This window comes from Oncorhynchus clarkii, chromosome 18 (assembly GCF_045791955.1).
Source record: "Oncorhynchus clarkii lewisi isolate Uvic-CL-2024 chromosome 18, UVic_Ocla_1.0, whole genome shotgun sequence".
Classification (NCBI taxonomy): Eukaryota; Metazoa; Chordata; class Actinopteri; order Salmoniformes; family Salmonidae; genus Oncorhynchus; species Oncorhynchus clarkii.
In genome coordinates this window covers 27,473,278-27,545,366 of record NC_092164.1, presented here as the reverse complement: position 1 = coordinate 27,545,366, position 72,089 = coordinate 27,473,278, and the positions used below count along the sequence as shown (strand labels likewise).

Genomic DNA, 72,089 nt, shown 5'->3' with positions numbered 1-72,089 from the left:
GTGTGGTTTCATTTGCGCCGTGCTCTGTTGTATGGCGCAGGAATGTTTTCGCTTACCGTACCAAATTAAACCTGATTATTATACATCTATTATTAACCCAATTATTCTAAAGTTCACCGTTTACATTCGTTCGCATATGCTCACATAACTATTTGTGTTGCCCATGAGGTGTGTTATGAACGACACAAGGAAGACATGTTACTCAATCTAGGATTTCTATTTGAAGTATTGTTTTAGTGAGTATTAAAAACAATGTTCTGTCTCCTACAATGAGTCAGGAGTTAATAACACTGATACCTAAGCCTAAAAAATAAGTGCTGCTCATCGATAACTGGCGTCCAATTTGACATCTTAATAATGACTATTAGATATTAGCCTTACTACTTGCAAAAATAATTAAAGAAGTCCTGGATGCAATCATTGATGAAACACAGTCTGGCTTCATGAGGAACAGACATATTTCTAACAATGTCAGACTAGTATTAGACATACTTGACTACTCAGACCTAATAACTGAGGATAGCTTCATATTATTTTTAGATTTTTATAAAGCATTTGACACAGTAAAGCATCAGTTTCTCTTACACTCCCTTGAGAGACTTGGCTTTGGGGATTTTTTCTGTAAGGCTATTAAGACACTCTATGCAAATGGTAACAGCTCTATCAAATTGAAATATGGCACCTCACCTAGATTTGAGTTAAAGAGAGGAATTAGGCAAGGTTGTCCTATCTCTCCGTACCTGTTTTTATTAATCACCCAACTTCTTGCAAATTCTTTAAATAATAGTCCTGTACAAGGTATTTCCATAGCTGGTAAAGAAATTATTATAAGCCAGCTGGCTGATATACTACACTTTTTCTGAAAGACACTAACCAAATTCCCATATCGATCAATGTGATACAATCCTTTTCCAAAGTGTCTGGTCTATATCTTAACATTAATAAATGTGAACTCATAGCTGTCAAAGATTGTGTGACACCTTCATATTATGGTATTCCAGTAAAAGAAGAACTTACATATTTAGGCATAACCATTACAAAGGATCAAAAGTCTAGAGGCTTACTACATTTTAACCCTCTTATTAAAAAGACCCAGAAGAAGCTAAATCAATGGCTACAGAGGGACTTATCTTTAAAAGGTAGAGTCCTAATAACCAAGGTCGAAGGTATCTCTAGACTAACATATGGCACTCTATCTTTATATCTTGACAGTAAAATAAGCAAGGAGATAGACTAGATGCTTTTCAACTCTCTTTGGAGAAACCGTACCCATTACATTAGGAAAACTGTTGTATTGAACACCTATGATGGACTGAATTTTCTGGACTTTATACTATTTTAAATAATACTTTTAAGATCAATTGGACAAAACAATTCCTAAGAAGAACCACTTTCTATCTGGAATTTTATTCCTCATCATGTCTTCTCTACTTTTGGTGGCCTTAACTTCATGTTGTTTTGCAATTATAATATTTTTCACGTTATGTTGCGGTACGAAGTGGGATTATATTGCGTTGCACCCTCTTTTGTTTAGGCCAGACTAAATTGGTTCAGGAGTAAAATGTGGCTTAAGAAATCACATAATAAGTTACATGGACTCACTCTGTGTGAAATAATAGGGGTTGACATTGTTTTTATGACTACCCCTTCCTCTGTCCCCCATATATACAACATACAGTGGGGCAAAAAAGTATTTAGTCAGCCACCAATTGTGCAAGTTCTCCCACTTAAAAAGATGAGAGGCCTGTAATTTAGGTACACTTCAACTATGACAGACAAAATGAGGGGAAAAAAATCCAGATGGATTGGATTTTTAATGAATTTATTTGCAAATTATGGTGGAAAATAATGCATTTTCATGCTGACAATCTGTAATGCTTACACATGCCCTGAGTAAATCGTTGTGTTACCCATAATTGACCATTCCCTGGAGTGGACACTTTAGCATGTAAATCTTGGTGGGGCAACAAAAAAAAACATGTGGGATGCATGCCAGCAAAGAGAATGGAAAAAAACACAACACAACACTAAACAATACAGTAATTGCACTATACCACTGCTACATCTGGCTATCAGTGAAGCCTTGTCTGTCAGCGAAACAGTTAATTCATGCAAAACAGGCAAGCCCAAGAACAATTATTATTTTTATATAATAATGTATGTGGGGCTAAAAACAATTGAGGCTCTACCCACCCACGCACCACACACACACACACACACGTTCAAAGTCACACACACTCTCACTCATCTGTGGTGCCATGAGTTATTGTTTGTTTTGACAAAACAGTGAGAGGGTTTATCTGGATTGGATTGGACAGACTAAAATGAATGAGTTAAAGTCACAGACTTGATACTGATAGCTACGTCTCTAGATTGAACTGTTCAGGTGGAGCAGAGGTATAGCTACACTCAACCCTCTCGTTTGATCTTATTCTCAAATAGTCTCCTCGTTTCCCGTAGACGTTTTTAGAAGTAGATGAGTCTAGGAACTACTTTTCAGTCTCACCCACTGTATCCGACTACTCCAACTGCATTGTCTAAACCAAGTCATTGCATGTCTCGCGAGACACATTAGTCTCTCGGCGACTTAATTTGTGGCAATAATCCGAAAGAATGTGTTTTCCTCAGTCAGCTGAATACAGCGCTTAGTTCATAGAGCCGTGGTATCAGTGGCGGTTTCTAGCACCTCTGGCGCATCTTGAAATTGTTTTCTTCCTACAAATTTATCTCTAGATAAATGGAGCTATTACAATCCCTGAAAGCTAAGACTTTCAGGAACAAGTATGTGTCTTCTGTTTCCATCTAAGACACAAGCTGTGCAGGACTTTTTAGAAGGGAGAGTGATGAATCTGCATAGGATAACTGAGGGAAATTAATTAATTCTACCATACATAAGATTTTTTGACGATCATCCCTGATGATTTCCTAAACATTACAATAAATTCATTTAATATCATGAATGAATCAATTTGAGTTTGTGACCCCCTTCCAACCCTAATTTTCCAAAAGTGATTCCCTCTGAAATATTAGTGACTAACACTGGTCTAAACTGTTCAACCTGGGACATGTTCATGAGGGAACACCGTAGTGAAACATTTTACAACGTAAAACAAAAACACGCATCTCTTATTAAGTTCAGATATTGGCTCCCTGTTTTCTCTGTTTTGTGCCATTCTGTCCAATTTCATAACCTGGGTACCAGTCTGTTTGTGCCATCATACCACGCCTTGCCACTCCTTGTTTGGCATGACAATGAGTGGCATGATGGCTCAAATAGACTGGTACGCCGGCTCTGCTTCGTGCCTGCTGAACACAACCCGGGTGTGGTACTTTCTACAGGTGCAGCCAGTCCGATGACTGTAGCTTCTTAGCAAAGCCACCTGGTTGACAAGTTGTAAATGCTGTCTGTCTTGTAAACAAGCTGGTGTTAGAACTCTCTGCCTCTGGATAGCTTTCACATAAACATGCCTCTTCCTCCTCCTCTCCCCCTTCTCCGGACAGCTGCTATTCTCTGTCCATATGGCCAACAGCTGCACAGACACACTTACATGCTCGTACACACACACACACACACACACACACACACACACACACACACGTACATTTCATTCGGAAAGTATTCAGACCCCTTCCCCTTTTCCACATTTTCTTACGTTACAGTCTTATTCTAAAATGTGTTAAAAAAAAATACAAATCCTCATCAATCTACACACAATAGCTCATAATGACAAAGCAAATTTAATTAAAAAAAATAAAAAAGAATAATACTTTATTTACATAAGTATTCAGACCCTTTGCTATGAGACTCGAAATTGAGCTCAGGTGCATCCTGTTTCCATTGATCAGCCTTGAGATGTTTCCACAACTTGATTGGTACCTTTGAATGGACATGATATGTAAAGGCACACACTTGTCTATATAGGGTCCCACAATTGGAAGTGCATGTCAGAGCAAAAACTAAGCCATGAAGTCGAAGAAATTGTCCGTAGAGCTCTGAGACAGGATTGTGTCAAGGACAGATCTGGGGAAGGTTACCAAAACATTTCTGCAGCATTGAAGGTCCCCAAGAACACATTGGCCTCCATCATTCTCAAATGGAAGACTTTCTAGAGCTGGCTGTCCGGCCAAAGTGAGCAATCGGGGGAGAAGGGCCTTGGTCAGAGAGGTGACCAAGAACCAGATGATCACTCTGACACAGCTACAGAGATCCTCTGTGGAAATGAGAGAACCTTCCAGAAGGACAACCATCTCTGCAGCACTCCACCAATCAGGCCTTTATGGTAGAGTGGCCAGACAAATCAAATCAAATGTTATTTGTCACATACACATGATTAGCAAATGTTAATGTAAGTGTAGCGAAATGCTTGTGCTTCTGGTTCCAACGGTGCAGTAATATCTAACAAGTAATCTAACAGTTCCCCAACAACTATCTAATACACACAAATCTAAAAGGGGTGAATGAGAATATGTAAATATAAATATATGGATGAGCGATGGCCAAGCGGTATAGGCAAGGTGCAATAGATTATATAAAATACAGTATATGCATATGATATGAGTAATGTAAGATATGTATACATATGATATGAGTAATGTAAGATACTGTATGTAAACATTATTAAAGTGGCATTATTTAAAGTGGCATTGTTTAAAGTGACTAGTGTTCCATTTGTTAAAGATGCCAGTGATTGGGTCTCCATGTAGGCAGCAGCCTCTCTGAGTTAGTGATTGCTGTTTAGCAGTCTGATGGCCTTGAGATAGAAGCTGTTCTTCAGTCTCTAGGTCCCAGATTTGATGTACCTGTACTGACCTCACCTTCTGGATGGTAGCAGTGTGAACAGGCAGTGGCTCGGGTGGTTGTTTTCTTTGATGACCTTTTTTGCCTTCCTGTGACATTGGGTGCAATAGGTGTCATGGAGGGCAGGTAGTTTGCCCCCGGTGGTGCTTTGTGCAGACCGCAACACCCTCTGGAGAGCTTTGCGGTTGAGGGAGGAGCAGTTGCCATACCAGGCTGTGATACAGCCCAACAGGGTGCTCTCAATTGTGTCTCTGTAAAATTTAGTCAGGGTTTTGGATGATAAGCCACATTTCTTCAGCCTCCTGAGGTTCAAGAGGCACTGTTGAGCCTTCTTCAACCACACTCTTTGTGTGGGTGGACTATTTAATTTTGTTGTTGATGTGTATGCCGTGGAACTTTCTCCAATGCTGTCCCTTTGATGTGGATAGGGCGGTGCTCCCTTTGCTGTTTCCTGAAGTCCACGATCATCTCCTTTGTTTTGTTGATGTTGAGTGAGATGTTGTTTTCCTGACAACACTCCGAGTGCCCTCACCTCCTCCCTGTAGACTGTCTCGTCATTGTTGGTAATCAAGCCCACTACTGTTGTGTTGTCTGCAAACTTGATGATTGAGTTGAGGCATGCATTGCCACTCAGTCGTGGGTGAACAGGGAGTATAGGAGGGGGCTGAGCACACACCCTTGGTCCCCAGTGTTGACCACCCCAGTGTTCACCACCTGGGGGCGGCCCGTCAGAAAGTCCAGGACCCAATTACAGAGGGTGGGGTTGAGGCCCAGGGCCTCCAGCTTGATGATGAGCTTGGAGGGTAATATGTGGTGTGGAATGCTGAGTTGTTGTCAATGAACATTGACAATCTTACATAGGTATTCCTCTTGTCCCGATAGGATAGGGCACTGTGCAGTGTGACGGCGATTGCATCATCTGTGTACCTGTTAGGGCGGTATGCAAACTGAAGTGGGTCTAGGGTGGCCGGTAAGGTGGAGGTGATATAATCCTTGACTAGTCTCACAAAGCACTTCATGATGACAGTAGTGTGTGCTACGGGGCGGTCGTCATTTAGTTCAGTTATCTTTGCCTTCTTGGGTACAGGAACAATGGTGGCCATCTTGAAGCATGTGGGGACAGCAGACTGGGATAGGGAGCGATTGAATATGTCCGTAAACATACCAGCCAGCTGGCATGCTCTAAGGACGCAGCTAGGGATGCCGTCTGGGCCAGCAGCTTTGCGAGGTTTAACACGTTTAAATGTTTTACTCACGTCGGCCATGGAGAAGAAGAGGGGGGTCGCAGTTCTTGTTAGCGGGCTGCGACGGTGGCACTGTATTATCCTCAAAGCGGGCAAAGAAGGTGTTTAGTTGGTCTGGAAGCATGACGTCGGTGTCCGTGACGTGGTTGGTTTTCTTTTTGTACTGTAGTCTGTGATTTCCTGTATACCCTGCCACATACATCTCGTGTCTGAGCCATTTAATTGCGACTCCACCTTGTCCCTGTACCGGCACTTGGCTTGTTTGATTTCCTTGCGGAGGGAATAACTTCAATGTTTATATTCAGCCATATTCCCAGACCTCTTTCTATGGTTAAATGCAGTGGTTCGCGCTTTCAGTTTTGTGCTAATGTTAGGGTAGGTTTTAATAGTCACAGTGGGTATAACATCTCCAATGCACTTCCCTATAAATTCACTCACCGAGTCAGCGTATAGGTTGATGTTTTTCTCTGAGGCTGACCGGAACATATCCCAGTCCGTGTGATCGAAACAATCTTGAAGAGGATGCTCTCGATCCAACAGGATGCTCTCGATTGTGGATCTGTAAAATGTAGTCAGTGATTTGGGTTAACAAGCCAAATTTCTTCAGCAATCATCTGTCGGTGCCATCTTGCAGAAGCCACTCCACAGTAAAATGCACATGACAGCCCACTTGGAGTTTGCCAAAAGGCACCTAAATGACTTTCAGACAATGAGAAACAACATTCTCTGGCTGAATGCCAAGCGTCACATCTATAGGAAACCTGGCACCATCCATACTGTGAAGCATTGTGGTGGCACCATCATGCTGTGGGGATATTTATCAGCGGCAGGGACTGGGACACGAGTCAGGATCGAGGGAAAGATGAACAGAGCAAAGTACAGAGAGATGCTTGATGAAAACCTGCTCCAGAGAGCTCAGGACCTCAGACTGGGGTGAAGGTTCACCTTCCAACAGGACAATGACCCTAAGTACACAGCCAAGACAATGCAGTAGTGGCTTCGGGACAAGTCTCAGAATGTCCTTGAGTGGCCCAGCCAAGCCCAGACTGAACCCGATCGAACATCTCACGAGAGACCTGAAAAAAGCTGTGCAGTGATGCTCTCCATCCAACCTGACAGAGCTTGAGAGGATCTGCAGAGAAGAATGGGAGAAACTCTCCAAATACAGGTATGCCAAGCTTGTAGCGTCATACCCAAGAATACTCTAGGCTGTAGTCACTGACAAAAGTGCTTCAAAGTACTGAGTAAAAGGTCTAAATGCATACGTAAATGTGATATTTAAAAATATATACATTTGCAAACATTTCAAAAAACCTGTATTGGGGTATTGTTTGTAGATTAATGAGGGGGAAAAATCAGTTGATCCAATTTTAAAATAAGGCTGTAACGTAACCAAATGTGGAAAAAGTCAAGGGGTCTGAATACTTTCCAAATGCGCTGTATACGCTCGTACAGACACACACAGAGCCCAGATAAGACAGCAGGCGTGGAGTGTTTACAGCGAGTTGTGTGATGGCCAACAGAGCCAAGTGTTAGCAGATGGACAAGGACTGCTGCTGCTGCTACATCTGTGTTTTGGTACATCTAGTACTAGCTATTAGTAGATTTTTAGATGTGCGTGTGTCTATGGCTGTGCATGTGTGCATGCTCTTTAGTGTGCCCTTCGTTTTAAGGGTGAAATCCTAGCTTGAAAGCTATGCAGGCATGTAACTCAAATGTATGTGCACATTTTCTTTACCCTTGTTAATCCATTATTTACATGGGAGTTAAAGTTTGTGTGTGGATGGGTCTGCCTCGTGTTTTATAAAACGGTTAGTAACGACCACTCAATGTGATTGGTTAAAAGCCAAGCTGTGCAATGTTCACGAAATAGCACAGCAAATGCACACTAACTGTTCTATTTGAATTATAACGATGTATCCCTGAGAATGTATCAGTATTTTTTCCTGTGACTACGTGTGTGTTGTCTGTGTGCCTCTGCCTCTGTTTGAGTGTGTGGGTGTGTGTGTTTGTCTATATGCCTGTGTGCCTGAGTGTGTGTGCAAGCGCTCACGTGCGTGTGTGTGTGTGAATTGTGTCTTAGTGGGTGTGTAACTGACGTTATTAATGCAGTAAAGGTCTGCCAAAGTTTTTGACACTTTTGGTACTTTTGAATCCATGAGTGTCCATGTGACTTTTGAAATGTTTAAAACCTTGAAGGTGATGTTTTATTTATGTGTTTAACCTTTATTTAACCAGGTTAGTTTCAAGAGAGACCTGGACCTGGAATGTGATTTGTAGATTTAAATCAAGTATTTGGAATGTGTTTCCACAGGTCTGGGCTTTGCCAGTCAGGTGATGATCCTCCATGGGTGTGTGTACTACATTGTGGTCCTGGCCTGGGCTCTCTTCTACCTGGGCCACAGTTTCCAGTCAGAGCTGCCCTGGGCTCACTGCAACAACACCTGGAACACAGGTACACCATGCACTGATACCTTTTTCACACTACAGAGTCAAACTGAGCCAAGCGGTACTTGGCTGGCCTGGTTATGCATCCAAAATAGTTGCTGGAACCATACTGGAAGATGGGGATCTTGATGGGTTATCTTATTTTCAAAGAGGTAATGTCAAATAGGTCCACACATGTCAAATACTTGAAAGCATTGGAGGTGTGGTTGATTAGGTTGGAATTTGCATTTTTGCAACTATTCCAATGGTTCCGCTGTACCGGAAAAACTAAATCAAGTGCAGCTCAATTATCCGGTCCAAGTATTTGAAGGTATTTGACCTACAGGAGCCTATGTACCTTCTGTTGAGATTTACATACACCTTAGCCAAATACATTCAAACTCCGTTTTTCACCATTCCTGACATTTAATTAATCCAAGTGAAAATTCCCTGTCTTAGGTCAGTTAGGATCACCACTTTATTTTAAGAATGTGAAATGTCAGAATAATAGTAGAGAGAATGATTTATTTCTAATTTTATTTATTCCATCACATTCCCAGTGGGTCAGAAGTTTACATACACTCAATTAGTATTTGGTAGCATTGCCTTTTAAATGGTTTAACTTGAGTCAAACCTTTCAGGTTTCCACAAGCTTCCCACAATAATTTGGGTGAACTTTGGCCCATTCCTCCTGACAGAGCTGGTGTAACTAACTCAGGCCTTGCTTGCACACGCTTTTTCAGCTCTGCCCACAATTTTTCTATAGGACTGAGGTCAGGGCTTTGTGATGGCCACTCCAATACCTTGACTTTGTTGTCCTTACGCCATTTTGCCACAACTTTGGAAGTATGCTTGGGGTCATTGTCAATTTAGAAAACCCATTTGCAACCAAGCAATGTCTTGAGATGTTGCTTCAATATATCCCAATACGTTTCCTACCTCATGGTGCCATCTATTTTGTGAAGTGCACCAGTCCCTCCTGCAGCGAAGCACCCCACAACATGATGCTGCCACCCCGAGCTTCACGGTTGGGTTGCAAGCCCCCCCCCCCCCCCCCCCCCCTTTTCCCTCCAAACATAACAATGGTCATTATGGCCAAACAGTTCCATTTCTGTTTCATCAAACCAGAGGACATTTCTCCAAAAAGTATGATCTTTGTCCCCATGTGCAGTTGCAAACCGTAGTCTGGCTTTTATATGTCGGTTTCAGAGCAGTGGCTTCTTCCTTGCTAGTCCCTGTTAGTCACATGTCTGTGGAACTTGTTCAGTTTATGTCTCAGTTGTTGAATCTTGTTATGTTCATACAAATATTTACACATGTTAAGTTTGCTGAAAATAAACGCAGTTGACAGTGAGAGGACGTTTCTTTTTTTTTTTTTTACTAATTTCATCAGTTTAGCTCACCAAGACAAATAAACTAAAGGATTAATTTCACCTTTCAATTTTCATCTCATGACTTGGCAAATTTATCTGTAGAACTTTTGCTTTTGAAGGTACTCCCTGCCTTTGTTCCAAATGGGGCTGCTTCTGTAGTTGTTTTCTATGCCAATATATGTGTTGGACACAAATACAGATGCGTTTAAATAGTCAATGTCACCTGACTGTGTGTAACATGTGCCGTTGTATAGATAGCGGCTTCAGAAAGTATTCACACCTCTACTTTTTCCACATTTTGTTGTTACAGCCTGAATTTAAAATGGATTCAATTAAGATTTTTTTTGTCACTGATTTACACAAAATACCCCATAATGTAAGTTGAATTTTGTTTTTTACATTTTTTACAAATTCATTAAAAATGAAAAGCTGAGAGATCTTGAGTCAATACGTAATCAACCCTTTTGTTATGCCAAGCTTAAGTAAGTTCAGGAGTAAAAATGTGCTTCACGAATCACATAATAAGTTGCATGGACTCATTCTGTGTTCAATAATACTGGTTAACATGATTTTTAATGACTGCCCCATCTCTGTACCCCACACATACAATTATGTGTAATGTCCCTCAATCGAGTAATGAATTTCAAGCACAGATTCAACCATAAAGAACAGGGAGGTTTTCCAATGCCTTGCAAATAAAGGCACCGATTGGTAGATGTGAAGGGAAAAAAAGCAAATGCTGAATATCCCTTTGAGCATGGTGAAGTTATTCATTACACTTTGGATGGTGTATCAATAAACACAGTCAATAGTATAGTATATTATAGAAGTGTAATAACTGTGACTAAATGGTCATATGGAATTTCACTGCCTTTATGACTCGTGACTGCCGGTGGGGCGATAATACGGTCACCGCAAGAGCCCTAGTTGTGATATGAGAATTGGGGATGGATCAACAACATTGCAGTTATCCTACAATCCTAACCTAAATGTCAGTGTGGGAAAAGGAAGCTTGTACAGAATAACAAATATTCCAAAGCATGCATCCTGAATAAAAGGCACTTAAGTAATACTGCAAAAAAATGTGGCGAAGAAATAAACTTTTTGGCCTGAATACAAAGCATTATGTTTGGGGCAAATCCAACACAACACATCAGTACCACTCTTCAAATTTTCAAGCACGGTGGTGGCTGCATCATGTTATGGGTATGCATGTTATGGGCAGTTATATCCATTTTGATCCCACTTTGTAACAGAACAAAATGTGGAAAAAGTCAAGGGGTGTGAATACTTTCTATATGTGTTGTATGGCTCTCTTTGTCTGACTGTGTGTTTCTCTCCAGGCCCTGGGCTGGCCTTTATAGCATACCCTCAGGCTGTAACCATGATGCTTCTCCCTCAGCTGTGGGCTGTGTTGTTCTTCCTCATGATCATCATGCTGGGGCTGGACACGGTGTGTGTGTGTGTGTGTGTGTGTGTGTGTGTGTGTGTGTGTGTGTGTGTGTGTGTGTGTGTGTGTGTGTGTGTGTGTGTGTGTGTGTGTGTGTGTGTGTGTGTGTGTGTGTGTGTGTGTGTGTGTGTGTGTGTGTGCACACACACAAACACAGGGTTTCTTCCATACATGCATCCAGTGTATAACAAATAAGAATTACAATGTAACGAGCATCGTATCCACCGGCACACACACAGTATGCAACCGACAAGCATTGCAATGTAACAACCATCTTACACACACCAACCTACCCCATTCCCCTCCCCCTTTCCACCCCCTGTCCAGTTTGTGAGCCTGGAGGCCCTGGTGACCTATGTGACTGACCTCTACCCTACGGTGATCCAGCAAGGTTATCGACAAGAGCTGCTGCTGCTGATGGTGTGTGTCGTCTGCTTCCTGGGTTGGCCTGGTCATGGTCACCCCGGTGCGTCTGGTTGAATGGATGTGTGAGTAGATGATTGTCTGACTACCCAGACTCCTTACTCCATCCAAGAGCTACCCCATGCCCATGGACGTTAGTTTCTTCTCTTATTTTTTTTATAAAAGTTTAATAAATGTTTTTCAAAATTCTTCCACTTTGACATTACAAAGTATTTTTGTGACAAAAAGTACAATTATATCCATTTTAATCCCACTTTGTAACAGAACAAAATGTGGAAAAAGTCAACGGGTGTGAATACTTTTATATGTGTCTGACTCTGTGTTGTATGCCTCTGCTTGTCTGACTGTATGTCTGACTGTGTGTGTTTCTCTCCAGTTTCTTCTTTGGAAGTCTGAATCTGAGTACCTCCTCAATCCTTCACCGAATGCGAACACATTCAGGGCCATCTGATTGGTCAAGGAACAGATGGGTTGGACCACAGCCAGAGCACACGTGGGTAAAACGGCGGTTTGAAAATGTGTCTTTGGCTTTGATACTTCGATTGATTAGAGACGATCCAATCGCTGATTACTTTGATTTGTAAAACGACCGAGCAGCGAATGACCGAGCAGCAGAATCATTTAGTGTGAGTCGTCAGGCTAGGTGAATGGATGGTTGTCTGTTTTACTGGCCACATAACTGGCTGATTAGCTTGGGGAGCTGTCTACGTGACTGGCTACATTGCTAGCTGGGTGGCTGACTGGCTGGCTGGTTGGGTGGCTGGCTAGCTAACTGTCTGTCAGTCTGCTTGCCTGTCTACATGATTGGTTGGCTGTTTGTCTATTTGAACTAATGTCTGACTAGTTGACATATCCACTTACCGCTAGACACTGTGTTACAATTAGTACATTATCCAAATGTCTTCTCCCAATTAAATTATCTCCCTCTAACTTTTCAATTGTATAGATCTATGATGTGGTGATACATCTGTGATGTAATGCTCTCTCAATCTCTTTGGGTAGGGTGGTCTCTTTGTGTTCCAGATCTATGACCACTACTCCTGCAGTGGGGCCAGTCTGCTGCTCCTGTCCATCTTCCAGTCGGTGGCCGTGGGCTGGGTTTACAGTGAGTCCAGAGGTTGTGCACAATAAATACCTTATCACAACCTTAACACAACATCTTTCACCGTAATGTATACTTAACACTGTACACCTGTAATGAACACACACCCTCTGACGTGTGCCTCGAAACACAGTACTTTCTTTCTTTCTTTTATCTATAGATCTCGCTTTGGCTTTCTCTCTCAATTGTGCAAATACACACAAAGTAAGCTAACAGTGGTGTTTAACTATGAACAAATCTTGTATGTCCTCTAACCTTACCTTCCACATTCCTACTCAGGTCAACAGTATATGAATCTGGAGTAGTCTATTGCGGGCTGCAGACATTCAGTATGAGCTGTAGTGCAGTGGAGACAGAGCCAGCGCCAGCCCTATTAATGAGTCACTGTCTCCCCAGCCCCTAAATCTTCCCGCTGAACGTTGCGCCACACAGTCTCAGCCATGGGGCCCTGGGGAGCCCACAGTAGCTGCCTCAGATACTAACACGCAAAAATCATAGACAAAGAAAAGCTCAGGCATTAATCTCCCTTGGATGATAACATGCTAGCTCTAAGTCGCTAACACAGAAAAACTCAGGTGAAAGAAAAACCTGAGCATAAATCTTCTTCGAACGCTAACATGCTAACATTCTAACGCTAACATCCCAAAAGCCCCAGACACAGAAAAGCCTAGGCATAGATCTGTCTCAAATGCTAACACTAAGTCTCTAACATAGACAAGCTCAGACACAGAAAAGCCTGGGTGAAAATCTGCAGTGGAACTGCAGAGGGATTTTGGGTGTTCTACTTTAATTTGTTTCCATGTAAGTTGAGAGCGTAAGAGACGATTGTTGTTTTACGATAAGAGCCCTAGCCAGGAGGTAGAGACATGGGCTGTAGATAGGAATGATGATGGGGACTGGAGCTGTCTCTCTGCTCTGGTGAATTCCTAAGCAGTGGGAACTGTGTGTGCGTGCGTGCGTTTAGCTTCATACATGTGTGCCTACAGTGCATTCGTAAAGTATTCAGACCCCTTCACTATTTCCACATTTTGTTACGTTACAGCCTCATTCTAAAATAGATGAGGGATTTTTTATACCACATAGTGACGAAGCAAAAACATGTTTTTATAACATTTTGCTAATGTATAAAATATTTTAAACTGAAATGTAACATTTACATAAGTATACTGACTCAGTACTTTGTTGAAGCATCTTTGGCAGGGATTACAGCCTTGAGTCTTCTGGGTATGAAGCGACAAGTTTGGCACACCTGTAGTTGGGGAGTGTCTCCCATTCTTCTCTGCAGATCCTCTCAAGCTCTGTCAGGTTGGATGGGGAGTGTCGCTGCACAGCTATTTTCAGGTATTTTACATTTTTTATTTTCCCTCTATTTAAGTAGGCAAGTCAGTTAAGATCAAATTCTTATTTACAATAACGGCCTACCCCAGCCAAACCCTAACAATGCTGGGCCAATTATGCGCTGCCCTATAGGACTCCCAATAACGGCCAGATGTGATACAGCCCAGGACTGAACCAGGGTCTGTAGTGACGCCACTAGCGCTGAGATGCAGTGCCTTAAAGTGCTGCGCCACTCAGGAGCCCGGTCTAGAGATTTTCGATGGGGTTCAAGTCCGGGCTCTGGCTGGGCCATTCAAGGACATTCAGGGACTTGTCCCGAAGTCACTCCTGAGTTGCCTTGGCTGTGTGCGTAGGGTTGTTGTCCTGTTGGAAGGTGAACCTTCGCCCCAGTCTGAGGTACTGAGTATTCTGGAGCAGGTTTTCATCAAGGATCTCTCTTTACTTTGCTCCGTTCATCTTTCCCTCGATCCTGACTAGTCTTCCAGTCCCTGCTGCTGAAAACATCCTCACGGCATGATACTGACACCACCATGCTTCACCGTATTGACGTGATGCAATCTTTGTTTCATCAGACCAGAGAATCTTGTTTCTCATGGTCTGAGAGTCCTTTACGTGCCTTTTGGTAAACTCCAAGCGAGCTGTCGTGTGCCTTTCACTGAGGAGTGCTGCAGAGATGGTTGTCTTTCTGGAAGGTTCTCCCATCTCAACAGACAAACTCTGGAACTCTGTCAGAGTGATCGTCGGGTTCTTGGTCACCTCCCTGACCAAGACCCCTCTCCCACGATTGCTCAGTTTAGCCAGGCGGTCAGCTCTAGGTGTCACGTTCGTTGTATGAAGGAGACCAAGGTGCAGCGTGGTATGCGTACATTCTCTTTATTAAAATAATGAACACTGAACAAACTAACAAAATAACAAACGAAACGTGAAGCTATACAATATAGTGCTGACAGGCAACTACACATAGACAAGATCCCACACCAGAAAGTGGGAAAAAGGCCTGCCTAAATATGATCTCCAATAAGACACAACAATAAACAGCTGTCTATGATTGGGAACCATATCAGGCCAACATAGACATACAAAACCCTTAGACATACAAAAACCCTAGACATACAAAAACCCTAGACATACAAAAACGTAGAGTACCCACCCTAGTCACACCCTGACCTAACCAAAATATATAGAAAACAGAGATATCTAAGGTCAGGACGTGACAATAGGAAGAGTCTTGCTGGTTCCAAACTGCTTCAATTTCAGAATGATGGAGTCCACTGTGTTCAATGCTGCAGACATTTTTGGTACCCTTCCCCAGATCTGTGCCTCGACACAATCCTGTCTCTGAGCTCTACGGACAATTCCTTCAAACTCATGGCTTGGTTTTTGCTCTGACATGCACTGTCAACTGTGGGACCTTATATAGACAGGTGTGTGCCGTTCCAAGTCATGTCCAATCAATTGAATTTACCACAGGTGGACTCCAATCAAGTTGTAGAAACATCTGAAGGATGATCAATGGAAACAGGATGCGCCTGAGCTCAATTGCGAGTCTCATAGCAAAGGGTCTGAATGCTTATGTAAATGTACAAACATTTCTAAAAACCTGTTTTCGCTTTGTCATTATGGTATATTGTGTGTACCTCCCGAATGCACTTGAGAGAGTTAAGGTAGCCATGCTTTACTACTCTCTGAGCATCCCCATGGAGAGCTGTGGAAATGGCGTTTGTCCATGGTTGTTTAGAATGCGGTCAGGTCTCCAGTGGTTCCTCTATGGTCGTTACTTCCGTGAGATTTAAAGGTGGTCTATTCAGGACCTTAGACAAGATCCTGTTCTACGGTTCTACCATCTTATATGGGTCTCTGATTTAAGTGGTTTGGGGTTTCTAGGACCATTTTCTAGTTTTCAATTACTAGTCTTTACGATTGTGCTTGGACTTCAGATTGACCTTGTATGGTCCTTACAATTCAGAACCATGGTTCAACCACTGTTGTGGTCAGAACCAGGCCTTGACCACAGAACCATGTCCTGTTCCTTAGGGCCTGACAGGTTCAATGACAACATTAAGCACGATTGCCCGCTGCCCTTCTTCAAGCTGTGCTGGCGCTACCTGACGCCAGCCATGTGCACGGTGAGTGACCTTTAACCCTTGACCCCTGTGTGTAGGAAGAGTCCTGTGAACTTTATATATCCCAATTGTGTCTGTAATTGTATATCTGTGTACATGTGAGTAATTGTGTGAATTATTTGGTTACCTTTTTTTGCAGAATCTAGTTGTTGACTTTTCTCTGTACATTTCCTACCCGACAAATGGATCAGACTGATACACTGGTCCAAGATGAATCCATTGGGTCCTATTCAGACAAGCAATCTGTGTGTGCAACTCTCTTTCTCGCTCTCTCTCCAGGTGACGTTTGTGTTCTCCCTGGTGTGCTGGATCCCTGTGTCCCCCCTGTGCACTTTACGCCCTGGCCACCATCCCCTGCAGCCTAACACAGGTGAGTCACATAGTGACATTTTTACACCAACAACTAACTACTACACTTGGCCCTACCATAACCCTGACTCCCACATTAACTGTTACTCTTGCCCCTACCATCCAACACTGCACTATGTGGACTGACTCTACACTTACTTACCTCCATCTGCCCTGTGACTTAACCTATGATTACACAAGACAATAGTTAGTGTGTCTTGAAAATAACTTGTACCTTCCCATCATGCTATAGTGAATAGTTTGGCCAGTAATTTAGTGCACAAGACTGTACTAAGCATATAAGATATACTGTACAGTGCATTAAGGCATATGTTGTGTGTGACTAACAACCCGTCCATCTCTCCTGTTGACCTGTAGCATTTCCGCCGGCTGTGTCGTCCTGCCTTCGACTCCAATTTGGCCATGGACCACCGGACCACCTCTCTCACCTTTGAACCCTGTCTGGCTCTCACCACCGGAAACCCAAGGAGACAATCTCAGCTGTGATCTAGGGACGACCACCCTTGGTTTAGCCAATGATACGGTCTCACGGTTTCTGCGCACCAAATGGACAGATCGGAATCGGGGCTCAAGGGATGTTTTTATGGAGATGGGAAGGCCTCTGCCCCTCTTGTGTCCTCACTGGTAAATGGAGACAGGATGGTGATTGAAACTGTGATGGAATCCAGCCTGTATGCTGTTGGGCCTGGGATACGTCTACTGGGCTTAGTGACATGTCCCTGACTGTGTGTATTTTTGTGAATGAGGGGGAGGGGGAAAGGGAGGGAGAGATAAAAGATACTCAAACAGTCCCAAATCACTCTTCACGCTTTTTGGTGTATTTCAAAACTGCAGTTTCCTCTGCTTGGAGCAACAGTGAAGTGGGCAGGGCAGTACAGATGTTTTCTCTTTTTTTTCACCTTTATTTAACCAGGTAAGCTAGTTGAGAACAAGTTCTAATTTGCAACTGCGACCTGGCCAAGATAAAGCATAGCAGTTCGACACATACAACAACACAGAGTTACACATGGAATGAACAAAACATACAATAGAAAAAAAGAAATCAAAGTCTATATACAGTGAGTGCAAATAAGGTCAAATAAGGGAGTTAAGGCAATAAATAGGCCATGGTGGTGAAGTAATTACAATATGGGAATTAAACAATGGAATGGTAGATGTGCAAAAGATGGATGTGCAAGTAGAGATACTGTGGTGCAAAGGAGCAAAATAAATAAATACAGAATGGGAATTAGGTAGATAGATGGGCTGTGTACAGATGGGCTATGAACAGGTGTAGTGATCTGTGAGCTGCTCTGAGAGCTGGTTCTTAAAGCTAGTGAGGGAGATGGGAATCTCCAGCTTCAGTGATTTTTGCAGTTCGTTCCAGTCAGAGGCAGCAGAGAACTGGAAGGAAAGGCGACCAAAGAAGGAATTGGCTTTGGGGGTGACCAGTGAAATATACCTGCTGGAGCGTGTGCTACGAGTGGGTGCTGATATGGTGACCAGCGAGCTGAGATAGGGCGGGGCTTTACCTAGCAGAGACTTGTAGATAACCTGTAGCCAGTGGGTTTGGCGACGAGTATGAAGCGAGGGCCAGCCAACGAGAACGTACAGGTTGCAGTGGTGGGTAGTATATGGGGCTTTAGTGACAAAACGGATGGCACTGTGATAGACTACATCCAGTTTGCTGAGTAGAGTGTTGGAGGCTATTTTAAAGATGACATCGCCGAAGTCAAGGATCGGTAGGATGGTCAGTTTTACGAGGGTACGTTTGGCAGCATGAGTGAAGGAAGCTTTGTTTCGAAATAGGAAGCCGATTCTAGATTAAATTTTTGATTGGAGATGCTTAATAATGTGAGTCTGGAAGGAGAGTTTACAGTCTAGCCAGACACCTAGGTATTTGTAGTTATCCACGTATTCTAAGTCAGAGCCGTCCAGAGTAGTGATGCTGGATGGGTGGGCAGGTGCGGGCAATGATTGGTTGAATAGCATGCATTTAGTTTTACTTGCGTTTAAGAGCAGTTGGAGGCCATGGAAGGAGAGTTGTATGGCATTGAAGCTCATCTGGAGGTTAGTTAACACAGTGTCCAAAGAAGGGCCATAAGTATACAGAATGGTGTTGTCTGCGTAGAGGTGGATTAGAGAATCACCAGCAGCAAGAGCGACATCATTGATGTATACAGAGAAGAGAGTCGGCCCGAGAATTGAACCCTGTGGCACCCCATAGAGACTGCCAGAGGTCCGGATTTGACACACTGAGCTCTATCAGAGAAATAGTTGGTGAACCAGGCGAGGCAATCATTTGAGAAACCAAGGCTGTTGAGTCTGCCAATAAGAATGTGGTGATTGACAGAGTCGAAAGCCTTGGCCAGGTCGATGAATACAGCTGCACAGTAATGTCTCTTATCAATGACGGTTATGATATCGTTAAGGACCTTGAGCATGGCTGAGGTGCACCCATGACCAGCTCTGAAACCAGATTGCATAGCGGAGAAGGTACGATTTGATTCAAAATGGTCAGTAATCTGTTTGTTAACTTGGCTTTCGAAGACCTTAGAGATGCAGGGTAGGATAGATATAGGTCTGTAGCAGTTTGGGTCGAGAGTGTCTCCCCCTTTGAAGAGGGGGATGACCGCGGCTGCTTTCCAATCTTTGGGAATCTCAGACGATACGAAAGAGATGTTGAACAGGCTAGTAATAGAGGTTGCAACAATTTCGACAGATAATTTAAGAAAGAGAGGGTCCAGATTGTCTAGCCCGGCTGATTTGTAGGGGTCCAGATTTTGCAGCTCTTTCAGAACATCAGCAAGCAGTCTCTGAACATCAGACAGGATGGCATTGTCTCCCTCAATCCATGAAATGGCTACTGCTATAGGTTTCAGGCTGCTTACCACTCTCTCAAAATACATCATCCAGGAGGATCTTCTTGATGGGGCTGTTCATATTGGCAGACTGTGATATGGCCATTTTTGGAGAGACTCCTTGCCCTCCAGGAGACTGTCAAACATGATGACAGCACCAAACCAACAGGTGTTGCTGGGCAGCTTCAATGTGGTGCTCTTATTCTTCTCACTTTGCTTGGTGAGGTAGATTGCTGCTATAACTTGATGACCCTTCACATACCTAACCATTTCCTTGGCTCTCTTGTAGAGTGTATCCGTTGTTTTCAGTGCAATGATGTCCTTGAGGAGCAGATTCAATGCATGAGCAGCACAGCCAATGGGTGGGATGTGAGGGTAGGAGGGTCCTCCACTTTAGACCAAGCAGCCTTCATGTTCGCAGCATTGTCTGTCACCAGTGCAAATACCTTCTGTGGTCCAAGGTCATTGATGACTGCCTTCAGCTCATCTGCAATGTAGAGACCAGTGTATCTGTTGTCCCTTGTGTCTGTTCTCTTGTCTACTGTCTGCTGTAGTTAATTATTCCTTGCCGACAAACATCAAGCCACCCATCAGAGATGATTGCATTACAGCCTGCTTTCTCTATGATTTGCTTGACGTTCACTTGAACTCTGTTGTACTCTGCATCCAGCAAATGAGTAAATAAAGCATGTCTGGTTGGAGGGGTGTATGCTGGATCGAAAACATTCAGAAATCTCTTCCAATACACATTGCCTGTGTGCATCAGAGGTGAAGCAGTTGCATACACAGCTCGAGCTGTTGCTATCGATAAGGTGTCTGATTCATCATTTTCACCTCGAATAGAAGTAGAGGGACTTTTGTCAGAGGTTGCTTGTGGTGAGCGCTGAGGGAAGTTTATGCACTTGGCCAGATGATTCTGCAGCTTTGTTGCATTCTTCACATATGATTTGGCACAGTATTTACAAATGTACACAGCTGTTCCTTCTACATCAGCTGCAGTGAAATGTCTCCACACATCAGATAGTGCCCATGGCATTATCCTGTAAAGATTAGAAAATAAATTGTCAAAAATACAAATACAATCCATGTGCAGTTAATTAAGCCGTTAGATTAAACAACTCCTTTGTAAGATAAATGTTTTAAAATGGAAACAGGTGAATTAACACTCCTCAGTTAGCAGGCTCAAGCAACCCCCCCCCCCCCCCCCTGCCCCCCACGGTCCCCGCACCAGGGCAACTTTCTCAGGGCTTCTGGAGGGAAATGCTGTAGGAATGCTCAACTGGTGTCATTCAGCCGACAGAAACTTTCAACCGGTTCTCCCCATTAAGCAGCGAGTCGGAGTCAGAGGCCGAGCCTTCTCTGGTCTAAGCTGTTAGCCAACTTGCCAGCTTAGTGGGGTCTGCCACTAGCACAGTCAGTGTAGTCAGCTCAGCTATCCCCATTGAGACCGTGTCTGTGCCTCGACCTAGGTTGGGCAAAACTAAACATGGCGGTGTTCGCCTTAGCAATCTCACTAGAATAAAGACCTCCTCCATTCCTGCCATTATTGAAAGAGATCGTGATACCTCACATCTCAAAATAGGGCTACTTAAGCCTGATGAATTTACTGTGTTAAATGAGGCCTCACCTCCTGGTGCATCCCGCAAAGGCAGAGGTGTTGCTAACATTTACGATAGCAAATTTCAATTTACAAAAAAAAACGATGTTTTCGTCTATTGAGCTTCTAGTCATTAAATCTCTGCAGCCTACTCAATCGCTTTTTATAGCTACTGTTTACAGGCCTCCTGGGCCATATACAGCATTCCTCACTGAGTTCCCTGAATTCTTATCGGACCATGTAGTCATAGCAGATAATATTCAAATTTTTGGACATTTTAATATTCACATGGAGGTCCACAGACCCACTCCAAAAGGCTTTTGGAGCCATCATCGACTCAGTGGGTTTTGTCCAACATGTCTCCGGACCTACTCACTGCCACAGTCATACTCTGGACCTAGTTTTGTCCCATGGAATAAATGTTGTGTATCTTAATGTTTTTCCTCATAATCCTGGACTATCGGACCACCATTTCATCACGTTTGCAATCGCAACAAATAATCTGCTCAGACCGTCTGTTATATCTGGAGTATTTCTCCTGTCTTATCCGGTGTCCTGTGTGAATTTAAGTATGCTCTCTCTAATTCTCTTTCTCTCTTTCTTTCTTTCTTTCTCTCTCTCTCTGAGGACCTGAGCCCTAGGACCATGCCTCAGGACTACCTGGCATGGTGGCTCCTTGTTGTCCCCAGTCCACCTGGCTGTGCTGCTGCTACTATTTACTAGTTAACAAAAAATCATGTATATATTCACCCCACCCAGTATTGTAATCAAAACTTACCAGAAAGCATATAGTCCTTGGTTCAGACAGTGTAGTAGTGTGGGCTCAATAGCATCTCATTAGCGTGCAAGATCTTAAGAATCAGCTGTGCATGTGATGGAAGAGTGCACTGCACATGTGATGGAAGAATGCACTGTGCATGGAGAAGGTTGCAATTCCATTGAATTGGGGATAGTTTAACCAAAATATGCCACAAGACCTAGAATTGCCTCACGTGTATCCCACAAAAAAGGTTCACTGTTAAAAGTTAACTTTTTTGATGAATTTAATCAAAATTCCCCAAATTCTAGGGCTTAACTTCCCATGGAGAATTTCCAGAATTATTCCGGAAATTTACCGGAAAGTTTCCGACCCTAAGTTTGCAACCCTATGCGTACGTATGTGTTTATGTGTGTTCCTGTCTGCGTGTGGGCCTGTCTATGTGTGTGTACAGAAGACTGTGTTCGTCCACAGAGTTTCAAGTTTTAATGTTGCGTGCACAAGTACAGTGAAATGCCATTCTTGCAAGCTCAAAAACCAACAATGCAGTAATCAATAAAAATGTAATACTTAAAATAACATAAGGTAGAACAAAAACACACAATAAATAAAAATATGAAATAAGAAATACATGAGAAAGTAAGTAATCATACTATATAGAGCGTCAGCCAGTTCCAGTACCATATTTACAATGTGCAGGGATACTGGAGTTGTACATATGTATAGGGCTAGGGAAAGGGGGATACCTAGTCAGTTGTATAACTGAATGAATTCAACTGAAATGTGTCTTCCACATTTAACCCAACTGCTCTGAATCAGAGAGGTGCTGGGTGCTGCCATAATCGATTGACTAGGCATCAGCATGTATGATAAACAGAGTACAGTGTTCAGAAGACTTGGTGTCAGACTTGATGCACCGGTTCCACATGCCGTGCAGAAGCAGAGAGAACTGTCTATGGCTTGGGTGGCTGGAGTCTTTAACAATTTTATGGACCTTTCGTTCACACCACCTGATATAGAGGCCCTGGATGGCAGGGAGCAAGGGCCCCAGTGAGTCCTATTTCGCCGTCGTAGGTATGTTACCTCTGTGACCTAGGTCCTAGTGGACACCCTGTACTTGTCACATACGGCTGCAACGGCAATGGATGACAGAAGAGAGAGCGCCTCTGAACAGGCACACCACACTTCAGAGCGATTAAGAGATGGATGGAGGAGAGATGAAGAGAGGGAGGGGCTCCTTTAGAAAGGCTCAAAGCCAACTTGTCATCCATCACTCCAGAACAATTGTTGTGATCCTCATTATTATGCCAACGTTCTTTATCTGATGTATTTTTACCCCAGCGGACATTAGTAGCCTATTATGGATGAGGGCGGGAGAGAGTTTGTGCGTAAAAGAGAGTGAGTGCATCCCAAATGGCACCCTATTCCCTGCATAGTTCACTAAGTAGTGCACTATATAGGGAGCAGGGTGCCATTTGGGACATGTACCGAAAGTCATCGAGATGAAGAGCTGTGCTCTGGGAATTCTGGAACCATCCACCACCACTTAGCCAGTTGGTTATGTAAAAAGGTCCGGTGTCAATTAGCTGTATTGGATTCCCCCACAGCAGGCAACTATAGAATCGGGTTGTCCCTGCTCCACACGTGTCTGTGCACACGTGGTTATGCACATGTTTTGGTGATGAGTATTTTAGATACTATGGGACTCCTGTGCAGAACATGTGATCTATCATTGTTGTGTGTGTGTGTGTGTGTGTGTGTGTGTGTGTGTGTGTGTGTACGTGTGAGTGGAGATGAGGGGGTGGTTAGTTCAGGCCCATATGGTTCCCAAGCATACATCCTCTATTTCAGCTGATCAGGATTAGAAAGGATCCAGTGTGTGTGAGAGAGATAGAGGGAATGAAAGACAGAAACATTTTGGAGGATGTGTGGCAGATGCAGTTTGTCAATGCCCAAGCGCCATACTGTATGATTGTTTAGATTGTCTTTGTTACCCACCCACCTCCTTTTCCTCTTTCTATGCCATCTAGGCTACTCTTTCTATCCCTTTCCTAACCTCTCTCCCCTTCCATATAGGTTTTTTTTGCCATCATCACCAATTGCTTTATAAGTTGTTCTTTGTGTAGCAAATCACATGATTTTGTGTAAGCAAACACACAAAAAATTACCGGCAGAAGCATTGACTGTCATTGGTTTACATGTAGTTGTAAAATGCACATGTATTCTGAATTCACCTCAGTGGTTTACAATGTATTTACAATGTTTTCTTGTTTTTTTTTTGTCAACTGTGTTGCTTGTGTTCTGTTTAATGTTTTGGCCATGCTTAGAAGTCCACCCACACACACCCTCTTTCTCGCTCTCTCTCTCCCTCTCTCATACTAGGCCACAGTATTACTGGATTAGTACAACAAGGGACATCTCAGGATTTTAGAGGGGGAGGATGGGCACTCGGTAGAGGAGAGTAGGGTTCACCCACACAAAAATACACATTTATTGATAACCTAAAGTTTTAGCTAGGCCTTTCTCAAGGGGACAAATGACGACTGGTGGGTTGGAGGGAGGGAGGGTGTGTATGGGTGCTTGCGTGTTTGCAGCTAACAGAAGAAAGTTTCCATATCTCTCTCTCTGTAACTTGATGGCTCCTATGGGAAAACACTGTTCTGTGACTCAGCCACCAGTACACTAGCAAACAAACAGTGCTGGAGACGCATGAATTGTCACACTTCCCCTCTGAGAGTTTGGCCCTAGACTGCTATGTTTGATTCAGCTCTCTCCAAACACACAGGCATGACACCCCTGACACACACACACCTCCCTAAAGACACAATCAATTGCCAAGACACACACACACACACACACTGACAGTCCCTCCTCACGGACCTGGGACTGAACTCCTCCCTTTGCAACCTGGTCCTAGCCTCCAGGTGGTGATGGTAGGCAACATAACCTCTTTGACCTTTCCTTACCTGTCACCCTAGACCCACTTCAATTCTCTTACCGCCCCAATAGGTCCACAGACGATGCAATCACCATCACACTGCACACTGCCCTATCACATCTGGATAAGAGGAATACCTATGTGAATGTTTTTTATTGACTATAGCTCAGCATTCAACACCATAGTACCCTCCAAGCTCATCATTAAGCTTGAGGCCCTGAGTCTGAACCCCGCCCTGTGCAATTGGGTCCTGGACTTCCTGATATGCCTCCCCCAGGTGGTGAAGGTAGGAAACAACACCGCCACTTCGCTGATCCTCAACACTGGGGCCGCACAAGCATGTGTGCTCAGCCCCCTCCTGTACTCCCTGTTCACCCATGACTGCGTGGCCAAGCACACCTCCAACTCAATCATCAAGTTTGCAGACACAACAGTAGTAGACTTGATTACCAACAACAACGAGACTGCCTACAGGGAGGAGGTGAAGGCTCTGGGAATGTGGTTCCAGGAAAATAACCTCTCAATCAACATCAACAAAACAAAGGAGATGATCGTGGACTTCAGGAAACAGCAGAGGGTGCACCCCCCTTTCCACATCAACGGGACAGCATTGAAGGTGGAAAGTTTTAAGTTCCTCAGCGTACACATCACTGACAATCTGAAATGGTCCACCCACACAGACAGTGTGGTGAAGAAGGCACAACAGCCCCTTTTCAACCTCAGGAGGCTGAAGAAATGTGGCTTGTCACCTAAAACCCGCACAAACTTTTATAGATGAACAATTGAGAGGATGCTGTCGGGCTGTACCACCACCTGGTACAGCAATTACACCGCCCACAACCGCAGGGCTCTCCAGAGGGTGGTGCGTTCTGCACAACGCATTACCAGTGGCAAACACCTATAGCACCCGATGTCACAGGAAGGCCAAAAAGATCATCAAGGACAGCAACCACCCAAGTCACTGCCTGTTCACCCTACCATCATCCAGAAGGCGAGGTCAGTACAGGTGCATCAAAGCTTGGACAGCTTCTATCTCAAGGCCATCAGACTGTTAAATAGCCATCACTAGCACAGAGAGGCTGCTGCCCATATACACAGACTTGAAATCATTGGCCACTTTAATTAATGGAACACAAGTCACTTCAATAATGTTTATATATCTTGCGTTACCCATCTCATATGTATATACTGTATTCTATACTAGTCTACAAAATCTTAGTCTACGCCGCTCTGACATTGCTCATCCAGATATTTATGTATTCTTAATTACATTCCTTTACTTAGTGTGTATAGGGTATATGTTGTTAAATTGTTAGATATTACTGCTGCACTGTCGGAACTGGAAGCACAAGCATTTCGCTACACCCAAAATAACATCTGCTAAACACGTGTATGTAACCAATAAAATTTGATTTGATTTGATTTTGACTCTGATTCTTAAACACGGGTGCCCCACAAGAGTGCATCCTCTGTTCCCTCCTGTACTCCTTGTATACCCACGACTGCGTGGCCTTACACAGTTCCCACTCCATTATCAAGTTCGCTGACGACACGAGAGTAGTAGGCCTGATTACCAGCAACCACATGAGAGTAGTAGGCCTGACTACCAGCAACCACACGAGAGTAGTAGGCCTGATTGCCAACAACGAGACGGCCTACAGGGAGGAGGTAGGCACTCTGATGGCGGGGTGCCAGATAAACCACCTCTCCCTCAACATCAGTAAAACAAAGGAACTGATTGTGAACTTGAGGAACCAGAATGGGCACGCCCCCATCATCAATGGCGCCGCCTTGGAGGCAGTCAAAAACGTCAAGTTCCTCAGCGTGCACATCTCAGAGGAGAGGAAATGGTCAAAACACCTGGACACCGTGGTGAAGAAGACACAACAGCGACTCTTCAAGGTCAGGACGTTGAAGAAATTCCTCCCGCACACAAAGAGAAAGATGTGTTCTCAGCATTGTGAATATAGGACAGGACATACACACAGACACTTCTTGAGACAGTTGAACTGTGAGAACTTCTATTCTGAAAATGCCATAAATTATCCATCTCTACAGTTGCATAATTCTGACTTCAGACACTCTACAGCCCACTGTTACAATTGCCCCTTCAATTATTAAAAGAGACACACTTAGGAAGTGTAAAAATAACAGACAAGTGTTAAATACACCCATTCAAATGCTGAGATAAAGAGTGCTATTTTCTATTTGGCCTACTACAACAAGAGCAGAAGCTTATGAGTTGTGGTGGTGACTGAGTGTTGTTGTTATTGTTGACATTGTGTGGCTGGTAGTAGTGATGATGAAATGATCTCCAATAGACCCACACATCACCAGAGTGAATGTCCCTGCTCGCATCGCACAATAGCCGTTATTCTGTACAGTGAGTAGGCTAACTCCGCGGGCGTCTGGGGTAGCTGGAGCGTTGTATTATAGCGCTGGCTTTCCATAGCAGTACATAGTGACTGTAAATGACATAGCACGCCCTGTTACTGTAAATGACGGCACGTTTTTTTTTTATATCGCCTTCCAAAACACGAGTGTATTTTTTTATAACTCACAAAGGAAGAAGATTTTGAGGGATGACACCCCGATTTGAGCCCTTGCGCGCGCTCATATCTAGCCTACACACACGCTCGTGCGCTTAAAAACGCACACAGATAGACTGTCACGCTCTTGTTGTCCCCACTAGTGGGAATGCTGAAGATATGGGTGACATTATTGAAAAATGCTTTGTTATAGTGTTCCTTTACTCTTGTGTTTGCGTCTCGGCGCCGGGGATAGGACCAAAAAAAGGGAGTTGAGTGGGACTGCAAACTCGGAAGCCTCCAGCACTTGACTTTGCTTTGATTTCGGCAGACACGAGAACGCAGCAGAGAGAGAGAGGGGGGGGGGGGGTAGAGTGGCGAGTGAGTGCAAAGGGGCAGGACTTTTTTTCTCTCCTCTATTAAGAAGGAACTTTTGTGTTTTGTTCTCCAAGTTCAGCTCGGTCATCAAGCCCTGTTCTCCGCTGCTCTTTTCTTACATCTCTGCGGCGTCTTTTATTCCATTCCCTCCGATGCCATCATTTTTCTGTGTTTTTACACTTTTCATGGGAATTCTGGATATCGAGACCATGCGCATTCAAACGGGACCTGTTCTGAAAATTGTTTGTTCTTCGTTTCAATTGCTGTTTTAGTTGGAATATAAATGTTTAGCCGTGCACTGCTTGTTTTGGAGTAAAGATGACCCGTGTGTTTTGTGCTTTTGCTGGAGTCATGTTGGTGTTTAGGATTCTTTTGCTGTGCATCGTGGAGTTGCATACGGGCTGCGATGCGGTGCTCGCCGCCGGTCTCACCACTTTCAGGGCTTTCGCTCCACCTGCAAAAGAGGGTGTTGTGCGGACAGTCGATCGGATTTACCATGGAGGTGGGAAGGTTGGTTACCTACTCTACATGGACGGGAGAAGGTTTCAGTTAGATATGGAGAGGGATGAGTCAATTTTGTCACATCACTTCAGTCCGAAATATGTGATGGCCCTGATGGGAGCGGGAGAAAGCGCCTCGCCTCTGCACCGGGAGTGTGTGTACCGGGGAACCGTGGATTCCAACCCCAAGTCCCTGGCGGTTTTCAGCCTCTGTGGTGGGGGTCTAGAGGGCTTTTTCGCTTTGAAACACGCACGCTACACAATCACACCCCTCATCCGAGCCAAGGGACACGATAGCGACGTGCGTTTGCTGGGTGACAAGGATGCGGAGAGCGCGCTCCACTACTTCACACAGGAGAGCTTCAGATTCGAAGCCATGCCCGTGAGCGAGAGCTGTGGAACCAAGGAAGGGCGCGGGCGCATGGATGCATCGAGGAAACACCGGCGTAAGGGCAGAGGGAACGGGAAACGCAACACGCACGGTGTCACCCTGGACAGGGGCGAGGAGCGAAGCAGGGCGCACGGCAGAAGATGGTGGAAGCAGTTCTCCAAACCTGTCTCTCCGCCCTCACTGGGAAGTCGGCGCAAGAGGTCAGTTTCGCGCGCCAGGCACGTGGAGCTTCTGCTGGTCGCTGACGAGTCCATGTCCAAGAAGTACGGCAAGGACCTACACCACTACCTGCTCACGCTGGCCTCCATCGCTTCCAAGTTGTACGGCCATGCCAGCATCGAGAACCCCATCCGCCTGTCCGTTGTGAAGGTGACCATGGTCACGGAGAAGGAGGGGTTGGAGGTGTCCAAGAACGCAGCCGCCACGCTCAAGAGCTTCTGCAAGTGGCAGAACCAGCAGAACCCACTGGACGACGACAACCAGCACCACCACGACGCCGCCATCCTCTTCACCAGGCAGGTAAACAAACAAACAAAACCACAGAGTTCGACCCCCCCAGACAAAACACATACCACTGCGCGCCAGCTCCATCCCTTCCCACTCACTGGACTAGAGCATTTTAAAATGAGGTGTTACGGTATGGTACTGCTTGCGTGACAGACCGTTTATGTCCTCTTACCTGTTATTCAAGAGTCATTTGGATCATAATATGTTTATTACATTGTTGTTATCAAGCAGAAATCTGCATCGGTTTAGTGTTTCCAAATTGAGTGAGTGTGCGTCTCTCTCTCTATTTCTCTCTGTCTATCTTGCACACCCTCCCTCCTCTGTGTGGGCTCTCGCGCGTGTCTTATAACAACCCTAAAAAAGAGCGTTTCCTCCGCTTGTGTTTTTATGGGCAGTCTCCTCTGTCTCAGACTCTCCCAGTTCCCTGACAACCAATGTCTCGAGCCCATGTGATCTCTTGCACCCGATGCTGCGCACGCACATTCTTCAAGGGTTGAAGGGATGAACTTGAAATCAGCTGAAGGTTAGTGTTCAGAAAATTTCTCTCAACCAGAAACTGCAGCCAACCTTCAGCCCTATGTTTTTTTTCCTTCCAGTTTTCTTTTTTTTACCCTCCTACATTTTTTTTTTCTCTGAGCAGAGCTGGGACTGTCAAAAGCTCAAACACATATATCAAATCAAATCACATTTTATCAGTCAAAGGTGTAGGTAGACCTTACAGTTAAATGCTTACTTACAAGCTCCTAACCAACAATGCAGTTTACAAAATATGAATAATAAACCAAATAAGTTGTTTTAAAGAGCAGCAGTAAATAACAATAGCGAGACTAAACTCAGCAAAAAAAAGAAACATCCTCTCACTGTCAACTGTGTTTATTTTCAGCAAACTTAACATGTGTAAATATTTGTATGAACATAACAAGACTCAACAACTGAGACATAAACTGAACAAGTTCCACAGACATGTGACTAACAGAAATGGAATAATGTGTCCCTGAACAAAGGGGGGTCAAAATCAAAATGAACAGTGTGGCCACCAGCTGCATTAAGTACTGCAGTGCATCTCCTCCTCATGGACTGCACAAGATTTGCCAGTTCTTGCTGTGAGATGTTACTCCACTCTTCCACCAAGACACCTGCAAGTTCCCAGATATTTCTGGGGGGGGGCCTAGCCCTCACCCTCCAAAATGGCCCTAGCCCTCACCCTCCGATCCAACAGGTCCCTGACGTGCTCAATGGGATTGAGATCCAGGCTCTTAGCTGGCCATGGCAGAACACTGACATTCCTGTCTTGGAGAAAATCACACACAGAACAAGCAGTATGGCTGGTGGCATTGTCATGCTGGGGGGTCATGTCAGGATGAGCCTGCAGGAAGGGTACCACATGAGAGAGGGGGATGTCTTCCCTGTAACGCACAGCGTTGAGATTGCCTGCAATGACAACAAGATCAGTCCTGTGATACTGTGACACACCACCCCAGACCATGACAGACCCTCCACCTCCAAATCGATCCCACTCCAGAGTACAGGCCTCAGTGTAACGCCCATTCCTTAGACAATAAACGCAAATCCGACCATCACCCCTGGTGAGACAAAACCGCGACTCGTCAGTGAAGATCAGTTTTTTCCAGTCCTGTCTGGTCCAGCGATGGTGGATTTGTGCCCATAGGCGACGTTGTTGCCGGTGATGTCTGGTGAGGACCTTCCTTACAACAGGCCTACAAGCCTTCAGTCCAGCCTCTCTCAGCCTATTGCGGACAGTCTGTCTTAGTTGTCTCACAGTACAGACATTGCAATTTATTGCCCTGGCCACAGCTGCAGTCCTCATGCCTCCTTGCAGCATGCCTAAGGCACGTTCACGTAGGTGAGCAGGGACCCTGGGCATCTTTCTTTTGGTGTTTTTCAGAGTCAGTAGAAAGGCCTCTTTAGGTTCCATGTTTTCATAACTGTGACCTTATTGCCTTAAAAAGCTGTTAGTGTCTGAAAGCTGTTAGTGTCTTAACAACCGTTCCGCAGGTGCATGTTCATTAATTGTTTATGTTTCATTGAACAAGCATGGGAAACAGTGTTTAAACCCTTTACAATGAAGATCTGTGAAGTTACTTGGATTTTTACGAATTATCTTTGAAAGACAGGGTCCTGAAAAAGGGACGTTTCTTTTTTTTGCTGAGTTTATGTACAGGGGGTACCGGTACAGAGTCAATGTGCGGGGGCACCGGTTAGTCGAGGTAATTGTTGTAATATGGACATGTAGGTAGAGTTATTAAAGTGACTATGCATAGATAATAACAGAGAGTAGCAGAGGCATAAAAGAAGAGGGGGGGGGCAATGCAAAAAGTCTGGGTATCAATTTTATTAGATATTCAGGAGTCTTATGGCTTGGGGGTAGAAGCTATTTAGAAGCCTCTTGGACCTAGACTTGGCGCTCCGGTCCCGCTTGCCATGCGGTAGCAGAGAGAACAGTCGATGACTAGGGTGGTTGGATTCTTTGACAATTTTTAGGACCTTACTCTGACACCGCCTGGTATAGAGGACCTGGATAGCAGGAAGTTTGGCCCCAGTTATGTACTGGGCCGTATGCACAACCCTCTGTAGTGCCTTGTGGTCGGAGGCCGAGCAGTTGCCATACCAGGTGGTGATGCAACCCGTCAGGATGCTCTCGATGGTGCAGCTGTAGAACCTTTTGAGGATCTGAAGACCCATGCCAAATATTTACACTCATCTGAGGGGGAATAGGTTTTGTCAACTTTGTCTATATCACGTTGAGGGAGTGATGGTTGTCCTGGCACCACACGGCCAGATCTCTGACTTTCTCCCTATAGGCTGTCTCATCGTTGTCGGTGATCAGGCCTACCACTGTTGTGTCATCGGCAAACTTAATGATGGTGTTGGAGTCAAGCCTGGCCGTGCAGTCATGAGTGAACAGAGAGTACAGGAGGGGACTGACCACACACCCCTGAGGAGCCCCTGTGTTGAGGATCAGTGTGGCAGATGTGTTGTTACCTACCCTTACCACCAGGGTGTGGCCTGTCATGAAGTCCAGGATCCAGTTGCAGAGGGAGGTGTTTAGTCCCAGGGTCCTTAGCTTATTGATGAGCTTTGAGGGCACAATGGTGTTGAACTCTGAGCTCTAGTCAATTAATAGCATTCTCACATAGGTGTTCCTTTTGTCCAGATGGAAAAGGGCAGTGTGGAGTGCAATAGAGATTGCATCATCTGTGTATCTGTTAGGGCGGTATGAAAATTAGGGTGGGTCCAGGTTTTCTGGAATAATGGTGTTGATGTGAGCCATGACCAGCCTTTCAAAGCTTTTCATGGCTACAGACATGAGTGCTACGGGTCGTAGTCATTTAGGCAGGTTACCTTAGTTTACTTTGGCACAGGAACTATGGTGGTCTTCTTAAAACATGTTGGTATTACAGACACTTGCCAGTTGGTCAGCTCATGCTCGCAGTACAAGTCCTGGTAATCCGTCTGGCCCTGTGGCCTTGTGAATGTTGACCTGTTACTCACATTGGCTGCGTAGAGCGTGACCACACAGTCATCCAAACAGCTGGCACTCTCATGCATGTTTCAGTGTTATTTGCCTCGAAGAGAGCATGGAAGTAGTTTAGCTAGTCTGGTAGGCTAGTGTCACTGGGCAGCTCTCGGCTGTGCTTCCCTTTGTAGTCTGTAATGGTTTGCAAGCCCTGCCACATCCAACAAGCATCAGAGCCGGTGTAGTACGATTCGATCTTAGTCCTGTATTGATACTTTGCCTGTTTGATGGTTCGTTGGAGGGCATAGGAGTCCTGCTCCTTGAAAGTGGCAGCTCTAGCCTTTAGCTCAGTGCGGATGTTGCCTGTAATCCATTGTTTCTGGTTGGGATATGTACATACAGTCACTGTGGTTACGACGTCATCGGTGCACTTATTGATGAAGCCAATGACTGATGTGGTGTACTGCTCAATGCCTTAGGAACAATCCCAGAACATATTCATGTCTGTGATAGCAAAACATTCCTGTAGCTTAGCATCTGCTTCATCTGACCACTTTTTATTGACCGAGTCAATGGGGCTTCCTGATTTAATTTTTGCTTGTAAAATGATGGTCAGATTTGCTAAATGGAGAGCGAGGGCGAGGGAGAGCTTTGTACGCATCGCTTGTGTGTGGAGTAAAGGTGGTCTTGAGTTTTTTTCCACACTGCTTGCACATTTATCATGCTGATAGAAATTTGGTAAAACAGATTTAAGTTTCCCTGCATTAGGTCCCCGGCCACTAGGAGTGCCGCCTCTGGATGAGCGTTTTCCTTTTTGCTTATGGCAGACTACAGCTCATTGAGTGCGGTCTTAGTGCCAACATCGGTCTGTGGTGGTATGAAAATACAGATGAAAATTCTCAAGGTAGATTAGTGTGGTCTACAGCTTGAGATCATGAGATACTCTACCTCAGGCGAGCAAAACCTCCAGAATTCCTTAGATATCATGCACCAGCTGTTGTTTACATATATGCATAGTCCGCCACCCCTTGTCTTACCAGACGCTGCTGTTGTATCCTGCCGATACAGTGTATAACCAGCCAGCTGTATGTCGATAATACCATCATTCAGCCGCGACTCTGTGAAGCATAAGATATTACAGTTTATATTGTCCTGTTGGTAGTTTAATCTTCCTCGTAGGTCGTCGATTTTATTTTCCAATGATTGCACGTTAACTAGCAGAACGGAAGGCAGGGGGGGTTTATTCGATTGCCTACAAATTCTCAGAAGGCAGCACAACCTACGTCCTCTTTTTCTCTTTTGTCTCTTCACGCAAATTTCTGGGATTTTTGCCTGTTCCCGGGAAAGCAGTATGTCGTTCACGTCAGGCTCGTCGGACTCGTAAAAGGAAAAAAAAGCTTCTGCCTGTTCGTGGTGAGTAATCGCTGTTCTGATGTCCAGAAGTTATTTCTGGTCATAAGAGATGGTAGCAGCAACATTATGCACAAAATAAGTAAAAAAGTAAGTTCGGCATGGTCGATTAATTATGGCCGATTTCAAGTTTTCATAACAATCGGTAATCTGCCTTTTTGGACGTCGATTATGGCCGAGCAGCATCAAAAGGACCTTGTGGCTGCAAGGAGCCAAGCTAAGTTGAGCATACCTGGGCTTGGCAAGTTGGCGGAGCACGGTGTGCCAACTATTACCACCGCCTACATGGGCATGGACTTTCCACCCACTTGGCAGTGCTTTCCCTCTGTGTCACCGGCAGGGGGTAAGGTGGCATGGATGGTACAGTGGTTGGAACAACGGGCACGGAGATACCTCGCGCAGGCACTACCCAGGGGCAAGTGACAGTTCATAACAACAGTAACAACTCCATAGCATAAAAACATTATAACACCTGAAAGGTGTTTGGAGTGGACCATGACATATCAAAAGGTCAAAGGTCAGTGAATCCCTTCAGCCAATAGGATTTGAACTCAGATTCCATGATTGGCTGTAGTGTTAGATCACTGTATCTTTAAAACACAACCCTTCCATTCACTTGTCCCTCATTGCTGTAGCTTGTCATCAAAGAAGTAAGTGTCGTAGCTTGGGTGAGTCACGTTCATTCAATAGAAGTCAAATCCATCATTATATTACATTCTCACAGTCAGAGACAAGACCTATCCATTCTTTGGAGATGTAGAGGGGGGGATTTTATTGGAACTTGAGGTTATTCATGCATGGGTCCAATTACTCCTGTTCCAACACCCCCGTGTCCCGAGTGAGCTGACCCTGTGCCGAACAAGAGACACATTGAGGGGACTCTGTGTGTGAATGCATTTGTAATTTGTATGTGTGTGCATTTGTGGGATTGCGCGTGTCGGCATGCGCGTGTGTATGTGCGTGCCTGTGTGTGATTATTGGGGGTTACATCACAGTGTGACCGGACGTATGACTGCTCTCGCTGGGGACCGGGACATTAAACAAAGCCTTACTGTGAGGAGAAGAGCTCTCTACTGACAGAACATAGAGCAGGGATCATCGACTAGATTCTGCCGCAGGCCTATTTTTTTTCTTGAGTGGATGGTCAGGGGGCCGGGACATAATTATAAATCATTTGTAGACCGCAATTTAACTTCCTAACTTAACAAGAAGGCCAAACGGATATAATATTTGACTAAAACATCATCCTTTCAAACATTGCTTACATTTGTATATGATCATTATGTGTGAGAATACTTTGAAACATATTTCCAAAATTACAATCACTTGGAGTTGATTTGTTGGTGTTTTTACGGTCTATGTCCAACAATATCAAAAGTAATACAAAAAAAACACTAGTTGTTCGCTCAGAAAACTTGGGGGGGGGGGGGGATAAAATTGTTCTCGGCGGGCCACCAGTTAGGAACCCTGACATAGAGAGAAACAAAGAGCCCAGAAATAATCAACTTGAAATAACCAAGAAAACATAATTACATGAATATGCAGCATGGAAATATTCCCCATAAATATTACATCCTCAATCAATCAAATGTATTTATAACACCCTTTTTACATCGGGGTCACAAAGTGCTGTACAGAAACCCAGCCTAAAACCCCAAACAGCAAGCAATGCAGATGTAGAAGCACGGTGGCTAGGAAAAACTCCCTAGAAAGGCCAGAACCTAGGAAGACACCTAGAGAGGAACCAGGCTCTGAGGGGTGGCCAGTCCTCTTCTGGCTGTGCTGGGTGTTATAACAGAACATGGCCAAGATGTTCAAACGTTCATAAATGACCAACAGGGTCAGATAATAATAATCACAGTGGTTGTAGAGGGTGCAACAAGTCAGAACCTTAGGAGTAATTGTCAGTTGGCTTTTCATAGCCGATCATTCAGAGTCATGAACAGTGATTCATAACTAGGTCCATATCACCTTCTCTCATTACACTGTACTGTTTATCAATTGAGATGTTTATTGTAGCCTCTTTGATTGTTCCCTCGTGCACTAGGACATACGTGTTTAAGGTTTCCTTGTTGCCAGAGAGAGAGGTAGAGAGAGAAAGATTGAGGGGGCTAGAGTGATAGAGAGAGGACACAGAGAAAGAGAGAAGGAGCGAGAGTGTGTGTGGACTTTGAGAAAGAGACAGGGAGAGAGAGAAGGACAGAGGGAGGACTCTGAGAACGAGAGTGTGTATGCAGAGAGCAAAGAAAGCATAGAAATGTTAGGCTACATCTCCTTTTTGTTGAAGGTTACGTATCTGTTGAAGGTTAAGGGCACGTATTCGCAAAACGTCCCAAAGTAGGACTACTGATCTAGGATCAGATCTGCCCTCTTATTCATTATTGAGAAGTTAAATTACTGTTGTTTCTATGTTAAAGAACAGTACCCTGCAGATGTCCCTGTTAGTTTCACCAGACAGACAGACATGTCACCCCAGTGGTGCACAGCCCAGTGGCTTTGCTCAAAGCAATAACACTTTGAGCTAGGGGGCAGCATTTTCACTTTTGGATGAAAAGCGTGCCCAGAGTAAACTGCCTCCTGCTCTGTCCCAGATGCTAATATATGCATATTATTAGTAGTATTGGATAGAAAACTCTCAAGTTTCTAAAACTGTTTGAATGATGTCTGTGAGCATTACAGAACTCATATGGCAGGCAAAAACCTTTTAAAAAAACAAACCAGGAAGTGGGAAATCTGAGGTTTGTAGTTTTTCAACTCAGCCCCTATTGAAGATACATTGGGATATTGGTCATGTTGCACTTCCTAAGGCCTTCACTAGATGTCACCGGTCTTTAGAACGTTGTTTCAGGCTTCTACTGTGAAGGGGGGCTGAATGAGAGGGGAATGAGTCAGAGGTCTGGCAGAGAGCCATGGGCTTGAGACGCTCGGTCATGAGAAAGTTACCTCTAGTTCCATTGCTTTTCTACAGACAAAGGAATTCTCCGGTTGGGACAATATTGAAGATTTATTATAAAAACATCCTAAAGATTGATTCTATACATCATTTGATATGTTTCTACGACCAGTAATATAACTTTTGGGAATTTCCGTCCGCCTCGTGAGTTTTGATTTGTTTACTAAACGCGGTAACAGAAGAAGGTGTTTGGACATAAATTATGAACTTTATTGAACAAATCAAACATTTACTGTAGAACTGGGATTCCTGGGAGTGCATTCTGATGAAGATCATCAAAGGTAAGTGAATATTTATAATACTATTTCTGACTAATGTTGACTACACAACATGGCAAATAGTGCTATGGGCTCTGAGCGCCGTACTCAGATTATTGCAAGGTATGCTTTTTCCGTAATTTAAAAAAAAATCTGACACAGCGGTTGCATTAAGGAGAAGTTTATCTAAAGTTCCATGTATAATAGTTGTATCTATTATTAATGTTTATGATGAGTATTTCTGTGAATTGATGTGGCTCTCTGCAAAATCACCGCATGTTTTGGAACTACTGAACATAACACGCCAATGTAAAATTAGATTTTTGGATATCAATATTCACTTTATCGAACAAAACACATGTATTGTGTAACATGAAGTCCTATGAGTGTCATCTAATGAAGATCATCAAAGGTTAGTGATTAATTTTATCTATATTTCTGCTTTTTGTGACAACACTCTTTGGCAGGAAAAATGGCTGTGATTTTCTGTGACTTGGTGGTGACCTAACATAATCATTTGTGGAGCTTTCGCTGTAAAGCCTTTTTGAAATCAGACACTATGGCTGGATTAACGAGAATGTTTTCTTTAAAATGGTGCCTAATACTTGTATGTTTGAGAAATTTGATTTATGAGATTTCTGTTGTTTGAATTTGGCGCCCTGCAATTTCACCGCTAGCGGAACCCCGTTCCCAGACAGGTTATTGTCAATGTATACACAAAACACACAATCACCTTATGCAGGTGCCGGGTCTGAAAAGTTCATTCATAATCTGTGATGCAGAGTAGCCTATCACACACTCTTACCAGGCAGCTATAGCATATAACAAGATGTTCCTGACTAATCACGTGGACCGAGTGATAGGTCGAAAGTTGAATGGCAGAGTTTATATAGGCATGAAATATGGGACCTGTGAAATACCCCAGTCTTATAACAAACAGAGGAGATATAGGCCTACCTATTAGGAGGAGAGGACCGGGAAACTCACACACCTTAAACACATGTGCACATGTTCACACACACGCATACACACACACACACACACACACACACACACACACAGCAGACACACACTGTACACACAGTACACACACACAATATAAAAGCACACACACACACACACACTTTAAGCAGAAACACTGTAAGCCGACACACACTCAGACATACACACTCAAAACAAACATGAGCGAGGAGGAGAAGAGACAGGCGAGCACACTCTGTTCAAGTCAAATAATACACTTGCGTACATATTCAATTCTCCACGGCACATATGATAGAGTGTGTGCATGTGCACTGGAGTTGGAATGATAGAGTATGGACATATGGATGTTTTGGAAGGGGGTCTGTCTGTTGCAATCTGATTTGTTTAGTAGACAAAACAATGCCATGAAGTTAACTGCTAGTTGATCATTTAAGGTCAGGGATGATATTCACAAAGCATCTCAGAGTAGAACTGCTGCTCTAGGATTTTGCCTTTTTATATCCTACCTCTGAAATGACAATCACAGTCTCTCTGATTGGCTGATATGGTTGAATATGAAGGATACTGTCATGTTATTGGATGAAAGTAGCCGCTTAGATGTGTGTCATAGGTCACTGGGCCAGGAGTTTTGTCAGGGCCTGACCAGGAAAAACTTTGAAGGGCGGGCTCTAGCCTAGTACAATTGCCATTTAATAGGCTAATGTCACTCTCACCGATGATTGGCAGGCCATTCATTTCACGGTTAGTTGACGATTACATTGTTGACACTGATTTTTGAGTGACAAGTTGTTGTGGTTAGTCTCTCTGGACTCTCTCCATGATACAGTATTAGCGGTGCTTGTGTGTGTGTGCAAGCACGCTAACGCCACCAACTGACAGTGTGTGTGTGTGTGTGTCTGTGATTGACACTCTCCCTTTACTCAGAGTCGAACTGTGTTTTTCGAATGAAGCTAGGGTGTGTTCCCCAGTTGACCCGAGACTCACATACACACACACACACACACACACACACACACACACACACACACACACACATGTACATGTACATGCAAACACAAACACACCCTAACTTTCTTTCTCACACACACCTCCGCCTTCTTATATGATTGTCTACTGACCTAAATACCTTACCACCGGTGCTGAGTTTTTTTTCTCAATATTTCCATAACATCCCATTCCCTCCATTCTTTCCTCCTCTCTTTTCATTTCCTCCATCCTCCCATCCCTTTCCCCAGGTGTCTGATTCCATAACTTTATTTCTCTTGCTCTCTCTTTCTCACCCTCCCTCTTTCTTTCTCTCGTCCACCCTCTATGTCTGTGAAAGCCCCGTAGGATGAAAAGGAAAATACCAAGCTGGAAACACACTGAAGAGCGGGAGGGAGAGGAGAAGAAAAAAAAGAGAGACAGACAGACAGACAGAGTGAAAGTGAGAAAGACACAGAGGGAACATGAGAGAGACAGGGACAGAGTGTAAGGGGGAGTGGGAGGCAGAGCGAGTTGGGGACAACAAGTTCAAGTGAACAAAAGAGAGTGAAAGTGAGAGAGAAAGAGAGACAGGGACAGCTAGTAAGTAAGAAACAGGAAAACCAGCACATCTATGGTGAACATGTTGGTTTCTACAATGTCCCTCCCGATTGGCTAGTTCATCTGATAGTGACAACAAGGAGTTGAAAACATGTCATGTCTATTCTCTCCATCTGCACACACATTAGGGGTCAAAATCTTAACAATGACCAACACAATGCATTTAGTGGAATGGAATCAGACTGGACTGTATTTGACTTTGTTTTTATTTCTCCTTTAGTAAGTAGGGGACTTTCTCTTTTAAGAGTTTCTGTCTTAAGCAAGAGTGTGTCTGAAATGGCACCCTATTCCCTACATAGTGCATTACTTTTGACCAGAGCCCTAAGATGTTCAGTATATAGGGTACCACACTAGGGCTACGACCGAAATGACTCTAATGGCCCTATAGACCCTGGTCAAAAATAGTGCACTATGTAGGGAATTGGGTGCCATTTCAGACACAGGCAGAGTTTGTGTCTAGAGTATGTGTATGAGGCGTTCCCCCCTGTTGGTCATGTGTTGGAGAGCCCAGAACAGGACATAGACGGGTTTGTTCCTAAAGTGCTCCATCTGAGACAAGTAAATACACACCCCAGAGAGACTCTCACAAAGGGCACAACGGGCCTGTCAACACCACTTATCAAGGGATTCATCCTGTCCCCAGGATGTGTGTGGGAGGGGGGCCTGGGTTGGTGGGTGGAGAGGAGTGTGTGTGTGTGTGTGTGTGTGTGTGTGTGTGTGTGTGTGTGTGTGTGTGTGTGTGTGTGTGTGTGTGTGTGTGTGTGTGTGTGTGTGTGTGTGTGTGTGTGTGTGTGTGTGTGTGTGTGTGTGTGTGTGTGTGTGTGTGTGTGTGTGTGTGTGCCCTTATCTCATTCATACATGACACGTGCACTTTTACAGTTAATAATGTACACACTGTATGTATACTGTGAGAGTGTGTGTGTCTGTGTGTGCATGCATACTTGTGTCTCCGTGTGTGTGTGTCCGTGTGCGTGCATGTGTGTCTGTGTTTCGGAGAACGAGACAGTCGATGGCATAGGGACACAGTGTTTGATTGACTGATTGATTCCTCTACATAGCAGAGTAGCTTCAAGCCCTCTGGGCATCATCTGTGTAGATCTGTGTGGGAGCTGGAACACTGGGCAATACACAGTGCCCTATGAGAGAGAGAGAGAGAGAGAGAAAGAGAGAGAGAGAGAGAGAGAGAGAGAGAAAGAGAGATATTGATTGATTGGTTGAAGAAAGAGCAGAAATATAGTGAATCAACAATTATCTGATCTCCTCTCATTTCTCATCTGTAATCTTTCCAGCTTGTCCTTGCATTGTCTGTGTTTTGGTGTGTGTGTGTGAGTCCTGCAGTATATATGTGTGCCCTAACTTTACACTAACTTAAAATCAACATTTAATATGACACATACATTCAATCTCAGGTGATGGACAAAGTAAAGCCATATGTAAAGCAATGTGCAGGCAGGTATTTTTATGTAATATCACCCTTTCCACTTGCTTGTGCCTACTGTATAGGACCTGTGTGGGCACCACTCATGTGACACACTGGGCATGGCCGACGTTGGCACCATCTGCTCACCAGAGAGGAGCTGTGCCGTCATAGAGGACGACGGACTCCATGCCGCCTTCACCGTGGCACACGAGATAGGTGGGCACCGCTCACACACCTGCATACAAACATACACACACACACTCAATTACCTGCCAATACATACATACACACTCACATTCCCACACATTTGTTTAAGTACGTAAGCACATGCAAACACACATCCAAACTCTATTGCTATCACTGTCACCAGGGGTCTCTTCATAGTCCCCAAATCCAGAACAGACTCTGGAAAACACAATACTACATAGACCCATGACTACATGGAATTCTATTCCACACCAAGTAACTCAAGCGAGCAGTAAAATCTGATGAAAAAAAACAGATACAACTACAGGTTATGGAATGAAGCGGACTGTGAAGAGACATAAACACAGGCACACACACGCATACGCAGACACACGCTAACACACGTACATTGTAATGTTGTAATATTGTTGTATTGTGGTATTATGCATTTTGTATTGTAGATATGTAATGTTAGAGTAGTGGTGTAATAATGTGTTGTATATGTTGTACTGTTTTATTTATTTTTTGTGATGTAGTTGCCTTAATCATGTTTGGACTCCAGGAAGAGTATGGGGATTCTTAGTAAATACAAATACACACTCTCAAGAACACGATGCTCACTGTGTAACAAACACCCCCCCAAAATTATTTGTATTTCTGCCTGCCTGTCCGTCTCTCTGTCTGTGAACCAAAGGCCACTTGCTGGGCCTGTCCCACGACGACTCCAAGTTCTGCGAAGAGCGTTTCGGCGCCAGCGCGGACAAGCGTCTCATGTCGTCCATCCTGACCTCCATCGACGCCTCCAAACCCTGGAGCCGCTGCACCTCAGCTACCATCACTGACTTCTTTGACGATGGCAATGGTAAGACATGAAGAGGGAGATGAGTGAAGGAGAGCAGGGAAGAATGGCAGGATAGGATAGAGGGGGGATGAGAAGAGGAGAGGAGGGAATGAAATCCAGTATTTTGGCACTTCAGGCCTAGAGTTGACTATCCCTGAACTAATGGTTAGGGAGTTAACCAAGTCTTTATTGTAAATGTCAGGAGAATGACTTACTTGGTTAAACAATGGACTCACCTACTGTACATAGTTAATGTGCTGTTGTCTTTGCCAAATTGAATCCAATGTCCCTTCACAACTATCGAGTGGCAGAGTAGAATGATCAAAGGTTTGACAAACCAGACAGACAAACAGCCGTTGGCATTGGACACCATGTCTACCTCTCTCCCCCTCTACAGCCGACTGTCTCCTGGACTCTCCTCGCCAGCCCATGCTCGGCTCAGAGGAGCTGCCCGGCCAGAGCTACGACGCCGTGCGCCAGTGCCGCCTGGCGTTTGGGCCTGAGTACACGGTCTGCCCGGGCATGGACGTGTGCGCCCGCCTGTGGTGTGCAGTGATACGCCAGGGCCAGATGGTGTGCCTGACCAAGAAGCTGCCCGCCGTGGAGGGCACGCCGTGTGGCAAGGGTCGCATCTGCCTCCAGGGCAAGTGCGTGGACAAGACCCGCAAGAGACACTACTCGGTAAGGACAGGGCGGAGGGCGAGAGGGCGGGAGGGGAGGAGAGGGAATGGGAAGCAACAACGCAATAGTCTGACAGCATAGACAGGGTGGAAGGTAGTGAAAGGGATGAGTGCTACTTTATTATGATGTATTATTCTCTAGAGAGGGAAGGAGGGAGGGAGGTAAGGAGGGGATGGAGGGGATGGGAAGGAGAGGAGAGGAAGAGTGTTGAGAGAGGGAACGGGAGGCAACAATGCAAAAATTATAAATAAAATGTATTGTCACAAACACCAGATAGGTGCAGTGAAATGTGTTGTTTTACAGGATCAGCCATAGTAGTATGGCACCCCTGGAGCACATTAGGGTTAAGTACCTTGCTCAAGGGCACATCAACAGATTTTCACCTTGTCGGCTCAGTATTCCAACCAGCGACCTTTCGATTACTCACCCAACGCTATAACCACTAGGCTACCTCCTGCCCAATAGGGTGACAACATCTCAAATTATACTACTTGGTGAGAGGAATGAAGGTGGGAGAGAGGGAGGAGTGTAGGGAGAATGGTAGTAGAGGGGGGCGGGTGGACTGTGGAGTAGGGTGAGTAGGGTGAGAGTGCCAACAATAGCATTGAGAGACACTATAAAACAAGGAGAGGAGGAATGAGGGAGGGAGCATAGAGAGAGGGACAGAGAGAATGAGAGGCAGGGATGGAGTTAGGTGAAAGTGTGGACAAGTGCCACAGGAAATATACACTGAGTGCACAAAACATTAAGGACACCTGCTCTTTCAATGACATTGATTGACCGAGTGAAAGCTTTGATCCCTTATTTATGTCACTTGTTAAATCGACTTCAATCAGTGTAGATGAAGGGGAGGAGACGGGTTAAAGAAGGATTTTCTAAGCCTTGCAACTGTTGAGACGTGGATTGTGTACATGTGTCATTCAGAGCGTGAATGGGCAAGACGAAAGATTTAAGTGCCTTTGAACGGGGTATGTTAGTAGGGGCCAGGTGTAGGGCTGTGGCGGTCCTGAAATTTTGTCAGCCTGTGATTCTCAAGCAAATAACTGCCCGTCTCACGGTAATTGACCCTAATTACCATAAACACATTTAGCATCTCCTAGCGTCCATGCATGGCCTACAAGCCACTGATGCAGACCTTTGGAACATCTACATTTTAAGTCTAATAAATCCATGTAATATAGGCTACACCATCACAGTAAATCCATTATTTATTTTAGACAGGTCTACGGAAACATGATTTGAAGAAAATGTAGTCTATTTCCGAAGAAAAGAATAGCACACTGTGAGTTGTCCTTATGTTCGGCCCTGATCTGGCTATGCCATATGGCTGTGGGCTACGCTAGTTCATTTAGTAGACAAGATTTGCTTAGAATTCCGTGGCAGTATTTTATATTATTGTATAGTATGAAGAATATAATTGAAAATAACTGAATATAGTAGAAAGGATATTCTGCGCCTAATCTGTGTTGAGCTGTTAACAAAGAAACTGCTACTCCTATATGCTTAATTTAGAGTTATTTATGTAACTTTAGTTGTGATACAAATGTTGGGCTAAAAAAAAGTCCATGCCAGTGGCCATTGTGCCCTTGGGCTGAATATAACTCACTCCCGGCTGTGTGACAAAGCACCTCTCACTCACATTGCTCTCCGTCATGTGATTGAGTATTTCTCACAGGCTACAAGTGAAGACAGACACATCGGGGATGCAACTGCACACATCCTTATCCAATTTCCGAGGCGCATATTGAAGATATTGGAAGAACTGTCCACATTTACTTTTCGTCAGCCAACAAGATGATTAGGCCTAACAACCAGCAAAAGCACTAGGCTATGTCAATCTACTATCCCCCATAGTACAAAAGTTGACCTATTCTGAGAAAGAAAAAAAATATTCCAAACATAGTCTGGGACAATTGTGGGATCCCAAATTAATACAACCACTAGCATTAAAAAAAAAACTGTTTTAAGCAATGAGCCTGACACAACCGATCAGAACCGTTTAGCTTAAAATGTTGATAAACTATTAGGCTATTTCTTCACATTATAAGCTCAGCAATGTGCACACGGCAGTATGAATATGAATGTGCATTTTTATGGTGAAAAAGTTATTCCCCAAACTTGAAATTCACGCTCTGAGTATGTATGCCAGTTAATGTGCTTCATTTTAAGAAGTTTTTTGGCCACTTTAATGTCTTGATACAAACCTTGTCAAAATATATCGGCCTACATGAGGTGTGTGACCATGATTTTAAAAAGTCGCAAAAAAAAGGCAGGCACTGTTTCTTGCCTTAAGCTGGGCATCATTCACAAGTGATAATATATCATTCACAACTGGTAGGCTAATATTGTCACCCATCAGACTATTCTTGAATCTAGTCTTTACATGTACAAGGTGTTCTTAATGTTTTGTACTCTCAGTGTAGCGGTAGAGGGAGGGTAGGAGAGAGTTGGAACGAATTAGAAGGTTACTGTGACGTTGTAATTTATTTAGGCTTTACTGTCACATACTCTCAATTAATCTAATTCCATTGAATTTGATTTGGAACAAGATTACCAGAGGAGTGACTGGGTGTATTTTTGGCAGGTCGGAGAAGGAGGGAAAGAATGTTTCTTTTGTATGTGGGCATGCCTGTGTGTTTACTATGTCTCCCTCCTCTCAGACTGTCCTCTTAGCAGGCTGTTTCTATTGATTCTTTTCAACTTCTGAGTCCCTGAGTTTCAGTCACTCTTATGACAAGCAGCACAGAACTCGCTATACTTTAATCGTTAACCACCATTCTGGTTGTCTTTGTGCTGAAACATTACGTTCAAAAAATGTTCCTTCTATTAGAGTTACAGTGTAAGAGTGTCACTTCATTTTGAATTATTTAAAGAGACATCCCATCTGAATCACTGTCAACAGAATATACAAAGCCTACTGTATATGCTTTGGTCATTCATATTTTGACTTGTGGCTATTGACACTAATGATATGTCAGGCTATAGTCACCTAACTAGAATATAGTTCTAGACCAACTAGACATATTCAGTGTTGTGGAGTCGTAAACTACATGTTTTTGCGACTAGTAAATTTAACCACATTTTACAGAAGCTTGTAAGTGGTGTAGCTAATCACTGGAAACATACACTACTTTAAAAAATATAAATATGGTTGTTGGCAATAATTCCTTTTCTTTTTCAGCAGCAGACCTGCCTAATTCTCACTTGATACATCGTTTTTGTGTTTAATAGGCAAAATGACACATTCTGTCAACGTCTGACTCCAGTGATCTGTTCTTGCAATTTCAGAATTAGTAACTTTAGATAAGTAAATTATATTTTTCTTAAGGGTAGATTTAGTGTAGGTTAACTTCTTCCCGTGTGCAGTATTTGGTAGCTTGGTAAACTAAATATTCAGAGTAGATTCCCAAACACGGTCTATATTGTATATCTAGACCAACTTGCTAGACATCTAACTAGAATATACAGTAGATCTATCTAGACCAATGATCTATTTCAAAGTAATCACAAACAAAATGTTCAATGAAAATATGCATGTTTATTTTGGATGGGAAGAGGAGAGGGGAGCGGATGGGATTGGAGGATAGGTGAGGAGAGCATAGGAGAGGGCAGGAGGTTTCACACCTGCTGGAGGGTGGTCCCCCTGGGGGGCCTAAGGGTGAAGAGGAGGAGGGTACAACGACCCATTGAGAGCTGCAACAAAATAAAAACAGGACATTAGGTTAATCCTAGGATCAAAGATGAGGGGTTACAGTCCATTGTTAGTTTATTGATTATGTGTTGGGTTAGGGCAATAAAATGTTCTACTCCTGACCTTAATGCTACATAGCAACTGTCCCTGTAGGATATCATCTCTCTTTCATTCTCGACCATCCTACTCACCAGCCTCTGTCTCTCATTCACCAATGCCTCTCGCTCCTCCTTCCTCCTCTCCAACTCCTTCTTCATCCACTCCTTGACTGCGATGTCCTTTTCTCTCTTCTCTATCTCTCCGTTCTTTATGTCCAGGAGTTTGGCTTGATTTTCCAGATTCCTCCTCTCTCCATCTCTTCAACATTGACTCCTGCCCCAGTCTATTCATTTTCATCCTCTCCCTCTCCATCCTCACTCCGTTTCCTTCCACCTCCTCTCTCTCCTTCCTCAGCCTCTCCTTCTCCATCTTCCTTGTCTTTCCCTCTGTCAACTCTTTCTCTTTCTCCAGCTGCGCTTCAACCTCTCCACTTCCTCTCCTTTCACCTCCACCTTCACCTTCACATCCTCTTCCCAGTTCTGAACATTCTCCTTCTCCCTGACAGCCATCCTCTTTTCCATCAGCCACTTGATTTTCAGAACAATCTGCCGCCTCTCTCTTCTCAGAATCTTCTCTTCTCTCCCTGCAGTCTTCTCCATCTTCTCCACTTGCATCTCCCTCTTCTCCACCTCCCTCCTTGCCACCTCGACCTCTTTTCTCACCTCTGCCACCTCCTTCCTATCCTCCTCCACCTTCTTCCTCTCCTCCGCCATCTCATTCCTCTCCTCCACCACCTTCTTCCTCTACTCCGCTACCTCCTTCTCCTCCACCACCTCCTTCCTCTCCACCTGCTCCTCCCTTTTCTCCATTACCTCATCCCTCCTCTTAAACTCCTCCTCCATCCTCCTTAACTCCTCCTCCTTCTTCTGGTTGGACTCCGAACTTTTCTTATCCTCCTCCATGGCTTTGATCTGAAGGATAGTCTGTAAAAATGATAATCCGTAAGTCAGTAAGAGAGTACATGTTAATTTTACAGCCTATTTCAGCCCAACAGTCATGATTGCTGGTCATGATGAACCATGATGACCCAGACAAATCGTAAAAAATCAAGACAGTTCAGATCAGCTTTCTCTCCCCCAATCCTAACCTTAACCATTAGTTGGGAAAATGCTAAACTGACCCAAGATCAGCATCTAGGGGCAACTTCACCCTATACCCTCAAGATGTTGTAGGCTAGCATGTGAACTAGCATAGCACAATGCAACAGTCTGACTTTGCCTTGATGTACTGGGTCGCCTTTGAACATTACTTTGATTTCTATCATCATCATTACTTTCATTTCTATCACCCCACAACCCTCTCAATGTATTCAACTTGCACAGACCATCACCTGCATGCAGATACACAAATGGATCACACACACACACACACACACACACACACACACACACACACACACACACACACACACAGACACATTTTACACGTGGCTTGGCTGCCAACTTTTAATGTGCTCACTAGGCAACTTTAACAGTACTCGCTTATCTCTCTCCTCCCTCTCCTCCTCTGATCTCTCTCATCTCTCTCTCTCTCTATCTCTCTCTCAATCTCTTTCCTATCACCTCCATCTCTCATATCTCCTCTTTCTCTTTCATCTTCCCGTCCTCCTCTCCTCATTCTCCTCTCCAAGGCATCTAACCATGGTAGTTGGAGTTCGTGGGGTCCGTGGGGGGCATGTTCGAGGACGTGTGGTGGAGGGGTGCAGTTCGCCCAGCGTCAATGTAACAACCCGCCACCCCGAAACAATGGGCGCTACTGCACCGGCAAGAGAGCCATCTACAGGTCCTGCAGTGCCACCCTGTGCCCCTCGCCCAGTGAGTGTAGCACTGCAGATTGACTAGCTGACGTGTGTGATCACATAGTGGTATAGACACGCATAAGCACACACAAGTATACATTTGCTCAGGCAAATACACAGGCTTTCAATAGATCAATGAATGGTAAATATGTTGACTCTCTCTTACACACACACACACACACACACACACACACACACACACACACACACACACACACACACACAGTCTGAAATTCTAATGTTCCCACTCTAACGTGTGGTGGAACTTTCCTCCTCTAGGTAAGAGTTTCCGCCAGGAGCAGTGTGAGGTGCGGAACGGACCCCAGACAGACCCTAAGGGGATGAAGACCTTTGTGGAGTGGGTACCCAAGTTCGCAGGAGTGCTCCCCAAAGATGTGTGCAAGCTGACATGCCGGGCTAAGGGCACAGGCTACTATGTGGTGTTCTCGCAGAGGGTGAGTGAATAAGAGAAGGGCACTGGGGAGTGAAAGAGTGTGAGTGAGGGTACAGTACTTTGGAGTGCTGTCTTCCACTAGTCCACTACCTATCTTAGCAAGACTTGTAGTGTCCGTTCTGCTAGTATGATAATGATAATGATGATGATGATGATGATGATATTGATATAGCCATGATAATGATATATACATACAGTGCCTTCAGAAAGAATTCACGCCCCTTGACTTTCCCCACATTTGTTGTGTTACAAAGTGGGATTGAAATTGACTTAATTGTCATTTTTGGTAAAAAAAATCTACACAAAATAGTCTGTAATGTCAAAGTGGAAGAAAAATTTGAACATGTATAAAATATAACAATAAAAAAACACTAATAATTCTTGATTAGATAAGTATTCACCACCTTGAGACAAAACATGTTAGAAACACCTTTGGCAGCAATTACAGCTGAGGCTTTTTGGGTAAGTCTCTAAGGGCTTCGCACACCTGAATTGGACAATATTTACCAATTGTTCTTATTCTTCAAGCTCTGTCAAAACGGTAACTAGGCCACACAGGAACATTCAATGTCGCCTTGGAAAGCAACTCCAGTGTAGATTTGGCCTTGTGTACTAAGTGAAGGGTTGTGTTGGTTTACCCCATACATAACGCTTTGTATTCAGGACAAAAAGTAAAGCCACATTTTTTGCAGTATTACTTAAGTGCCTTGTTGCAAACAGGATGCATGTTTTGGAATATGTTTTATTCAGTACATGCTTGGTGTACAGGCATGGTGAAATCCTTCCTCTCCGGCAACTGAGTTGGAAAGGTCTCCTGTATCTTTGTAGTGACTGGGTGTATTGATACACCATCCAAAGTGTAATTAATAACTTCACCATGCTCAAAAGGCTATTCCACATCTGCTTTTTTTTGCACATATATCAATCGGTGCCCTTCTTTTGCTTGAAATTCATTACTTGATTGAGGGACCTTAACAGATAATTGTATGTGTGGGGTACAGTGATGGGGTAGTCATTCAAAAGTTATATTAACCACTATTATTGAACACAGAATGAGTCCATGCAACTTATGTGTTTTAAGCCATTTTTTACTCCTGAACTTATTTCGGCTTGCCATAACAAAGGGGTTGAATATTTATTGACTCAAGACATTTCAGCTTTTAATTGTTTTAATTTCAAAAATGTTCTACAAACAAAATTCCGCTTTGACATTATGGGGTATTGTGTGTGATCAGGCTGTAACACAACAAAAAAATGTAAAAAGTCAAGGGGTGTGAATACTTTCTGAAGGCACTGTACATGATAATATACCCATGATGATGATGATGAAGATGATAGATTTATTTTATGTACTGCTATTCATACAGAATCTCAAAGTCGCTTTAAAAATATATATTTCAGGGAGAAGGTCTACCACAGATAAATAATGACGCAGTTCAGTAAAGTAGAGTTGAGTGCAGGTGGCGTCGATAGTTCATCATACAGCCAGCGAGAGAAAAATAACAGTCAGACGGTCAGGCTCTTCATGAGGCACCACTGTCATTGAAGTTCACAGCTACTCCTCCTTTGTAGGTAGGCTAAAACATCTACCACCAAATCTGTAGCACCCACCTGGGTAATGCTTCTGCAGCTATAAGCGCCTGTGAGACCACCACACCTCGGCAGTAATCAGCAACAATCTCCTACAATGCGAGCCTCTATGATGATGAAGACTACAACAACAACAACAACCAATATGCTAATATCTCCTTCTCCAGGTGGTGGACGGGACAGAATGTCGACCGTACAGCAGCTCAGTGTGTGTGAAGGGCAAGTGTGTGCGTACCGGCTGTGACGGCATCATCGGCTCCAAGCTGCAGTTTGACAAGTGTGGCATCTGTGGAGGGGACAGCACCGGCTGCATCAGAGTGATAGGCAACTTCACCAAGATGAGGTAAGGGAATCCACATACACACACTGAAGTTGAAAAAACACTTGGTGTTTACATGTGTATTTGTCAGATGCGCAGCACCAAGAAAATACCAAATCAAAATCAAAAATGGCCTTTACTTAAAACTTCTTGTGACTCTCAAACCCGGATCCGGGAGCGTAATCATTGCCTGACACGAATTAGCATAACGCAACGGATATAAATCTTCCTAGAAAATATTCCTATTCATGAAAATCACAAGTGAAATATATTGGAACACGGCTTAGCCTTTTGTTAATCACCCTGTCATCTCAGATTTTCAAAATATGCTTACAGCCAACGCTAGACAAGCATTTGTGTAAGTTTATCATAACCTAGCATAGCATTATGCCTTGCTAGCAGCAGGCAACCTTGTCACGGAAATCAGAAAAGCAATCAAATTAAATCGTTTACCTTTGATGAACTTCGGATGTTTTCACTCACGAGACTCCCAGGTAGATAGCCAAAGTTCATTTTTTCCCAAAATATTATTTTTGTAGGCGAAACAGCTCCGTTTGTTCTTCACGTTCGGCTGAGAAATCGCCCGGAAATTGCGGTCACCACAACGCCAAAAAATATTCCAAATTAGCTCCATAATAATTAGCTCCATAATATCGACAGAAACAAGGCAAACGTTGTTTAGAATCCATCCTCAAGGTGTTTTTCTAATATCTATTCGATAATATATCCGTCGGGACAATTCGTTTTTCACTAGAACCGATTGGAGTAATGGCTACCTCTGTATTTTACGTGAGAATCTCTCTCGGAGCCACCATGTGACCACTTACCTACGGCTATTCTTCAACAGAAATGCGTAACACTACGTCACAATGCTGTAGACACCTTGGGGAATACATAGAAAGCGTAAGCTCGTTGATGGTACATTCACAGCCAAATAGGGAGTCATTGGAACGCAGCGCTTTCAAAACCTGGGGCACTTCCGGATTGGATTTTTCTCAGGCTTTCGCCTGCAACATCAGTTCTGTTATACTCACAGACAATATCTTTACAGTTTTGGAAACGTTAGAGTGTTTTCTATCGAAAGCTGTCAATTATATGCATATTCTAGCATCTTTTCCTGACAAAATATCCCATTTAAAACGGGAAGTTTTTTTTCTCCAAAAATGAAAATACTGCCCCCTAGTACCAACAGGTTTTAAAGATATACATTTCTCACACTCACTCTTTCACTCCCTCTCACATCCACCCTTCTCCCTCATCTCTCTATACAGTGGCAAGAAAAAGTATAAACCCTTTGGAAATACCTTGATTTCTGTATAAATTGGTCCTAAAATTTGATCTGATCTTCATCTAGGTCACAACAATAGACAAACACAGTCAGTTTCAACTAATAACACACATTTATTGAACACACCGTGTAAACATTCACAGTGCAGGGTGGGGAAAGTATGTGAACCCTTGGATTTAATAACCGGTTGACCCTCCTTTGGCAGTAATAACCTCAACCAAACATTTTCTGTAGTTGCGGATCAGACCTGCATACCAGTCAGGACGAATTTTAGACCATTCCTCTGTACAAAACTGTTCCAGTTCAGCAATATTCTTGGGATGTCTGGTGTGAACTGTTCTCTTGAGGTCATGCCACAGCATCTCAATCGGGTTGAGGTCAGGACTTTGACTGGGCCACTCCAGAAGGTGTATTTTCTTCTATTGAACCCATTCGGTTGTTGATTTATTTCTGTGTTTTGGGTCGTTGTCCTGTTGCAACTTCTGTTGAGCTTCAATTGGCAGACAGATAGCCTAACATTCTCCTGCAAAATGTCTTGATAAACTTTGGAATTCATTTTTAGCAAGCTGTCCAGGCCCTGAGGTAGCAAAGCAGCCCCAAACCATGATGCTCCCTCCACCATACTTTACAGCTGGGATGAGGTTTTGATGTTGGTGTGCTGTTTATTTTGTCTCCACACATAGTGTTGTGTGTTCCTTACAAACATCTCAACTGTAGTTTCATCTGTACACAGAATATTTTGAACATCCAGGTGCACATTTTTCAAACTTCAGACGTGCAGTAATGTTTTTTTTGGACAGCAGTGGCTTCTTCCGTGGTGTCCTCCCATGAGCACCATTCCTGTTTAGTGTTATACGTATCGTAGACTTGTCAACAGAGATGTTATCATGTTCCAGAGGTTTCTGTAAGTCTTTAGCTGACACTAGGATTCTTCTTAACCTTACTGAGCATTCTGCGCTGTGCTCTTGTAGTCGTCTTTGCAGGACTGCCACTCCTAGGGAGAGTAGCAACAGTGCTGAACTTTCTCCATTTATAGACAATTTGACTTACCGTATGAACATCAATGCTTTTAGAGATACTTTTGTAACCCTTTCCAGCTTTATGCAAGTCAAAAATTCTTAATCTAAGATCTTCTGAGATCTCTTTTGTTCGAGGCATGGCTCACATCAGGCAATGCTTCTTGTGAATAGCAAACTCAAATTTTGTGAGTGTTTTTTATAGGGCAAGGCAGCCCTAACCAAGATCTCCAATCTCGTCTCATTGGTTGGACTCCGGGTTAGTTGACTCCTGACTCCAATTAGCTTTTGGAGAAGTTATTAGCCTAGGGTTTCACATATCTTTTCCAAACTACACTGTGAATGTTTAAATGATGTATACATTATAGACAAGAAAAAATACAATAATTTGTGAGTTATTAGTTTAAGCACACTATGTTTGTCTATTGTTGTGACTCAGATGAAGATCGGATCAAATTTGATGACCAATTTATGCATAAATCCAGGTAATTCCAAAGGGTTCTCATACTTTTTCTTTTCACTGTACGTCATGAGTTTGTAATTCTAAATCACACCTTCTAATGGTGAAGATAGACATACACTATATATACACCCCTTCAAATGAGTGAATTCTGCTATTTCAAGTCAGTTTGTAAAATTCTCTCCTGTAAACACTCTCCTGTAACTGCTTTCTCCCCTCTCTCCCTCCCCCATGCAGTAAGGGCTACACAGACGTTGTGAAGATCCCAGAGGGCTCCACCCACATCAAGGTCCGCCAGCACAAGCCCAAGGATCAGCCCCGGTACACAGCCTACCTGGCCCTGCGTCGTCCCGGTGGCGACTACCTCCTCAACGGCAAGTTCATGATCTCTACCTCAGAGACAGTCATCCCCCTCAACGGCTCGGTGCTCAACTACAGTGGCTGGAGCCAGCGGGATGAGTGGCTACACAGCATGGGCCCTGGGGCCCTCAGAGAGGCCCTTACAGTTCAGATTCTGGCCACGGACTCCAAGAGGCCCCTGGATATCCGCTACAGCTTCTTCATGCCCCGTCGGGTTTTGGCTCCACCACCGCCACCTCCCCTGCACACCTCCACAACCACATCCACCACTACTACTACAACAACCACCTCTACAAGATCAAGCAGTAGAACCACATCGGCCCCGTTTTCGGCCATGGCTCTCTCTACAGCCCCAGGGGTGTCGACGGCGGCCTCTGGGCCCCAGTGGGTGACTGGCACCTGGATGATCTGCTCCAGGACTTGTGACACGGGCTGGCAGAGCCGCATGGTGCAGTGCAAGGACCCGCAGGCCAAGCTGGCCAAGGGTTGCCCTCTGGGCGACCGCCCCTCTGCCTTCAAACAATGCCTAGTGAAAAAGTGTTGAAAGGACCAGAAACTAGACTCCCCTGAAAGTAGGGGGTACACACAGACATAGACACTGGTTATTGACAGTCAACCCCTCCTCTTCCTTTCCCCCCAACCTACTATGCCAGGCCCAGCTTGACATAGCTACAGACATACGACGGATACATGTGGACACTTCCGAATAGTGCAGCCGCCCCAATCAACAACCACCCACTTGCCAAATCCCTCCTCTATCTGAAGGTTTTGTTTGTATTCCTCTGTTAATGACACATTTTGTTTGCTTTTCTGTATGTTCTTGCTACTGTGGGTTTTTCATGATTGTCCGCTTTGTCTCTTTGTCTTGTGTGACTGCACACCTCTGGACAATGGGCCTCCGTACTAGTCTGTTGCGTGGTACTTTTTCTCCACTTCCCTTCGGGGTCCCCTTTTTCTTCTCGCTCCTCCCACGGCCGATTCTCCACATACGATTGGTCTATCCAACTTCCTGTTTGGATTGCGGACCAGGAAGTAGGCTGGGGGCACAAGCAAGAGCAACCAATCCTTACTGTAACCAGTCCAGAAATGGGGTTGAACCGCACTGCAAACATCCCAGGTCAGAAAATGGACACACAGTGATGGAGTGAGTTGGGGCAGAGTTGTGCCCAACAGCTAGTGCTGAGCGATTAACCTAAATTGTGTTTATTATTTTGGTTTTTAAACAACTAATTGACAGACTTCGTTTCAATTATTTGAATTCCATTTAGTTATGTTTTTTTCTGTGAAGTCAATGCGTACATTGGGCAGTTTCTCTAGAAATAAATCAACTGAATCCCGAACTGTGCGATGTAGTTGTAGGGAGTTGTAGTTTCCAACAGGCCAATATTCAAAATAATTTAGTGCAGAAAACATGCTAATTATCTACAATGATCATAATCGATTGCGTGCGTACTTGTCCGGTCTGTGTCTTTCTTTTATGCCTGCTACATTAGGTTAGTACAGAAGAATGTGCGATCGAGAGGGATAGAGAGCAGTTACTTTGCAAAGTATCTCTACCTGAAAATGCATAATCTAAGTGGTTGATAGTTGGTATTCAGCAGCCTATTTTACTTTTAAGAACTACTAAAATACTGATTTTGTCAGACAGCATAGGCAGCAGCTCTATAGAAATAACTTGGAATGAAATCATAAAATCATAAAATTAAACAAATGTAATATAAACAACTGAAATATTTTATTAAAGTAAAGTAATGTGAATAAATGTTGTTTCAGCATTCAACCCACATAATGCATAGTGCATTTAATATATTTTTTAAATATTGATATTTTAATAATCGAACAAAAACCGAACCGACCTCAAAAAGCACTAATCGCTCAGCACTACCAACTGCCAATGCCCCAGTGACACCTATAGAGTGACTCTGGGCCAAAAGACCATGGTGACCCTTCAACTCTGACCTTTGTGGAGGTTAAAGGTTGGAATGTTATGGGATTACATAATGAGTGGGGCTAAGCTTGACATTTGTGTGTGTGTGTGTGTGTGTGTGTGTGTGTGTGTGTGTGTGTGTGTGTGTGTGTGTGTGTGTGTGTGTGTATTGTAAACATACAAGTGTGAAAATATAGTGTTTTTGTCATATTCAGTGTCCTAAACTCTTTTAATGGACTTTAACCCTCAGTTCCATTTGTATCACTATGCGGGTGCTAGAGGGTCGCTACCATTTTGTAACTGTGTTTCTTTGGCTCTCCATGTCTCTGTCTGTCTGTCTGTCTGTCTGTCTGTCTGTCTGTCTGTCTGTCTGTCTGTCTGTCTAGGAAAAAAATAAATGATTGCTAGTATGACAATGTGTGCACTGGATACTCGCAAATACAGCAAGAGGGAAACTATCCCAGTCATACCTGACCAAATACACTTCTACAGCTCGCTCGCTCGCTCTTTCTCTCTATCTCTCTCTCACTCACTCACCCTCTCCATCTCTCATTCAACAAATTGACACATTCTTGTTTAAGCTATCCATTTCTCACACTCAGTCTTTCACTCACTCTCACATCCACTACCATCCATTCTCCGTCATCCCTCTGTCCCTCATGAGCTTGAAATGCTATACCACACACCTTTTCAAGAGTGATGATAGACATGCATTATACTGGATACATATGGGCTCTTGCCACATAGGCACAACTCCCTATTTCTCATTTCTCATACACAGGCACAGACACACATTCACATAAAGAATATATAACACCCCCAAATTACTTAATTACACATTTAGATATAAACACTGATATCACATATGTACAGAATACATTTTGCACACACACATAAATATGGAAAGAAAATTAAACCACACGCATACAAACACACACACACACACACACATACTGTATATGTATTACTGTTTGACCCTTCCCATGGGAAAAGACCCTTTCGTTGAACGACAGAAACACAGCACTGAACTTGTAATTTATTGTTTGTACAACTGGTATGTGAAATAAAACGTGATGAATTTATTTATTATAATGGCAATGTTGTATCATATTTACTATTTAACTAAGAATATGACTGTGCAGAATAAATCATTTTTAAGAAAAGTGTATTTTCTAGTCATCTACATGAATATATGTACATTAAATGTATATTTTTAAAAGCTCTGTCTGTTTCATTCATTTATTGGACGTGTTCAGAACTTTTTCAAATTTTTACTAGGAAAGACCCTTGGGGTACGAAACATCTTTTGAAAGGGCGACTTGAATGAAAGTAGCAAAGCATCCTCTCTCTCTCTCTCCCTCTCATTCAGCCTTTTTACATGACATACAAGAGGATAAAGCCTTGTTGCCAGGTCTTGTTAGATTATGGCCTATGGTCATGAAACCATGCATACAGTTGTGCCCCATGACAATGTGATCAAAACTACTCCTGTTAGAGCATGTGACAATGCACTCGGGTCAAATGGAACGTACGGTGATCGGTTCATTCAGGAATTGATTTAAAATCCCAGTTCAATCATTAAAAAATCTCTTCAATGACAATGAATGGCATTTTTCATTTTGTGAATTGGAATGGACGATGGAGACGGACAGCCAGACTACACCGATCTGCAACAGTATAACAGCGACAGTATAACCGCTAGGAGAGAAGAACTCAAAGACCATTTCCACTCTTTGTGAAGAAGAGAGAAAACAACTGATAGGTGATGAAAGTATAACCATTATAATTCACAGCATAAGTCACAGTTAAGAAAAGGAACATAAAAACCTAGTTGGCTATTGTTTAGTGTCACCCTCACCTCATAGAGTTCAGGGAAGACCATACCCTTGCTCTTCCCTTCTCATTATTCAATGGCTGTACCTCAAATACCTGCATTTACTAAGGCGTTGTCTTTAACTTGTTCACTACGCGATTGATGATGATTCCGATGATGATAGATCATTGTACCACAATCCCAGGTCAGATGAGAGTAGAAGTGTGTGCGTGTGTGCAGTGCTGGCATGCGTGCGTGCGTTTACCCTGTTGCTATTAAGAAGACATCAAAAGGGCACAGGGACTACTGTATGAACTGCTCCATGATGAGTAGCGGCGGATGGAGTTTGATATGCAAAAGTGCAAACGTCAGATTTGACACACACACACACACTCTAGAATGTAGTGACATTCATTCCTTTTTATAGCCAATGGGGATGTAGTGTACTTAACCTTCACGCCCTCATATAAATGAATATGCGTGCTAAATGTTGTGTAGTAGACTCCATCTCTCCGTATGACTTGTCCATTTAAGGGCTGATATGTTCACTATGTTCTAGTGTAATGTATTGCTCCTTTCTAGGGACTAGTAAGAGTGCTGTAGAGTCACTGTAAGTCCCTATGTGGCCTGTCGAGTGTTTGCATTGATGGAAGTTACAGTCCTGTGGTACTGAAGTCAGAACACTGAGGTCAAATGTGATGCTGTGCTGCCATCTGCAGGCTATAGGGCTTTTGTAACCAAGAAATGATCTTGACATACACAATAATACTATATGACTAGGCCTTGCAAACCCTTTTCTGTGCCTAAATGTAATACCCAATAAAAACAACAACACCAACCTATTGCCTTCACTTGTGATCCCAAAATAACATTGGACCTCAGAATAAGACATTTAGAGAGAGCAGAGGTGCCATGTCCATATATGCCATTGAGCAGACTCTTTTATCCAAAGCAACTTACAGTTTTTTGTGTGGGTGGCCCCAGGAATTGAACCCTGAATCCTGCTGTTGCAAGTGCCATGCTCTACCAACTGAGCCATACAGGACAAGATGTCATTCGTAATACATAATTAATTCAACGATACTGGAATTGGCAATCAATGACCCTTCAACAAGAATTGGGACTAAATGCCCTTCTATGCCACAGAAGTGTACAGTTGAGGGTGGTATCATGGTCCTGTTCATTTTGTGGCCCTTTTGGACATGATTTAGAATCCCTAATGACTCCATAACTGGGTTAATAAAGATAGAAGTTATGATCTTACATACAGCCAATTCATATTTTTGTCCCTTTACATGTGTGACATGCAATGCACACAAATAGCATGTGCCATGTATTGGATTTATGGCAGTAGTGGAGCCATAGCCATGGTCCTTTGATACTTTTTCCACGGTCCACGCCTGACATCTGTTGGAGAACTATGTCACGACAACTATTCCCTCTACCCGACCTGTTGCGTTTAAGGTGGCCCATCACGCTTCTCCCCTCGAAGTGGTAAATTAAATTAGCATGATGTAGACTCCAACTAATGCGTTAAAAACGCATTTAGTGAATTGATTATAAATGTTCCCCTCATATACTCTACTTGCCAGGCCATATTCATAACAGACTCGCAGTTCACTAAGAGGGTGAGACCACCGTGTATGGCACTTTATCCATCTTATCTCTTGATCTTTTCCCTTGGCTATTGGTGTTCCTGCACTGTACCTGTGACGTCTCGTTTTGTTCCCATATGTACCACTTGTCTGTCCTGTCATCTGGGTGAATAGACTAACATGTACATGTAAATAGACTTACTACAGATAGACACGGCTGGGTTTTGTATTTTATTGGTGTGTCATGTATCATTATTCAAACGTGGTATATAATACTTAGCAAATAATTACTCGGTCACTAGGAGGGGGCGAGTAATCCGTCGATAATTATTTTGGTAAGGTTCCAGAGTTCTGGATTTACACAAGTGATGCGGTTTGCACCGTATGTTTGAGAGGGGAGGGGGTGTCCGCCCAAGGAGATGGGCCACGGCCTCGGAGAGTTGAGTGGAGGAGATGCGTCCAAGGGACTATTCCACCTTAAGAACTCACCGGCCCCTCTGCGCTCCCTCTCCCCGAAGAGCTACGGAATCCCACCAGGCCGCCACGGCGCACGGCTCGCTTGACACTGCGGCGATGCAAACGACTCCAAGCTCCGGGTATCGAGCCCCGGTGCTATAGATGCCATGTCTGACATGCTATCCCCAGATCCCCAGTTTCACAGACACCACAACCCTGCCACAGATAAACCACTGCTACCCTCATGAAGTATAATTTACATTCAACGTGTGGGTATAGCCTATATATGAGCACCGCGTAAAAGTAGCAGGGGCGAAAAGTATGAGAGTTTTTAGTGTAAATGATGAGAACATTTAGGGGGAGGACGGGGTATGGGAAGAGGAGTGAGGGCTATAGTCCCGCCTACAAGCGGAGCAGGGGAAAAAAAAAGTTTCCTGGGCCAAACGCGTCCCACTCCACATTGATTGATTATTATGGCACGTCTCTATGTCTGCGTTTTGTTGCGCACGAGATTTTGCCTCTAAAAGATCAAAGCGGCTTCGGGAAGGGGTGGTCCCGAGTTTGGGGATATATAGGGAGCCGGGGTCTGTCCGCCTTTAATGCGAAATATGAGCAGAAACTAGACGGCACAGTAGAAAACAATTACTGCCCCGAAGTCACATAGAAACTCAAACAGCTGTTGAGTATTCAAGACAGGGCTGAAAGAAACACCAACGTTCCGAATAGTTGGAATTGATCTATTGCTGAGCTTTTTTCGAGCAAGAGAATATAAGACTCGAGCTTGAAGCACCAAGATATTAAGTCTGAGCTGTAGACTATTTTGAATGGGTTTTGCACTGGATTTGTTTCCGTTTTAGTTTTTTTTAGACTTACTTCATTACTGGAGGTGTTTTAGTTCTTGGACTGATGTTTTTTAGTTATTAGTGGAGTCTTTTACGGATTTTACTTGCTTCCGCCAGACACTTCAATATAGTTTTCTCTTTCAGTTAGAAGGGTTTGACACGGAATATGATGTCGTTCGTTTGCGTCTCGTTCAGTTTGATTACGGCTCTGTGCGTGAGAGCGGCGCACGGCACATGGGAGGAAAGTACAGTTGTACCGGTCAGACTCGACCCGGTTCGGCCTGAGAGGGAAGCCGAGCAGGGCCGGACCCTTTCAGTAGAGGAGCGAGAAAAGGAGTCGGAGATGCGAGTCTACCGGTTGGACGTATTTGGCAAACGGGTGGTCTTGAAGCTAGAGCCGGATCAGACCTTCCTGGCACCTGGGTTTGTGTTCCATGTGGTGGGAAGCCCCGAGTCGCAGGCGCAGCGGGAATCTGACAGCAGCGCAGCCGAGACTCGGTGCTTCTTCTCGGGCACGGTGAACGGGGAGGAGGACTCCGCAGCTGCTCTCAACCTGTGTCACGGACTACGGGGCGGATTCTACCTCCAAGGTGAAGAGTACTTCATCCATCCCAATAAATCGAGTGATGCACAGCCTATGGATGGGGACCTCCACCTCATTCGCCGGAGAGGTCGGGAATATTTTGCAGAGGAGAGCAGCTCAAAGTGCGGGGTCAACGAGGAAGAGGACAGGTTGCCAGAGAATCAGGAGACAAAAGTAAACCATGGAACCACTAACCCCGACCACCCAGGTATGCATTAACACTTATAAAACCTTTGACTTGTATCCATTTAGGAATATGCTGACTTTAAATCATATTCATAGGCCTACGTCTTTTAGTAAGAAAAACAATAAGCCAAGCTGTTCCACATTGTCACTTAGTTGTGTTATGTGTCTACATCATGTATGGCAAACGAAATGGACTCTGGACCAATTCCTGTACCCGCGGTGTCCTGGGGCTTCAATTCCTGGAACGGAGGATTTGTCTATCCAAACTACCTCAACTTCTGTCTTGGAGTGATCCGTAAAATACCCCTTTTACGCAAACATCTGAGACTCTAATAATTACACAGCGCAGGCTATATATTTAAATGTTGAGGTAAGGGTGGATAAGTCGATAATTTGACCGGTGCACAACGAGGGTTAACGGGGAATGGGCTCAGCTTTGACAGTATACGCAGGCAAGAGGGGGGAGGGTAAAGGCTCGGAGGAAGTGAGCGGGGAGTGAACGAGGGAGGGAGGTACGGGCCTGGGACGGGGGCTGGTGGGGGTGATACGTGGAAACTAGTCTCGCCTCCTCCTGGTACTGCACGTTACAGGTCAGCACTGTCAGACATTTTCCCAGAATTATTTTTCTTCCCCCTCTCACGCATAATTTCCGCCCAGTGAAAGTCAAATTGGGAATGTAGTCATTAGGAAGAGGGCCTCTGATGGTAAGACATCCCGTGAAGTTCCACATGTGTTTTTGGAACACTTCATATGTAATAATCACATGTGAAATACATGTGAGTTTTTGTAAGGGGCTGCAGAGTCACCCAACCAGCAAACACATCTGGAGAGATGATCTGCTCAGTGCTCAGTAGCTCTTCATCTGCCCTTGAAAATACACATTTGTAGCCTACAAACCCGTGATTGGCCTGTAGTATCACATGGTACAACTCACATAAAATCTCTTGTGACTACTCAGATATTTGCCATAAGCAATTTGACATTTCATCTTTATGTCTAACAGTTCATCAATTTAAACCAGAGAAAACAGGCTCTCACAAGAGAGCAGTATTAAAAGTCTGATTCTAGGCCAGTTTGTCTGACCTCTCTCCCTTCTCTCTTTCCATCCAGCCCACCACCAGAGGTCAAAGCGCTTCGTGTCCACGCCTCGCTTCGTGGAGATCATGATCGTGGCCGATCAGTCCATGGCCGAGTTCCACGGTGCCGGCCTCAAGCCCTACCTGCTGACCATCATGGCGGTGGCATCGCGCCTCTACCGCCACCCCACCATCCACAACTCCATCAGCCTAGCCGTGGTCAAGCTCCTGGTGGTTTACGAGGAGGAGAGCGGCCCCCAGGTGTCGTCTAACGCTGCCCTGACCCTCCGCAACTTCTGCCAGTGGCAGCGGCAGCACAACCCGCCCAGCGACCGCCACCCAGAGCACTACGACACGGCCGTGCTCTTCACCCGAACGGTATGTTGCTTTTGTATTTTAGCAGTTTTCACAATGTTTTTACACCAATGTTTACCGTGGTAACAGGCAACACCTTCACAACTACTAGGGTTGATTCTGCTTTCCAAATGGCACCCTATTCACTATATAGTGCGCTACTTTTGATTTTAAAACAGGGTCCTGCTATAGGATATCGGTTTTGTGTCTGTGTCTGTATGTGGGAAAGCAGTGAGTTTGACAGATGTGTTTTGTCCCTTCTCACCCCCTGTAGGACCTGTGCGGCGCCCACTCCTGTGACACACTAGGCATGGCAGATGCGGGCACGGTTTGCGATCCGGAGAGGAGCTGCTCCATCATCGAGGACGATGGGCTGCAGGCGGCATTCACTGTGGCACACGAACTCGGTAAGATGCCACCCTGATGCCAAGCTGAAACATGTGCAGAATATATTCACATCTCTGTCATTAGCCACACACAGTACACATCTCCTCTCTCAGTCCCAAACCAACCCTTGTCTCCCCTCTCTCCATTCCTCCCTCTCTTTGCGCTCTAGGCCACGTGTTCAACATGCCCCACGACGATTCCAAGCAGTGTGCCAGCGTCAACGGTGACCATTGGGGCTCGCACATGATGGCGTCCACCCTGTCCAACCTGGACCAACTCCAGCCCTGGTCGCCTTGCTCCGCCCTCATGGTCACCACCTTCATGGACAACGGACATGGCCAGTGTCTATTGGACAAGCCCCACAAGTCCCAGCCGCTCCCTGCCATGCTACCCGGAAACGTGTACGACGCCAACCGCCAATGTCGCCTGACGTTCGGGGAGGAGTCACAGCACTGTCCCGACCTGAGTACCACATGTGTGGCACTCTGGTGCACAGTGACCACAACCAACGGACTTCTGGTCTGTCAGACCAAGAACTTCCCGTGGGCGGATGGGACGCTGTGTGGCCATGACAGCTTCTGCCTGGCAGGACAGTGTCTGAGCAAGACGGAGGCCGCTCGTCACCAGGTGGGTGTTATAAACACAGCCCTATGACAAAGTCTTAAAGTCAATGGGAGTGATGGGATTGGTCCATTGGGGGGAAAGGAAGCATAATGCAGCTTTGGGATTGGTTAGTGTTAGCTACATTGGATTAGGTCCAATGTTATGTCTTTTTTAATATCAGGCTAGCTATTAGAGTGTTGAAATGTTATAGGGCCCTCAAACTCAAATCTGGACTTTGAAGCCAGTTCCACTGCATTTTTCATTGTTCCCTTGTTATCAGAGACTGATTTAGACCAGGGACACCAGGTGTGTGCAATTCATTATCAGGTAGAACAGAAAACCAGCAAGCTCCTTACCTCATAGTGGCTAAAGTGAATGTTACTATTAGCTTTTTAGCTATAGGACTACCTATAGGACTATTGAAATGTTATATGGGCTAGTGTGTGTGACTATGAATAACGATGGCGTCCTCTCCTGTTGCAGACCCCAGTCAACGGTGCCTGGGGTGTATGGGGACCATGGGGAGACTGCTCCCGTACCTGCAACGGAGGGGTGCGGTACTCCTTCAGGGACTGTGATAGCCCCCTGCCCAAAAACGGGGGCAAGTACTGCGAGGGCAAGAGGATCCAATATCGCTCCTGTAACACAGAGATCTGCCCTGAGAGCAACGGTAAGAGCCTGTACTAGCCTCACTTATTACATACTTAGTTCATGCTTATTACATAGCTAATACACTAATGACTCTTATTACACACATTCATATATTTATACTTTGATATTATGCATCCTTATTTAGGCACATAGGCCACTGACTTGCATATTGTACCCATACTTATACTTTCTACACATTCGAGAATAGCCATATTCGAATATCACAGCCTACTGTAAAGTAAACATAATGCTCAAGCTTAACTAACAGTGAATATCACACCTCTCTCTCTCTCTCTCTCTCTTCATCCCTCTTTCTCTAAAGGTCTGTCGTTCCGCGAGGAGCAGTGTCTGGCCCACAACGATATTTCGGCCCAGGTGTCGTTCGGTTCGGGAGAGGGCGTGGAGTGGGTTCCCAAATATGCCGGCGTCTCACCCAAAGACCGCTGCAAGCTGGTTTGCCGGGCCAAGGGCACGGGCTACTTCTTCATTCTGAAACCAAAGGTTAGTCAGGTCACACCACAGACACTTTTGCAAAAATGTAGACAAACACTATCTAGGCTAACTAGGCTAATACTGTCTAGGCTAACACTGTCTCTAGGCTAACTAGGCTAAAACTGTCTAGGCTAACACTGTCTCTAGGCTAACTAGGCTAAGCTAATGCTTATCTAGGCTAACTAGGCTAACATCTGTTTCTCTGCAACTGTCAGGTGGCTGACGGTACTCCCTGCAGCCCGGACTCCACCTCAGTGTGTGTGCAGGGTCAGTGTGTGAAGGCGGGCTGTGACCGAATCATCGGCTCCAGCCGTCGCTTCGACAAGTGCAGCGTGTGCGGAGGCAACGGCTCCACCTGCAAGAAAGTGTCGGGTGCCCTGGAGCGTGCCAGGTGAGAACAATGACCTATGACCTCAAAACAGCCATCTTTGACTTGAAATGACTGTTTTCTAGTTGAACCCATTTAATATATTTTACTACAGTCTGTAGAATCCTATCTTTCTCTAATGAATCTATCTCTATCACACCTCTTAGCACTGCCACATTTTTTTTAAACTCAGTCTCTTACTCTTAACTCTTACACTTATGCATAACTTTTTACCCTTGGCTATGTTTGACCCTTGTGTGTTTCTGTCCCTCAGGCCTGGTTACCAGAACGTTGTGACCATCCCCGCTGGCGCCACTCACCTGGACGTGAAGCAACGTGCCCCTGGCGGGGGTCGCCATGACAACAGCTACCTGGCAGTGTTGCGCCAGGACGGCACCTACCTCCTGAACGGCGACTACAAGCTGATGACTCTCGAAACAGACATCGCCCTCAAGGGGGCGTTGCTACGATACAGCGGTAGCTCCGCCTCCCTGGAGCGTCTACGCAGCTTCTCGCCCCTCCCAGAGGCCCTGACCATCCAGGTGTTGTCTGTAGGCGACTCGCCCCGCCCCCGTGTCAAATACAGCTACTTTGCGCCAAGACCCGTTTTGGCGTCACCTAGTGGCGGAACGGTGGCACGCCGCCAGTCCATCAATGCCATCCGGGAGCTGGGGGAAGCTGAGTGGACCCTGCGGGAGTGGGGCCCATGCTCGCAGAGCTGTGGGGGCGGTACTCAACAGAGGGAGGTGCTGTGTCTGGATCCCCAGGGGCGGCCATCGCGGGAGTGCCCGGAAGAGCTGCGCCCGTTGGCTTCATGCCCCTGCGCCCCAGACCCCTGTCCTTCGTGGTTCCTGGGGGAGTGGTCGGTGTGCTCCAAGAGCTGTGGCCGTGGGTTCCGCAAGCGGCCGCTACGCTGCGTGGGACACAACGGGCGTACACTCGCCCACGAGAGCTGCGACCATAAAGACAGGCCTCGACCACTGCTGGACTTGTGCAACCAGAGCACCTGCTAAGTTTGTCAGCCCACCTCATTATTACGTCCCTAAAGAACAACTCATGAAAGAAAGATAGAAAAAGACTAAAACAACCATATCGTCATGAACTTTGCATCTGAAAACACATTGACCTATCATGAGAATGTTTACATCCCAAGCAGAGTGCTTTCGTGGGTGTTTTCTGGGGTCCAATGGGTCCAAAGTGGCCGACTGATTGACTGACACTGCAGAGCCAACAACATCTCTCTCAACTCCCTCCAGCCACTTTGAGGTTAGACTTTAGTGTTGTTTGGGTCTGCTCCGTGGCACTGCCACCCCTAGAACACCGCATAGACTTGGTGCAGTTGCCTGCTGGGCTGGCACGGGGGCACATTGCAGGCACACTGCGCCCTTCTCCCTCCCTCCACCCCCCACCCATGTCAGTGGAGCTGAGATGGAGGAAGAGTTTAAATGGACACTTCTCTTTCGAAAAAGCATGCTGCTTTAGGTGCCAATGGCATGCTTGTGTTCGTGTGTGTGTGTGGGGGGGGGGGGCAGTCTGTCCTAGCTGGACTGGACAGACATCTTGGGGGGGGACTTTATGTATCACTGTACAGAATTGGTTACCTTGGGGTGAGGATGTATGTATATGTATTAGAAACAAATGAATGGTCTCACTGCCACACATTCCACTCCCTGTATCGGTTGGAGGCACTTCCTGTTTCAAAGGGTGCTGAACAAAAGACAATCCGGATTGTCCCTCCTAATCCATACGACTTTGTACACAACCAAACTAACTCAATACAGTTCATTTCAATCAACTTCGGTCATTCCTGAACAAGTTGATATGTGCTGCTAACATTCCAGTAGAATCTCCCAATAGACTCATTCCAATACACGTATTATTCAAGATGCATCCTGGACTGAACAAAAACCAATTTCAAAGCCATATCACTCCGCCCCGTCCTAGACCAAAGAGGTGTGTGAGCAAGCGAACGCGTGTGTGTGTGTGGCTTCTCTCCTGCTACTACTTCATAAGTAAGTCTCTCCTGCCTTCCGAGAAGGTTTTTTTTTTATGATGACGTTTTGTACAGAATATCCAAACATTATTTATTGTTGTTAAGTATAATCTTGTTGCTTTTTAATATTATTGTTGTATTTTTTATTTGTTATTATATTGAAATAACAGAAGGATGGAGAGTATATAGAGTATTTATACAGTATTATATATATGGTCCTAGGTTTATGAATAATAAAGTATCACGTTGACCTATATACTGTTGTCATGTGTGTGGTGTGTCTTGGTATTCTTACACATCCATACACACACACACACCTCAATATATCTGACTCTATACACACACCTCAATCTATTCCACTCTATGCGCGTGCACACACACTCACAAACATGGCCCTCGTCAGCAAATATATGGTGGATTTGTGTAATAAACCTAATCCCAATATATACTTAATTGTCTGATCACATTTCTCTTATGGACAGTGTGTAATAAACATATCATCCACTGGATGGCAGTGTTTCAGTGGCCCCTCCTGACTTCCTCTGGGTCTCAGGATAGGAATGCTGATCTCAAATCAGTCCCCCCTGTCCATTTAATCTTATTCATTATGGTCTCAGCACTCCTATACAGGCTCTGATGTAGTATCAGTTTAGCCTTTTAGTCTATAATGAATTAATAGATAACATAGACAGCAGGAACCTGATCCTAGATCAGTACACTTATTCTGAGAGTCTTTATGAATACGGCCCCTGGATATAGGATTTGCAACAAAAAAAAATCCATAATGAATAAGATTATATAGACAGCAGAGACCAGATCCTAGATCAGCACTCCTACTTTGAGATGCTTTGTGATTACGGGCCAAGACTCAAAGGAAGTCATTACGCTGTAATTATGGGAGAAGAAGACTCCAACATCACTGTAATTTGGGTAGCACCATAATGGTTCTCATCTCAAATGGCACCCTATTCCCTATATAGTGCACTACTTTTGATTGACCAGGGCCCATATGGCTCTTGTTCAATAGTATTGTACTATAATGGGAATAGGGTGCGATTTGGGATGCATTCAGTGTGTCAGCAGATTCTGTAAACAACATGTTTGCAGAACAGGAAAAGAATGTCCTGGATCGGTATTCCCTCTAAATGTAGCTTATGCTGACTATAAGAAAAAAAGAGCCAAAGAAGGGAAATGAAAAGAGAAGCCCAAACCTTTAAAGCTCAATGCTAACTTGTCCACATTACAGTGACATACCGTTTCAACCACTGAAAAGACTGACTTACAATTTATTTAAAGAGCATTTAAAATATACTACAACCAAGTCTGTATAGGACTAGATATATTAAATGCTGTGCTCTTCCCATAAGCATTGTGGAGTTGCCACCGAGTTAGCCTACCACAGTTGTGTTGCTGTTGTTGCCAATGGAAAATGCTTATTTCCTTGGGTCCTGGGACTTTCTTTATAGAATACAATTACACTATTGTTGTACTTTTGTTTAGTTTTCCCATCTCTGCATGCCGGTGCAAGACAAAACCAAAAACTCCCACCAACCCACTTTCAACTAATTATCTGCCGAAAACCCCTGACATCGGTGAACAATTATGAATGGGTGGCATTTCTGTAAAAGGTCACGTTTCCCAATGAAGTTAAGAATGACAAGATGCCACTCTGAGGTGTAGGGGGAAGTTGCCCCTAGACTATGGTCGTGGGTCAGTTTTGCAGTTCCCCCACTAACGGTTAAGGTTATGATTGCGGGTGGGGAAGCTGATCCTAGATCTGCACCTAGAGGAAACTTTAACTATAATGAACGCATTACATTTTAGAATGAATCTATCTATGTATCCAAGCTCTCCTGTCATGCATCATGGCAAGCCAAAACCGCGATTCAAGCTTATTCTGTCTTTATTAGAATTAGGATATATATTCGTAATAAAGAGATACTAGACTGTTCTCACCTAAAACAATTAGTATTTTATGCAGAATGAGTGGGCCTATATTAAGGCATAACCATGTTTGACTGTCACACAAAGTAAATAGGCCTAGGTTGATTAAAGATGGTGTTTGAGAGGGAGGTCATTCAAACCTACAAGCTTGAGCAACCCATTTAGCCTACATTTTAGGAGATGAAATCGTTTAGTTCTAAGTTATATCAAACAAACTTCGTGCTCCTTGGACATTTAAAATAGAGGTTCGTGGATGTTTTGTATGACATATTGAGAGGGGCGGTGGATATGTTTTGGTTTCTGACTAGGGACGTTGGTAAACAGTGTTTAAAAAAAGTTAGTTTCCTCTCAAAATGATCCTGAGATGTGTGTGTACACGACATAGACCAATATATTTTGCATTTTCAAAGTGGTCGTGATAGTGGGGGCGGTGGCGTCCTTTATGTCGGAGAGATGCAAATGTTATCGAGGTACTTCCATCCCTTTTCCCACCCAGTCAACAGTAATTTGAGAAAATAGCTGCTGCGGGGGAGGGGAAGCGCTAGGACCCACTCCAAGGAAAAAAGGAACAGAAGAAAACAACGAGGAAAGACTGAAGGAAACACTTTTAGAGATACGAACACATGAAAGAAGAAACGAATGAGACTTTTCATTCTGTTTTAAGCATTTTAATGACTGGAGCAAAGATCCATGAATTTGCGTTCATGGCTCTCTTCGATTGAACTTTTTAGAGAACTAAATTGATTGCGCATATCAGCGATGTTTCGGTGAGCGACTATATCCCATAGTCTTCTTCGTGGGCGCATATTAATGAAAAACACGGACTTTATCGTTTGGGAATAACTGTGAGCCACATTTAGAACAAGTAGGCCTATGTTATCAGTCGATATGGAAAGAACAGAGGCAGCGGGGTGGAAGTTCCTACGGGACTCTCTCCTACTTTGTGTTTTTGCCGGTAAGAGTTCGTTCATTTGTCCCTGGTTCTCTAGGATGCTTTATCGTCTTCAAATGTGTTATTATCAGCAGAAGTGTTCCTTTAACAATGGTTTACTTTTTTATTAGGCTAATTGTGAATGTGAACTCATCAACCCAATGCATGGATGGTTTCACAACGTAAACGAATGGTAGCTATCTAAATAAAACATTGCTTCAATGTAGCCGATCATTAACTTAGACATACTACCGTTCATGTACTCAATGGTAAAAGAGTCCCTCGATAAATAAAAGTGCTGTAGCTTACCGTATGTATCGCCACCTCTACAATAAAAAAGGCTCAATTGAGTTTGAATCTCATAAATGTAACCAAACAATATGCATAAAACCTTATATCAAAACTCTGAAGTGATCTACATAGAAGAAGAAAAAGTGTGTGCGAGCTTGTGTGTGTGTGTGTGGGGGGGGGGGGGGGGGGGGGGGGGGGGGGGGTGTACAAGCCTTGCTCAGCACTAGTCGCAGAACTATACTGCCATTGTCCCCAGCGTAAAAAGCGACAGGACCCGGAGGTAAGGAGCTAGACCTCAAGGGACCACCCATATAGACTCCCATCGTTGGATGACATGCACATCAAAGTGGTTACACTCCACACTTCACAGGGATGTCAATATGTTTGCGGCTCAAACATATATACAAGTAGTGCACTACTGTATATAGGGAAGAGGGATGTACCCAAATTATGTCTACTCTGTTTCAAGATTACTATTGTAGGCCCACACACGCCTTTTCAGGGTTGGAAAACAAAATCAGTCATCCATTTGTGAGGGATCTGTTGAAAATACACCAGCTTTTGAACAAAGTGAGAATAAAGCTGGAATGAAGATGAAAATCTTTGAACACACACACACACACACACACAGTAATTTGTGGCAGTATGCTTGAAGGTTGAGAAAAAGCAGGGCTGTGTCTGGGTTAAATTATGTGGTTGTTGAGGAGGGCAAACAGTGAGATATAGGACACACATCCTTTAGACAGACCGTGTGTGTTCAAATACTATATAAAAATAATCCAATACAAAACCACAAGTAGTGTTTCCAAATGTCCTTTATTTCAAGTGCTTTCTCATTTTGAGACCCCTCTCCCTGAGCCACCCCCTTCATTTCAAGTCTCTCCACTGAAGGACTCTCACCACCAGCTCTCCAAAGCCTCAGAGTGGCTGTAACCTTCAGTGCTTCATCTTTGTCGTGCTCACATACACAGAAGGTATATACACAGGTTTACACATTTTTAGATTGCATTTTAGTAATTTAGCAGATTCTCTTATCCAGAGCAACTTACAATGAGTGCATTCACCTTAAGATACTGTAGCTAGGAACGACAACACATCACAATCGTATCAGGTACAGTTTCCCTCAACAAAGTATTTATCAGCAAAGTCAGTTCTAGTGAGAAAAGAGAAATGCCTTTTTTTACACACACACACACACATATATATATATATATATATATATATATATATATATATATATATATATATATATATATATACACACACAAATAAGATTTACACACACACACTCTCCACCCAACCAAGGCTGACTAAACCACTGAAAACCAGGGTATACAAAGGGGAACGCTGTGGTGAGAGAGAGGTATCTGCAGGTTTAGACTAGTGCAGAGAGAAAGAACACAGGTGAAGTTAGTGAATAGTGTAGTTGACTAAAAGTATACGCTTTCATATAAAGAAAATATTTTCTGAAATGTCTTGTATGATCTCCATTCACATAGCCCTGTTGTCACACAACTCATCTTATTGTTATAACCCTTTTTGATGTGTGGTGTTGTGTGCTTATCGGTTTAGGGTTAAGTCCCACTCTACAGGATGAATACCCTTTAAGGCTAAATGAAGCCTTCATAAACCCTCTATAAGGACTATAT

At 44.2% G+C, this 72,089-nt stretch overlaps 3 protein-coding genes across 3 annotated transcripts in view; all 3 read left to right on the top strand.

Annotated features, from left to right (window-relative positions):
• The first annotated feature begins 27,756 nt into the window (after positions 1-27,756).
• Positions 27,757-55,729, top strand: LOC139373291 (A disintegrin and metalloproteinase with thrombospondin motifs 5-like). Its single transcript, XM_071113644.1, has 8 exons — positions 27,757-29,095; positions 41,250-41,382; positions 42,047-42,214; positions 42,591-42,874; positions 48,295-48,478; positions 48,742-48,917; positions 50,674-50,849; positions 53,827-55,729. The coding sequence occupies exons 1-8, from the start codon at positions 28,004-28,006 to the stop codon at positions 54,491-54,493; spliced, it is 2,880 nt and encodes a 959-aa protein (XP_070969745.1). The 5' UTR covers positions 27,757-28,003; the 3' UTR covers positions 54,494-55,729.
• Positions 55,730-60,338: 4,609 nt separating this feature from the next.
• LOC139373290 (A disintegrin and metalloproteinase with thrombospondin motifs 1-like) lies at positions 60,339-67,530 on the top strand. Its single transcript, XM_071113643.1, has 8 exons — positions 60,339-61,373; positions 62,462-62,805; positions 63,056-63,188; positions 63,338-63,795; positions 64,255-64,441; positions 64,745-64,923; positions 65,130-65,305; positions 65,556-67,530. The coding sequence occupies exons 1-8, from the start codon at positions 60,749-60,751 to the stop codon at positions 66,292-66,294; spliced, it is 2,841 nt and encodes a 946-aa protein (XP_070969744.1). The 5' UTR covers positions 60,339-60,748; the 3' UTR covers positions 66,295-67,530.
• A 2,138-nt stretch (positions 67,531-69,668) lies between these two features.
• Positions 69,669-72,089, top strand: part of LOC139372549 (cysteine and tyrosine-rich protein 1-like) — an 18,125-nt gene continuing 15,704 nt past the window's right edge. Inside the window, exon 1 of the mRNA XM_071112288.1 lies at positions 69,669-70,173. Within this exon, the coding sequence (XP_070968389.1) occupies positions 70,092-70,173 (82 nt within the window). The 5' untranslated portion in view covers positions 69,669-70,091. The remainder of the gene's footprint in view (positions 70,174-72,089) is intronic.

Coding starts and splice junctions, on each gene's coding strand:
- LOC139373290 (XM_071113643.1), top strand. CDS start 60,749: ATGATGTCGTTCGTTTGCGTCTCGTTCAGTTTGATTACGGCTCTGTGC. Junction 61,374..62,461: donor CACTAACCCCGACCACCCAG/GTATGCATTAAC, acceptor CTTTCCATCCAG/CCCACCACCAGAGGTCAAAG. Junction 63,189..63,337: donor CACTGTGGCACACGAACTCG/GTAAGATGCCAC, acceptor TTTGCGCTCTAG/GCCACGTGTTCAACATGCCC.
- LOC139373291 (XM_071113644.1), top strand. CDS start 28,004: ATGACCCGTGTGTTTTGTGCTTTTGCTGGAGTCATGTTGGTGTTTAGG. Junction 29,096..41,249: donor CCATCCTCTTCACCAGGCAG/GTAAACAAACAA, acceptor CCTACTGTATAG/GACCTGTGTGGGCACCACTC. Junction 42,875..48,294: donor CCCGCAAGAGACACTACTCG/GTAAGGACAGGG, acceptor CTCCTCTCCAAG/GCATCTAACCATGGTAGTTG.